This window comes from Cottoperca gobio, chromosome 10 (assembly GCF_900634415.1).
Source record: "Cottoperca gobio chromosome 10, fCotGob3.1, whole genome shotgun sequence".
Taxonomy (NCBI): Eukaryota; Metazoa; Chordata; class Actinopteri; order Perciformes; family Bovichtidae; genus Cottoperca; species Cottoperca gobio.
Window position 1 is genome coordinate 9,299,354 of NC_041364.1, and position 72,089 is coordinate 9,371,442.

General features: G+C 42.3%; 3 protein-coding genes and 2 long non-coding RNA genes across 15 annotated transcripts in view; all 5 read right to left on the reverse strand.

The window, feature by feature from the left end:
• Window positions 1-285, reverse strand: part of atp11c (ATPase phospholipid transporting 11C (ATP11C blood group)) — a 39,833-nt gene extending 39,548 nt beyond the window's left edge. For all 10 annotated transcript variants that reach the window (XM_029442075.1, XM_029442074.1, XM_029442069.1 and 7 more), the window contains exon 1: window positions 1-285. This exon is cut by the window's left edge and continues 266 nt beyond it. The gene's annotated coding sequence lies outside the window, so the exon portion shown is untranslated.
• A 24,999-nt stretch (window positions 286-25,284) lies between these two features.
• Window positions 25,285-38,743, reverse strand: LOC115014414 (uncharacterized). Of its 2 annotated transcripts, XR_003832902.1 has the most exons (5): window positions 38,629-38,743; window positions 38,221-38,344; window positions 30,631-30,879; window positions 30,374-30,421; window positions 25,285-26,981 (listed from the first exon to the last, which is right to left on the reverse strand). It is a non-coding gene; the product is annotated as an uncharacterized LOC115014414 (long non-coding RNA). The 2 variants fall into 2 exon arrangements; XR_003832901.1 differs by lacking the exon at window positions 25,285-26,981 and having other exon boundaries at window positions 29,144-30,421.
• Window positions 38,744-41,829: 3,086 nt separating this feature from the next.
• Window positions 41,830-59,900, reverse strand: LOC115014415 (uncharacterized). The gene is made up of 4 exons (XR_003832903.1): window positions 59,201-59,900; window positions 43,614-43,757; window positions 41,971-42,052; window positions 41,830-41,864 (listed from the first exon to the last, which is right to left on the reverse strand). It is a non-coding gene; the product is annotated as an uncharacterized LOC115014415 (long non-coding RNA).
• On the reverse strand, window positions 49,242-51,101 carry sox3 (SRY-box transcription factor 3). The gene is given in 2 exon segments (XM_029441236.1): window positions 49,242-50,070; window positions 50,072-51,101. Coding segments are annotated over 2 exon segments (903 nt in total). The 5' UTR covers window positions 50,855-51,101; the 3' UTR covers window positions 49,242-49,950.
• A 9,134-nt stretch (window positions 59,901-69,034) lies between the features above and the next one.
• LOC115014238 (P2Y purinoceptor 4) overlaps window positions 69,035-72,089 on the reverse strand; it is a 3,690-nt gene continuing 635 nt past the window's right edge. Inside the window, exon 2 of the mRNA XM_029440942.1 lies at window positions 69,035-71,595. Coding sequence (XP_029296802.1) covers window positions 70,450-71,544 — 1,095 coding nt within the window. The 5' untranslated portion in view covers window positions 71,545-71,595 and the 3' untranslated portion in view covers window positions 69,035-70,449. The remainder of the gene's footprint in view (window positions 71,596-72,089) is intronic.

Genomic DNA, 72,089 nt, shown 5'->3' on the forward strand with positions numbered 1-72,089 from the left:
TCTCTCCCCCTGAATATTTTCCGCGTTGCGGTGTACTAGTCGCGCTTCCTTTTGCTGAAGGCTGAAACAGTCCCTGACATTTCTCTCTGTGCCCTGTTGCTTAGACTCGTACACATCATGTGTAGCTCTCGAGTCTGCCTCCTCATTGACTCACAAACTGCCAGAGACACACTAAAAACTAACTTCTCTCTTCAATCCCTGTGCACAGGTCGCCTCACCTCCCTGTCAAACAATTTTTTTTTTTTACTCCAGCGGCAACACAGCGGCAACCCACAGACGTTCCCACGTTCACAAGCTCCACCCGGGGAAGGTGCGGCGAGTTTCACACGCAGTGTGTTGTGGGTAATGTAGTCTGAATTCGAACTGAAACTACAATCTTTCCTATTTTCCTGAATGTTCTGTAGCAGAGAAGTGACAGTTTGTGATTGCGCTTCAAGGATCATTGATCATTGAATAAAACCTTTATATACATTTCTTTTTTATAGAAAAGAGGAGTGACAGCCCATTCCTTGCAATAGAAAGATGGATAATAAGCTTTTCATGGATATTATACAAATATCCCAGCAGCTATTATTGGAATATATATATATATACAACAGATAATATGTTATGAATAACTTAACATACGCAAACACATTACATACAATAAAGTTATATTACACTGCAGCTTGTAGAAATATTACTATAATTATTCCTCAACAATAATGTTTTCCATGAAATTAGGAGGTCCATTTTAGATGAAGTTTCAACATAAAACCTCATACAGCTGATGCTTTTTGAAAAACCTCTTGCACAAGTGTTAACATGAAGTTTATATGTCCAAATGTTACTTGCAAGTCTTGAAGTAAGTGCTCTGCAAATTGGTAAATTATGTATTAGAATCAAAACTTGTGATTATAACGGTCTTGATTTTAAATGATTTGCATGGTATGAGTATGAGAAGTGTTTTGTGCTTTCACGTGTAACCGCTTTAACGCTGGCATCTTTCTAGTTTCGGAGGCCAAGTTCTAAAAAAAAAAAAGCAAATAACATTAATAGTAATCAGTACAAAAAACACATTTTAAAAGATCATTCCATGAATTTATGTAAATTTGATTTGAGACTGAAAAAGGATTATCTTGATTTATGAGCTCTCACATTAGAAGTTCTTGGTTCGTAGGAATTTGATCAGCCAACACGGACCATTAATTGCTCTCCGGCTCAAAAATCTAAGCTCTAACAGCCCATGTATGCTTTTAAAAAGTAAACGTTAACATGGTAAAAAATTATGTAATATGATCTTTTTGTTTGGGAATAATCTTGGCCTCTGCATTTTGCAGTGTTTGTTTGAGTAAATGCTATTAAGCAGGTGAAACTATCGTTACTAGCTCCCCCAAGAAAAAAGTGTGACGTTAGAATTTGAAATTTAATGATGCAAGTTTTAAACCTCTTTGCCTCAAATGGTCTCACTTCTTTCTTCTAGCGTTATATTGACAGAGAGAACCGCAGACTGAAAAGTTTCACTTCTGCTTTTATAGAAAACACATCTGTTTTTGTGTTTCGACTCCTGGTGTCATTAGTTATAATGTGCCGATTAAGTAAAACTTTGTGCAAACGTTCAAGCAAAGAAAAGCCCAATAAGCAGAAATCCTGTCAAACAAGGATGAGGTTAACAATGTCTTAGTTCTTGGTATGCATCATCAAAGGCCACGCAACAATTCCACATTGGTCACTTATGCAATGTAATAACAAAATGGTGCTCAAGCATGCCGTAGGTCACAAACACAAACAGAACTCTTATACTGTTGTTGTTCTCAGAGGCTCATTTGTGTCATTTGTGTCACAGCATGAGTGACCCTGGCAGCTATTTGCCTGTGGCTACAAGTTTGCATTTTTTTTTGCCTCAGTGACGTCTTTCCTGTAAATGGAATGTGGTCATTTTAAAAACTAGGACTCGGAGAGAAAGAGAAGAAATGTAGTTAAGTTGCAACATACATAGATATTTGAGGCCACCATGATGTGTGTCTCTCTGTGTTGGTGTGTACAGTAGTTCTGAACCACAATGGGTAATCACATCTATGTCTATGTGGATTATGGTTTATATTGAGTGGAAACTTTTATTGGTCAACCCTGAAAAGAAAACACCTTTTTTTTTTGTCCGAAAATGAAACAAATTCACCTTCAAATTATTATTAGCAGAGAATTCAGAAACAAGACTCCCTCTTTATGAGTTCTACTGAGTAGATATGTCTTTAAAGGTTTTAAGTTTTGGAAGTTTTCACATAAACAGCAAACCGAAACCTCTCAGCTAGCTCAAATCACCAAGATATTTTTAGAAGTCACCGCACTGTAAACACAAACTGTACATGTACTGTAGCTACTTAACTCATCATGAAAACGGAATCACTATAAAGTGTGTGTAGACTCCTCAAAATGTGAATCTGCAGCTTTGTTATGCGTGTTGTATGGTATTGCTGTCAAACTGCAAAAGGCTTTAAATGTCCATAACATTTAAATATTATATCAGACCAATAGAAGCAATAAAAAAAGAGAGAAAAAAGGGCAAATCATGATGATTGCTAAGAGGAAGTATTTTTCACATCAGCCATTGCCAATTCATGGCTGTAAATTGGACTCTATCTCCACCATGTGGCCAAATTAAGAATCTTTTCTTTTTAGCATACTGTTTGGTGAATTCGGGCAATAGATGTCTCTTTCCCCCGGCCCTTTACAGACAGGTCAAAACATTGAGGGAGCTGTCGAGTAGCTAAGAGGACTGGACATCTCCCATGGTGAGGCCATTTGTAGAAATCTACAGCACTAAAGTATTTATCTTATAAACTATGGGCTCATTGCCACGTTACGAATTTCTGAAATCAGTTTAACTTCCTTTAATGTAATAAAAGTAAAGTTGAGAAAATCTCACCACAAGCTCCATTAAGTAGCTGTTCTGGAGCTTTTAATCATATCACATGATCTTCCACAGCATCTCCATCTAGCACCTTGCAGAGGAAGATCGTGTGAAATGATCCAAAATTCCAAAACAGCTACTAAATGGACATTGAGGTTTGTTATTATAATTATTTTATAAACTTGAATTAAAAAAATACCATACCTGCGCAGCTATAATTGTTAAAGTAACAGTTAATATAGTGAATCTTGGGCTGTTCATACAGATACATGAAACCAAATCAATTCTTTGTAAAGGTAAAAAAAACAAAACAGGAAGAGATTTATGATTCACACGTGGGCAGATGTTACCAGAGAGCAGGGATGTGTTTCTACTTGGACACTTACTTTCAGTACTGCGTGAATATCAATGGTCAACTATCAACTGGTTGCTGTAGTTCAATGCATGTCCACATGGGGGCAGCACAGTAACGTCAATGACATGTAACAAACTTGTTGCTCTGAGGAAAGAAGACTGAAGCAAGTGTGCAGAGCTGATTACAGTTCGTCTCAAGTTACATTTTTATAAAGTTCATTGCACTTAAAAATCTTGGATTTTTGTTTAGTTTATTTGAAGATGAAACGATTATAACGTAAATGCTGTTCAAGACTGAAATTTAAGTTTGTTATATATCTAGACAACATCAAAGCATCGAAGCAGACTGGTCTGTCAAAGGTTGTGTTTGATAAGATTTCAGTATTCAAATCCTTAAGTGGATGCAGAACACGAGAACAACACAAGACGCCACATAAAATATATAACAACATTTTTCATACATATTAAAAAAAGATAATGACAAATGAAAAATAAACTTAAAAAATAGATGTACTACATGTCTTAATGTATTTTAGCACAGTCAGCTGTGTGCTGATAATAAAAATAGAATAAGTACAGCAAGGGAATTGCAAAATTATAATTTGATCTCAAAGTGAAAGTCAGGCTTAAGGATGATGAGAATAATACATTTGTTTGTTTGTCAATATTTTCACAAGTATTTCAGGATTATTTATTGGAGAATAACATAAAAGGTAAACAATTTTTTTAATGTTTCGTAATGTTCTTTTTCAATACATGAATTGCATCAGGCGGCTGTATCTGATACCCAGAGAGGGCTGCCGGTTCTGAGTTCTGGTCCTTAGTGAAGTGTACAGTATCTGCTGAATTTAGTGGGAATTCCTTTACTGGTTCTTCCCCTGTGAGTCTCATTCGTAGTTCTGAATTTAAACTGACAGCCCCTGTGGAGGAGTTGGGAGACTTCTCCAGCCATCTGTCTTAGAGCAGCCCCCCTCCAACACCCCCTTCCCTCCCTCCACACATCCCTCATTCCCACACTGGGCCTTTGTCAGCAGTTCCTGTCCCTGGACTAGGCGTGGCGTGCGCAGAGGCTGGGGCGACCGTGGGTGCTTTCAGAGGCACCTGCAGATGGGACAAAGGGCCAAGGGTGCTGGGGCTGAAGACAGATTGATGCTTTGTGCGCTGGGGCTGGAGAGAGCGAGAGTGGGAGAGAGAGCAAGAGAGAGAGAGAGGGTGGTGGGGGATAGTTAGCTGAGAAGTTTTCAGGGAGAGGATTTTTGGGGAAACATGGGTGGGTTGGGGGTGAAGGGGGAGGTCTGTCACTCCAGTCTGTGTGAGTCCAAGCTTTGGAGGACCCGGAGAGATTGACAGCTTTTGTGGACTGCATCTCTGCACAATGGTCGTGCTTTAATGGGCGGTAAAGCTAGAGTAGAGCTTTGGGGAAGGTTTGGAGGGGAGGTGGTGCTTGGTAGTGGTTGCAATGGTGGCGGTGTGGGGAGGCTGAGGGATGGGGGGCCAAAGGCTTTACTGCTTTGCTTGGTGGGGACCAATTCATGGGTATTCAGTCCAAGGCTCGTTATTCACTGAATGCATCCAGTGGAGGAATGCAGCAGCATCAATTAGAATGTGTTAGCAGATAGCAACGCAGGGAAGAAAAACCTTTCTCTATCTTTTGCTCACAGGACAACACAGTCCCACTATAGGAGGTGTCAGAGCCACAAAGCCTTTTTTGTGGGTCTCTCTCCATTACATTACTAGTGCAATATGTAAGGTGGGGACTCTTTTGATTTAAATTAAGTGGAAAAAACACTAAATCCTATTTTTATTCAGCAGGGATAATGGTGTTATACTCTATAAAGGTCTTTAACTACTTATGTGTGGCTTAAAATCTTCCCCAGCTCCCTTTTCACTCCACCTCAGTGTCTTACTCTCATTGGGGGCATTATATTTATTCAATGGTGGAGGGTCAAAGACAGACGGTTAAACAGAGTTGCATTGTAGCCTTAACTGCCGCATCACTTCTAATTGTGTATCAGTGGGTCAGTGGTTTGTTGTGTTGTCCCCCTTTAAGAAAGGAAGAGCGGATATGAATTTAAACAGTATCTTGTAAGGTATTGTTTGGAGTGGGCTCAGGCCACCACTTCAGACTCAGAGAGAGGGCCTTTTAGAAAAAGAGTTTTTTTCTATAACTTTCAAGACAGTGATATAAAAGAAGAGGAAGGAGTTGAAAACACTTTGATGGTGATCAGATGTCGGGGTTGACACACCATTCTGTGTTTTGAATGTAGAGAGGCCAGCCGTACATGCCCTTCGAACTAATTAGGCTGCACTTAATTGAATGCTTTTTCACGTTGCATACAGAAAACACATTCTGTATTTGAAAACAATTCAAATAGCTTTAATTTCAATAAGCCATGCCCCTTAGTTTTTTTCACTAAAACATTCCTACTAAACTTGCGATTCATGCTATTTGTGAGAAATTTAGAAAACAGACTTCAGGGGGAGAGAAAAAGATTATTCTGCACTGACTAACTTGAACAAACTGATTTTCAAGTTTTCCCTCCATGCACTCAGTATCCATTTTGCCCCCAATTTCCTTGCTTTTAACACAAGATGATACAGATGGCATGCGCTGCTGAAATGGAATTGGGAATTTTTGTTCTCCTTAGGTTTAATGAGAACTAACTGGCAGGAACCTCTTGGAGAAAGGTGTAGATTTCAATATGAGCAATTATGCTTCATTTGAAGCCAAATGAGCCAAATTTGCATCCTCTGAAAAGGGAACCAGTGTTAAACTGTATGAAAAGTGCAGTAAATTGGGGCAAACATCGTAACGTGCAGAAATGCATCTCCGCTGTAATTGTGTAATTGTAGAAGAGCTCTAAATGCACAGGCCAATTAAACTTGCTTCTTCTGCAAGGCAAAGAATTGGCAGGTTATTATGCAGGAAAGTATCAGCACATTTAAATAGCTGCCTCCCTCATGGGTGGATGGAGGGTGGGATCATTTGCAGCAAAATGGAATATCTGATCAAATATGGACAGATGTCTTCATACATGTGGAGCGGCTGTGAATTGGATTGGAAGAGGCAAGATGGATGGATGGCCTCCTCTAAGAGATAGAGCTTCCTGCCCTGAGTACTGAGGGGGCACAAGAGGAAGAGGGTGAGAGAGGGGGAAGGTTAAGCTCTCAGTGGGGGGAGACATTTCCCTGAAACACCAGTTGATGGGTTTCTCCCACAAAGGGTGGAGTGACGCAGTCTGCACTGCTGCAGAACAGCCTGGTCTCTGTCTGGATTAGGCCCTGCAGCACACAAAGGAGAGCTCAAGTAAACGGTTCATGAATGTTGATTAATTGATGCCATTTTTTGCAGTGTGCCATGGAGATTTAGAGGGTAGGGGTGCATGAGGGAGGTTGTGAGTAAGCAGGGAGAACTGTGATCCGAGGCTGGAAATGTGTTTTTGTGAGTGTATTTTCCAGATATGCAAATCTTAAATGGTTGCTATAGATCACAAGCTGACAGGCACATTTGAATCATAACTTCTGCAGAGATTCCTTAATCTCTCTGACTTCAATAAACACAACAGTTTTCCAGTAAAAAACTTCTGAGAGCTCAATCGAGTTGGCACGCTGTGACTATCTTTGGTCTCTGTGTGCTTTGACTCCCAATGGTGTTGTCAGATGTGCCCAGCTGGCACAGCGAGCAGCTCAGGTGGCAGAGGCAGCGAGGAGGTTCCCACGATAGGGTTTAGGGGTACAGGTGTGCTGGGAGAATGAGGGTGGCCCAGTGCAAGGAGGGGCGAAGCACTGGCCCATAGCCCACCTCAATGGAGGGATCCCAGGGGCCAACTCAATAGCCTGGGTTCCACTTGATGGAGAGAGAAAGGAACGTTTCAGCCACTGCCCAGCAGGAAAGATCTGGTTGTGGGAGACCTCTTTCAGGACTCACTGTTTGTCTGAAGGCTGTCACAGCAGATGAGTACTCAGCAAACAGCGTGAACAAGGATTTGAACCAGAAAACCAACAGAGCCTTGACAATATTGTGATTGGGCCTTGTCTCTTTAGAGGGGGCTGAAAGCCGAATTGAGAGCAGTAACAAGTGCACATTCAGAGCAGGACGGGGATGCCTTTGGGTTGTGTTTTATGGTTTTGAGGCTTATATGTGGTGGATAAAGCAAAATCATGTTAATCTCCCTTTTCTCTCTTCTAAAAGCAGAATGGGAGTGAACCTGTGGCACTTTAATGGCCTAAGCAAAGTCTTACAAAGTCATTGTTTAGTCTTGTTAAGGCAAATGTGAATGAGACCTCTGCAGTCAAAACAGAAGACAAGTTGAAGCATTCTTTAAAATGTAAATAGAAGCACTGCGACAAACAGTTACACCGAGTTCATTTATGTCACTTTCACCTTTTCGCGGGTGCTTTGGCTATTATCAAAGGATGCTATTAATGAGCCTGCTGTGGACACCATATCGAGGATACTTTAGATTACACTGGTCTGCAGCTTCCCAGCCTCTTCCAGCTGCACCTGATGGTGACCTGTAAGATCCACAGGGCCTCTGTGAAAGACTACACAGTACCTATGAACTTACAACATTTAGGTCGCAATGATACCTCTGCATTAGCGATGGAATATATATTTTTCACCCACCGAACACATATGCATGCATGCATGCATGCGTGACATACACACAGTCAAGCCTGCACGCTTACTCACTTACTGTGACTCACGCAGACACACACGCACCTTTGCTTTGTCACCTGGTTTCTGCCTAGAAAAAGGGAATAGAAGACAAACTGCTCATTCCTGCAGAGCAGGAGAGGAGGAACCTATTACTAATATCACACACGCTGCTGTTACGAAAGACACTTTTACTGAACTAATGTTTTCTGATGTTGAGAATAAAAATACTTAACACGATGTGTGAACAAAATAACGCTAGTGTCGGTCTTATTTATTATGTGGTTGTAAAATCCACCTTAATTTAGGCCTGATAATATCTATCAGCGGCAGACAACAAATAGAATGAGGAGTGCGAATCAGTGAAATCAGATTACACATAAAACAAACCGATTATATGCTTCAGTTTTGTTTTCCCTCTGACTTTGTATACATTTATCGACCTATTTATCCATTTGATGGTGAGTGAGAGGGCCATACAAAGAGCAATGTTGTCTTTTGGAGGAGTTGGGCTAACTCTAAGGTTTCTGAAGAGAGAGGCTTGTGATGGAATGGGCCGGGAAAGACTGTGACTTCTCCATTGAGAGTGGAGGGGCACGCTGGATTAGCTTGATTTGCCTGTGAATGGGCGCTTTCCATTATTCTTGTTAGGGAGCTGTCACATCGAATTGAGAAAGTGAAAACCTCCTTTTATCAACCTTTTCCAAGTGAAACTGAACGGGCAATCAATAACTGAATTCAGGCCCAGGGGGAAAGTCAAGCAGAATGATATGGGGGTGTTATAAAGGGGGTATTTGTCAAATTGCTAATGGAAAAAAGCGGATAACTGATGTAATTTTGGCTCCTGATGCTTTTGAGTATAACAGAAGACTAAAAAATAAAGAAATGAAGTCATAGCGGTAGAAATAAAATAAGGTATATTTAGTGCGAGTGATATAATGGTAATAATAACTGTATTACAAGAACACTCCTGCCACTGCTAGTAATACAACATATATAAGATGTAGCTGTAAAAATGTAAAGAAGATTTATAACAAGTTAAGTGAAACTAAATATTAGATCAATAAACAATTATTAAGGGGTAAAAAAAATCAACAACAAAACAAATTAAAAACCTTTAAGAAGCCCTCAAGAAATAAATCACAAAAGTATTATTTTCCTACATTTAAACAGAAAGTCAAAAGACTTTAATTGTTTTAAAAGTTTTACGACATTATACCTTCATGATATAATTATTGCTAATATATTACCGCAAAATATATTGTAATTTATATTGTAATTTATTATGATTATGATTATTTTTTCAACAAGTTCAATGTAACCCAACCACTGTTACAAGACTAAACAAACCGGGAGTGGCTCAGTTTTTATTATACGAATGACACCATATTGTTTTGGAGTTTCATTATATTGACCTTATTGTGCCATTGTGCTTGTTCTGACACCATGATAATGCCTGAATACAGAGGGAATTATGCTCTGTATAAATAGATCCCATAGTCAAGGATCGCTTCAATTATCCCTCTACACATTGACAACATGAACAGAATAAAAACTAAAGCCTTAGTCCAAGCTGGTCTCAAGGCGCTCTTCAAACATTGTTTTGGCTATTGTTAAAGGGGCAGAGGAACATCATCAGCATCAATGGCAATAGAGAAAAGAAATACATTCATCTGATACATTAACTGCTTTTATACAATCAGAGCATTAACTAAGAAAAAAGCAATTGAACAGTAATTAAACAATATTATTAGTTATTTTAAACTACATTCCAGCTATGTTTTTACTTAATAACTACAAGTCTGTTTGTATTTTTCTCCTAAATATATCATTCGTAGGTTTTAATTCCGTTGCATATTCCGTTCTAAATATATATGTTTTAATGTTTACAGCCATTTTCTATCATATAAAATTGCACATATTATCAAGGCGAAGGGCTTCCACACCCAAACCATTAATCAACAAATTTTCCCATATTGCTGCTCCCAATTCTTACGCTGGATGGAGAAAATGAATCGGATCATTTGGCCTCATCAATCAATTTGGTAATTGATGTCTTAATCATTATACAGTTAATTGAGCACCTTGATTGTTGCCTGTCATTGTTCAAAGTACCAGCCTGCAGCAGTTTGGGGGGAATTAGAACAAACGACATGAATTTTGTTATATTAACACCACTTTTCCACATATGTATTAAACCCTATAAAAGCAAAAGGGGATTTTGAAATGTGGTGTTCTTTACACGTCTTTCAAAATTGCTGTTTTACAAAAAGGAACTAAAAAAATAACGGTATAATAATTTTATTGAGTGCTCCTATTCGTGCCAATGAGAGTATGTGAGCTTTTCATCGGTGTAATTGTCATCCATCCATCTTCTGTGCACAGTGAGTTGATAACAGCCTATGAAAAATGACTCATGGCTGTAATGAGTGTCTCACCTCTGAGTGGTAACCACGTTAGCCGCCCTCCGTGGAACAGCAATTCCCCATTTATTCCACTTCACCTCATATACCCTCTTACCGTCATTTTTCCACCTACAAAATCCTTCTTTTCTCAATGCAACCTGTCCTGACATTAGTTAAACACTGAAGGCCTCAGGCTGCAGCGGCCACAGGCTCTCATACAGACAGACTCCAGCAGCAGCTAGGTGTAGGATAGCGGTTAGGGCTGGGGGGGGGGGGGGGGGGAGAGAGTCCTTAATTGAGTTACAGAATACTTTAATTACAACTGTTTCCCACATTCCTGCTCTTAACGCTTCACACACAATATGAGCCACTAAGGGAGGGAAAAAAACCCACCCAACGCCAGCCCCGATGTGCAGCTGCGAGGCAATTATCATCAAGCACCCCTGCATCTGTGTACAAACAATCCCACAGCTGCTGGCATTGATACTGTATATGCAGAGAGGAGCAGAGAAAGCCCAGGTTGACCCCGGGGCTCCAGTATCGCCTCCAAAACCATGATCTATTCATCTGGGAGGTATTTGTGACACCTACGAACACTCAAACTGTTTACAATTTCAAATGAGCTGTCACATTATGTTTACCACAAAGTGTGCTCTTTGTTGATATGGGACACTGTATAAATGTTTGTATCATTAGGTGCCGATGATAGTACATGTCTAAAGTGTAAATTCACATTTGCTGTGAATATTCTATTCAAACAAGTGTACCTCTTTAAGAAATGTGTAACCAGAGAAGGACATTTAGCCAACATGAAGCAACAAAAGCTTCTTGCTCGTTTTCCTCCTTTAACCCCTTACCATAGTTTCCTCCTTTTCGTCCTCTTAAGTAGCTTTAAGGTTGGAAACGCAATCTTTTTCCGCACCATTTGACAGTGTCACATATAATCAGCTTGTTCCAGCTCTTCATTAAATCTATATGTTGTTTTACACAAGTTATTGCACATATTATACATTATACCCTCGGCTCCACGTTCTCTTAAGGCTGCATCCTTTCATCTGATGGAAATATTCTAGATGTGTTGTGCATCATTGTTTACACATCTTCCCAGACATTCAGCCTAACATTTTTGGTATATTTGGACATTTTGAAAACTCAACTTTGAATTTACATTTAAATGATGTGGGTTTGAACAATGTTTGGCTGCACAGAATGAGTTTGTAATGACTGAACCACCTGCAGGTCGGCATGGTTTAAGAGATTTGTATGTAGAAAGTACTGCATGTAATACTGTACATCCATCCACATGCAGGACATGCTTCAGGATCATTTTCACCTCATATATGAAAATATATTTAATCATTGCTATAAGAATACATTTGTGTGTTTGCAATCAGTATTGGGATTTGTGTGTGTGTGTGTGTGTGTGTGTGTGTGTGTGTGTGTGTGTGTGTGTGTGTGTGTGTGTGTGTGCGCAAGTGGGTTTAATGTGTGTGACCAAAAATGTGAGTGGGCTAGTGAGAGTGAGTGAGTGAGTGGGCCTATTTGTGAGAGCAGCGTGACTGAGAGGGCCACTGTGGGATCGAGGGGAGACAGAGGATGACTTTATGACACTGAGGGGACAGGATCAGGGGAAGAAACAGAGAAGGCCTGGGTGGAGGTGGAGGTGGTGTGGGGAGAGGGGCAGCCCTAGCTGTCAGCTCTGAGGGGCTGATGGAAGACTCAGCAGGAGCCCAGCTTGGCCCCCGGGATGCCTTGTCACCACGGCGAAGCCCTGGAATGCACCGACACACAATGAGCTCCTGGGGCTCAGAGGGCACTCCGATTTGATAACCACATTAAAGTCCTAGCAACATCTGTTGGGGTGCAGGAGAAAGGCCTACTGGCAGGCTTTAACCCCCCGAAACTGGGATCATTAACCCTCAGCCCTGTGAGAGAAGGGGGACAACAGCCCTCTATTTGTCAGCCGCCCTGCACAGGGCTGTGGGGGCTAATATTTTACCAAAAACAGCGTGAGAAGAGAAGCGGCCCAGGGCACCATGGAGAGTTTTCCTTCACACTTTACACACACATTAGCAGGAAAGTACAGTCTGTGTTACTTTATGGAACTCACAAAATAACATTTGCATAGCCTCCAGAGTAGAGGCCTTCTGAACGTGTCGACGGTTTGCAATATGCGTTATTATCATTCAAAAAGTGAACATTAAAACTGATGTTTGTCCTTCTTTGTTCGGGGATTGCAAAACATCTAAGCAAATATTAAAAATAAATAGAAATGACAGATAGATCTTAATGTCACATGTAATACATTAAGGTACACAAAGATGTGTGGGTATTATTTCCCCCTCTGATTTGTTCATGTGCAGTTAGAGGCGATGGGGGCCAAGTTGATCGGGGATCGAGAAATAACAGGTGTCCTGTCACAAAGACGCGTCTCAGGCTCCAGGATGCTCTGGTGCTTCGTGGGTCAGCGCCAAGCCTCATCCACCTCCACAGGTTTCAAAGCGAAGGCCACCTCTCTGTAATGAATAATTAAGGAAACAAAAGGCCCCGAGGGGGTGAGAGGGTGGGGGAGGAGGCGGGAAGCTGTGGAGGGCCTAATGCAACTAGGCCAGATGCAGTGCGAAGAGCTGAGGTTTTTGCCCCTGCGCTTCATAGAAAACATCATCCTAAATGTATTCCCTGGAGATGAGGGTCTGCAGGAGGTGCCCCCAATGCACAGGGTCCTCAAGTGCCTCCACACAAGTAATCCCATTCACTGCAGCTCATTACATGGGCAATTAAGTGCTGGGGTGGAGGAACAGGGTGGGGTGGGGAGGGCGATGGCGATGGCGAAGAAGTGTGTATGTGAGTGTGTGTATAAGTGTATAGAAGGGTAACCATCATTGGGTTTTAAGGATGGAACCCCCCCCCCCCCCACACCACCAATCCAATTCCCCCTCACCCAGCTTCGCCTTCCCTCGCCGAGCCGCCCCCTCCCAGCTCCTTCACCTGGGCTGGGTCTCTGTGGACACCTGCCTCTCCTAATGAAGATCCATGGCTTCATTTCCATTTCTGGAGTCATATCAGAGACTGCCAAGCACAAAACAGGCCTGTTTCCTCTGAGGCCTGGAGAGCCGGATAGAATGACATGGCTAAGTGCTCTGGCAGAGCAGGGCAGCTGCGGAGCCTGAAAATGGGATTTGGTTGGGGCTTCTGAAGTGGGGGGCTCGGATGGAGAGGACCTGATGTTTGGATTGGCCACAATGGCAGCCGTGTGCTACCTCAGCAGCTCCTCGGTACTAATGAGGCTTTCTGCAGAGATGGAGGAGGAGAGGAGAGGGCACGAGGAGGTGGAGAAGAGGAGAACAGAGGAGTGTACCACTACACACCTACCTCACACACCACTCTCACCTCCTCCGCTGATAACAGCTACGTTAACTCTTGAAGATAGCCACCAAAGATCTTGTATAACACAATGAGTACACATTCACGACACACAAGCGCAGGTGTTGAGAAATAACAATCTTTGGGTTACTCCATATTTCCTCGTAAAGCATTATTTACAGAGCAACGCGTCACTTTGCTCTACAGTTGTTTAAGCTGCTCTCCTGTATAGCTGCAACTCTTTAGGTACTAAAACATATTAAAACAGTTCAAAAGAGGTGATGGAAACACAAAATCAGGATTACTTTGGGCCGGTGTACTTGGAAAACCTAGCATTAAAATATGTTTGTATTCAAGTCTCAATAAACTTTGCATGAAATCAAAAATGTTAATTCAATAAATACATTCAATCCCTGAGCAGCCCTGAGCTCACCCCACACCATCCTGTTACCTCCTGTGCAGCGAGCGCGTGTGTGTCTTTCAATACAGTGGTCGAGGCTGTGCTTGTTAACATGTTCTAGCTCAGTGACTCCTCTCAGCACCCCCGGGGTAGGGCCTCAGAGCTGAGCCAGGTGAGGAAGAGGAAGAGGACGAGAGAAGGAAAACAAACAAGGTAACACCTCAGCCATATCACAGCTGCCTGCTCCAATGACAGACCTAAAAGCCCAGTTACCTCAGCTCATTTCATTCAGTCGACAAACAATCCTGGAAGAAATATTGAGGTGAAGTCACTAAGTGGTGCTGGGACAGTACTAGCAATACCTGTAGCTGGGGGAGTAATATTTTTGCTTATTTGTGGAAAACTTGAGACAAAACAGTTTCCACACACTGGCAAGGCAAAGCACATGAGCTAAAAAAAAAGTAAAGGGTGTGAGGGAAATCCTAAATACATCGGGCACAATACCTTAGAAGCATAACTGATCAGAGAATGATGCATAATGGTGGTCTGTGTAGGGGTGGAGCCTGAAGGGGAGGGGGCTTAGGTGAGGATTGTGTATGGTGTCACTTTGCGGGCCCCTCTGCACTCACCTGGAACAGAGCACTTCCCCTCCCCGAGTCTTATCAGTTCCCAGAGGAAATACCTGCCGCAGGTAAACACGACCCTTCGACCCCTCGGCCCATCCACTCTGCCCCACTCTCAGCAGACCCTGTCCCTGTCCTGGAGCCTGTCTCTGCCTTAAATCCAAGGATTAGCTCTACCGCAAGCCTTAACACCCAGCTCCGAGCATCACCTCTGCACGCAGGCCCGAGTCTGCGTTCAGACCAGGTCTTCTGACAACCCCTTCGGCCCCCTGCCCCATCCACCTTAGATGTTGTTCTTCATGCACCAGTGAGGAAACCTTTATCCCCTCCACTCCCTCCGCCTCCTCCATCCCCTCATCCCTCTGTCTCAAATGTAATCTTATCTACATATCACCAGGTGTAACCAAATATCCCTCTTATCAATCGAGGTGTCTTCAGCTCTGTTTTGCATTGTCACAGGAGTGATTTATTCAGGTGCAAGCTGAATATAAATAATGTGTCATGTGTCACAAGAATCGCGCGGTATTTGCGATGGAAGTTAGCTTCATTAGAGTACGAGGAAATATGATGAATTTTCAAAGTGATCACACTAAAAAATGATTGTAATTAAAATGGAGATGTAGTCTACTTTTAATGACTTTTGGAGTGTAATTAATTCTTCTGCAGTATCTGTAGCAGAGTTTCTAATAAATGTGGGGGGTGGTAATTTATTTTTAATTACTTCCTTAAGAATTTTGAAATAAGAGTTTTTCTATGAAATATGACAGAGCCAGTGATCATAGCGAAACAAATGTCACAACAATACTGATTTTACAGATGACGTATATAAATGCTCTGGCACCCGTAAATATGCATACAAGCATTTTACAGCTAGTTGTGGTCGCTGCACTCTTATAGAGCTGCAGATCTTCTGTATAACTTTCCTCTCTCGTACACGAATAATAGAAATGAACGAGAAAAAGGTGCAGAATATATCGCAGCAGAGAGAGGAAGTCTTGAACTTGCTCTACCTGTCCCGCTGTGGAAGAGGAGGGCGGAAGAGGCGCTGCTGATACTCCCGGAAAGGGGACAGTCTCCCAAGGGACAGCTGACCCTGTTAGAAGGAGGCAAAATTCCCACAATCCTCTGTCTGGCTCCAGGACAGAGGCCACAGGGCGCTGGCCCATCGTGCACCCCCACCCCCCCTCCCCTCACCACTACCTCCACAGGGTCAGGGTTACTCTCTCACCCCTGGGCCACCTATATCTCCCCCCCTCTCCCAATCCCCCTGCCCCTCCTCCACTGTCACCTGAGCCACACAGGTAAATGCTTGACTTTATTTGATGGATGCTGTTTCCCACGGCGACAGTGATGTACGCAGGGCCAGAAGCCCCTCCTCCCCCCTCCCCCCTGGTGGAGTCTGGAGCTGGAGTGGTGATTTTGTACTGATAACCTCCTTGGCGCACCCCTTCTCGGCTGGGGCGAAGGAAACTGGAGAGGACAAGACATCCTGTGTGAAGCACCTGAGTGTACGCCTCATCAGGCTGAAACAAAGAGGGCTCCATCCTAAAACCAGCCCATTAAGACATCTGCACACATCAAAATAACATACTTAGCGCTCGAAAGTGAATGTGATATGACTGTGTAATGAATAGATATATATATTCATTTATTTTGTGTGTGTGTGCACATGCAAGAGTGTGTGTGCAGGTATCTGTTGCAGACATTTTCCCATTTGCCGTATGTAAATATGGATGATGCACAAAGACTGAGACGGCTGTTCACATGTGAAGCCAGTAATCTGTAAAACGCCTGGGAGAAGAAAAGAAAGACCTTTAAATAATCTGTAGATATTTCATTGTTTTTATGTGAAAGGCTCATTTGGGATTTTGATTTTGTTTTGTTTGTTTTTATCCCTTTCAACTGCTCTGCTTTGCTCTGTACACGCAAGATCGGAAGATGTATGTAAATAGTGGTGTCTTGTACTTGTGCTAACTCATTTCACCATATATGAAGTCCTAACATCTATTTATAAACTGATTCAGCATAAAAGTAAAGTGAGTTTACTGCTGACACAAAACTCTATTACACATTATGCAGAGCTTAAGGTCTGCTTTAATGAAGCAAAGTGTCCCCGAACAACACCTTAATTAACAAAAAAGGATGGTTTTGTTCTTTATCAGTGTCAACTCTTCCCTCGGTCTCCTCCTCTCTCCTCCCCATTATTAGCAGATAGCGCTACATTAGAGATAAGCAGGACAATGGCCGGGGTGAAGGCCTGGATCACAGTTGTTTCTTATCTCTCACCTCATCTGCAGCCTGTGGTGTCTCTGTCAGAGGATGTTGTTAAACCAAGTCAAACACTCAAACATCCTGTGGCATCACCCTGCCTATATAGTCCACAGCCCCACACACACAAACACACACATATACACACCTCTCCTTTATGGCAGTTCACACTTGGCTGGGGCCTGGCCACTGTGGACGGTTCACGGGCCCGGCCGGGGACGCTGTTTGCTGATGTGAGGAGATCCTGGCTTGAAATATTGGAAATTCATACTGACATCAAGTTCACTTAAATACTGATTACATAAAAGCCAGAGGATAGTCTTTATGAAGAAATGAGCAAGCTAAAGTGTGAGCAATAGTGATTGTGACTGTTGAAGCCTCCGAACGGGTCGAATACAAATAACCCAATTAATGAACTGGCATGATTACAATTATGGATCTCGCTATAGTGTAAAATGATCAACTGAATTTAAAGCAAACTTCTGAGGGTGGCTCTCTCACACACACACACACACACACACACACACACACACACACACACACACACACACGAACACACACACACACATACACATCTCCTCTGTGAAGGGAGGAAGCCCCGGTGCAGGCAGGTTAATATCAGGAGCACTTGACAACAATGGTGTGTTATGAGGTGCTGCAGCGGTAATAAGGTCTTTGTTGGGACTTTAGAGCACAGCCACATCACATCATTACTCATCCTGGGAGACCAGTTGCCAGTCGGCATGGCAACCGGGACTTGGCTGAAGCCAGAAGCAAGACCAGAATCTCAATGCCCGGCGAGAGAAGGACACACAAAGAATGTTCTAGTGGAAGGAAAAAGTTTACAAGTGGCCACGGTGACCTCAGACCACTGCCTCCGAGATGTGATAGAGCTGATCTAAAGCCTGGAAATCGAAGAAAATAATATCTTATCAGGAAAAGTCTACTTACATTTCAGCACGCTTTAATTTGAAGGTATTGTTTACACAAATGTTTACATTACTTTTTGTCGTCCCCCCCCCCCCCCCCCCCGAATAATAAACTTCTGTTTATTTCAGATAAACAACACCGAATGGATTATCCAGTCAAACAGGAAGTGGATTCAATTCAGCCCTCTTCCCTTTCCATCTGCACCCATGTTGAGTGTGTGAATGGACAGATTAGGAGTGGACAGTGCAGTCAGTGGAGTTATGCAGCGGTGTGAGAGTTTTATCCTTCAGGTTGTTGGGTGTGTTGGGTCAGTGTGGAGCGGTCAGCAGCTGCTGCCTGGCCTAGGTCCCACAGTTCCCAGGCTGGGGGGATTGACAGGCCAGTAATAAAATCAGGCGCCCTGGTTGGGCTGTGTGCGGCCCATTGTTCCCCCAGCAAGGCCCGCGGCTGCTGTTTACTTTCTCCCATATGCATTATTCAACGGCACAGGAGCTCCCGGAGAAAGGGGCCCCATTCAGGGATCCTCTTGCCCTTGTTTTGTTTTGCTAATTTTCAATTAAAATAAACCATCTCTTGCCAGTGCCATGGCTGAGTGGGGAAGGAGAGAGGGACACTGTCCCTGCCATTTGGGCCGTCTGAGGAGATTAGACCAAATGTATAAACGAGAATAAAGTGGGATGTATCATTCATACTGTCAGTGATATGTTTTTCTATAGTAGGATTTAAGTGAAGACAATGAGAGGAGTTGCTGTTTCAGTTGAGAGCATACGCTGGCCTCTTATTTATGTTATTGTTGTTGAACATGTCCCCCAGCATGACCTCTTTTTTTTTTTTTTTTTTAAGAGGATTAGATATGTAAACAAAAATCAAATATCTTCAGATTCATTTTCAGTCAGCCAACAAGTGTGCTTTTGTTCCACCGAAGCACATTATGAATTCCCCCCCTGAGATTGCATAAGGAGGATTCCCATATGGTGAGGGAAAGTGAGAACTAATCACAAAGACAATGACTTTTCAATAATGACTCCCAGAGGTCATTAAATGAAGCCAGCCAGGACAGCCTGGACTAATCAATAAGTCCAGTGATAGCTCTCTCATTTAGTCGCCTCTTTCTCACAGGAGGGGGCTGAGCCAACCTTGTGGCGTGCAGGGACAGATGCGGTGACAGTGGGGAACTAGCAGAGTTAAAGATTCACCACACATCTGTCACTTCAGCCAAGGCGGCAGCTCATAGTCTGCCCCCGCTGACAGCCTGCCTGCCTGCCTGCCTGCCTGCCTGCCTGCCTGACGCCATGCCTACCTGTGGCTGCGGTTTGTTGCTAAGCTTTGCCATCTGTCTCTCCTTTGGGGTCTCTGTTTGCTTGATTTCCTACATGTCCCTCTAGTTCATCCCCTTAACCTTTACCATTTTAACTATTATGTAAACCCCCACTAACAGCCCTTTTACTACACACACAAACACCTGATATCTCACATCCTCGTCTAAAATTACCTCTTTCACAAAAAATTCTGGAAAGCAGTCGTAATTGGCCGGCTCCCAAAGCCTACACTCTCACTACCTGTCAAATGCTGATAATTAGAGAGTTTAGCAGCAACCTGTTGTAGCATGTTGTGGGTCTTAAAGCAGCCAACATTCATTCAACTAAAGCATTTACCACAGCATATGTACAAAGCATGCGTTTCGTCATCTACACTACTAACCGAGGCTCTGCCTCTGTTTGTAAAAGGGAAATGGTTTCTCCGTGGCGGGCGTAGGACCCACACTAGCCCGTTAGTGCGTGGTGAGTGGGGATGTGAATGTGGAGGGCCTCTTGGCTTGGCTGGACACAGTCTGTTCCCCCGCTGGGTGCAGGTGAGCTCTCAATGCAGCCCTCAGCACCTGCCCTCTTTGTTCCCTTGTTGATGGCTTTATGGCGTGAAGGGGATCCGTCTGTCTGGCTCTCGTAAAGCCAGCGGCGCGAGGCCTAGTAAAAGCCGCACTGCTGCCAGGGCATTGTGTGGGGCCCCCATGGCTCCCAGAGTGACCCCACCAGCCAGTGAGGGAGCCCAGTTTAGCGCCCAATGTAACTGACGCACAAGCTTATAGCGCACATCCATATGGGCATTTACATTAACACTAAAAAATACATAAAAGACATGCGTGCACATATGTGAATGTACATACATGGAGACATACAGAGGGGGGTCCCCAGAGCTGTATGATGATCACCCCTCCTAGTGTGCAACTTCCAAACAACAGTTTACTGCTGTCATTTATCATTTAACCCTCCATACTATATTGTGGAAAATATACTACTACTACATACTACTCATAACTACTTAAGCAGGTACTTCTTGGAGACACAGGTCAGATTTTTAAGCAAACAAAACATGATAATGAGGATAATAATTACTAATTACATTTACTCAAGTACTACTCATATGTCTACCCCACTGCATTTCAGGGGGAAACCTTTCACTTTTACCACTTCACTTTTTTACTCCACCACTTGATAGATGTAGTGACAAGTTACTTTGCAGATTAAGACTTTATATACAAAACATACAATCATCCAAATGCATAGGATACTATGTTATATATTAAACTAATTACATAAAGCCCAAGGGAGGGAGAATTATCTTCAGCAACATTAAAATGCTGCTGAAGGCAAAACTAATAATCGTACAATAGTTTAGGCCTATCACAGTATACATATAACGACATAGCAGTAGAACATCTTCCACTTTTACCTTCGATATTTAGTGATGAGATAATATTTGTTTGATTTTACTTAACTATATAATTCTATACTATAATTATACTATACTATAAACTATAATATAAGACTATAATTCTGAATTCAGGACTTTTACATTTACAAAGAATTTCTTTATGGTGTAATCTTAAAATTTTACTAAACTAAGCGAGTAAAATATCATACTTCTAGAGTACTGCCTAAAATATATATATATTTTTTCAACTGCTACTTTAACTGTTTTTAAAATATCCTTTCCAACATCTTTTTGTGTAAGTTAATGATCACAGTTGTCATTTCACTCATCATTGTAGTGGTGCATCATTTACTCTACACTATAAAAGTTATGTTTAAATGGATTAAATCTAAGAGTAAACCCAAGAAATACTTTTCCTTTTAAGCGCTTGCATCACAAAATATATTATATAAGTACTTCTCAAGTGCGAGGCTACGGTGTGTGTCTAAGAGGGTTTGTTGAAACCTTCACATCAGTCTGAGTGACAAACACTGAGTCCCAAACCCGATAAAGCAGCTCAATGGTCGTGGGAGGTCAATGATTGCACAGAAATAAGCCCGACATTAATGTTTAATTTATATGATTTTCCTGGATATGAAATCTTACTGATAAGCTCAAGCAAATTAAGTGGCTGAAAGGAGGTCCATAAGCAGCTTGGTATTTGAGATCAGGTCTTTGAGTGGTAGCATCTTAGAAACCAATTACCAGACAAGAAATAGATCATTATTTTTTCTTAGAGGATTGGGTTGTGGGGATGTGTTGGGGGGGGGGGGGCAAAGGTGGTTGCTAAAAGGAGGGGAGGGTTTTCTAGATTGAGGAGGGAGGGCACAATAAAGACATAATCATCTACCCTCAACTTTTCCTATCCAACTTTCAGATTTTAATTTGCCGTCTGTGAAGTGGTACCTAATTTACTTTCGCCTCATCCCTTCAATGCACCATTGTTGCCGCTGCTGAGATTCAGAGCTTCCTCTCTTAGCTCACCTCGGCGTGAAATTGGTTTAATGAAGCTGAAAGGTATGGGGCTCTCACAACACTGTGGATTCCAGTGACACTGCTTGATCCACCCACCCCTCCTCTCAGTCCCCTCCCCCCCCCCCCCCCCCCCCCCACCCCCAAACTGGCTCCCTGTGCACTCGCATTACGGTGACAATTTATAACACACCCCACAAAAGATCCCTATCTCACACATTACATCAGTGCATATTACTGTCGCTTTGAGAGCGCCAACTCTCAGGCAAACGCCGGAGGGGGGAAAAAAGTGACTGGCCGATCAGTTTAGATATATGGCATGCATGAGGCACTTCAAATTAACAGCCAAAACCAGTATTAAAGTGGATCAGATACTTGGCTGGTGAGAGACCGAAAGATAGTTTTAAAGTGAAAGAAATCAAATAAAAAAAGAGGTGAGGTAAATATGAAAAGAAAAGAACTGAGATATGAAGAGGTGAAACTAATCAGAGAGAAACCTTGCCGGTTTCTCCCACCTCTTCCAATCTGACCCTGTGAAAGGTGTTCTCCTGTTACCTGTTCTCCTGGGTGTGGTTTCTAATGGGAATGGGAAGGAAGTCCTGTGGGATTATTGTGTGTGTGTGTGTGTGTGTGTGTGTGTGTGTGTGTGTGTGTGTGTGTGTGTGTGTGTGTGTGTGTGTGTGAGTGTGTGTGTGTGTACACATTACATTAATATGATCCCCTTAAGTCATATCGCTTACTTCTTCTCGTCCCCTTTTAGGACAATCGAATGTAAATGCATCCGTAACCAAATATTCCAGCCTGTACCACTCGTTTCTGGTTTGAGGTCCAGTTTTGGAGCTGGTAGTTTGTGGAAGAAAAAAAAAGACAAGAAAGAAAGTCGGCTAGAAGAGTGTATGGAAACCGCAGGATATGGGAGGTTTCCCACTGTGCTGGCTTCCCATGGCAGAGGTGAGGAAGAAGTATGACGAGCAGCTGTTCTGTTAAAAGGATAGGCTTACCATGTTTCAAGTATGTCCTGTCAAGTAAGTCAGGTGTCAATATGAAGATTAAAACAGGTTTAGCTTGCTGTAATCATCATTTGATGTTGTTTGTGAAAAGATCCTAATGTGCTTCCAATGAGATTTGGAACAAAATACGTCTGTGGTGTAAAGGCTGCGTTCCACGCAAACATGGAGGGAAGCGTTTATCTGAAGCTAATATGAGGCCTCAGCGGCCTGAGTTAGCCAAATACAATATTTATCATCCAAATGTTCTCTTCTTAGTACATAAAAGTGTTTTTTTGCAGAGAGCTGAAGTGTGAATCTATCCTTCCAGACAGGCAGACACAGAGTTTGACAGAAGAAAACAAATACAGACAAAATAGAAAGTAAAAGAAGGGGAAGATCAAAATCTTTAAAAGAAAGAGAATAGCCTAAGGAGATCAGGAGAGGGACAGGGCTGAGTCACAAAGGTTTCTTTACACTGTAATGACACGGATATTATGCTGAACTTTGGCTGCCGTAACTGAAAAAGAACGACCACTTTCACTGCTGTGGAGCTCCGGCCAGCAGCACGCACTACTGTTTGTCTTTCAAATGCCATTGTGGGTGAGGCCACTAGTGTACGCACAAAGTGCCTGTTACAACTTTCTATTCACTGTGGGATTGTGAAACTCACAAAGGAATGTCAAATTACCGTCGTATGATTTTGTGCAATTTCGAATGTCCGACCATCATCTTGTCAGCAAATTACTTTTAAACACTTTCTTGTTTCCTGTGATTTCATAGTCTCTGAGATAAGAAAAGTGAAGCATACGATTGGTTATATGTATAGCATTCACACACATTTACACAGAGAGTAGTGCTAAACTGTTGCATTTAGCTTCTTCCCAAGCTAAAACCTGATCTGCAGTAGACAGACTGGGAAGATTACAGCTGAACGGAACCACGGGAGTGCTATCTTTTACAGGTAATTACTCAATTATCAGTAAACACTGTCGCTGGAGATACAATGCCATAGAGGGGATCACACAAACCGCTGAATGATTCACTTCAACACCACAACAACATGCGTTCACAAAGAGGATAGCCATGTGAAGAAAGGGAAAAAGTCATTACCCCAGCTTGTCAACACATTTTTGTTTCATGATTACAAGATAAGAAGTAAGATTTAAACATAAATAAATGTGTTTTGACTTATTCATTCCTTTTTTTGGTAATAAAAGTAGGGCATCAGGTTTATATAAATGTTAAACTAGTTTAACTTGATTTTATAAAAACAATACACCTCTCTATTATTAGATATTAAATGCCTTACACAGACCAGATGAACACTCATCACCTCCCAGGTCAGCTTTGACGTTACTGCTTTTCACCACTAGTGGGAGCTAGTAAACAGTTGACATGAGGCTCCCCTGAAGGCTCCCACTCAGAAAAAGTTCTTGTTTGAACAGTGTTGGGAACCAACATTGATTTCATATGTTTGTTTAAAGGCACAGGTTAAGACTCAGACAGCCAGGTAGATAAATAGATAGACGAGCTTGCAGGGGCTGGGTGTAAGGTTACACTGATGTAGGCTGAAAGGATGAGCAAACCTTTCATTAGTCTGTAAACATTTAGGCAGTACTAACACAGTAGGATAAGATGTGACACTGATATACTGAGCTGTGACAGAACTGACTGAGAAGAGTAGAGCAGTTACATTTAAAGTGTTAACCTCTCAGGATTACTTTCTTCTTATTTTAGGCTGTGGTTGTTTGAAAGGTGAGTCAGAATGCAGCATCTTTACACCTGGAGCATGAAACCACACACACTTAAACATGGACGGACACTCCATATGGTGTTACCTGCCTGTGGTCCGTGGTCGGGCCAAAAGCCACGACCCACGGTCCTTCCCTGCGGTCCTGCACACTTACCACAGAGGTTAACACACACACTCAGTAAAACACTCTCCTCCACCGAGGCAGCCCTGAAGGCCTTCTAAATCTCTCCTGAGACAACCTACCGTGACGTAATGAGGAATTAGAGGGGAGGAAGGAGGTCTCCTGAAGATTTACAGGTTTTAACTCCTGTTACTGTCACCCAAGAAGAGCCACAGGCCTGTGGCTATATCAATAACAACAACAACCACCTCCTAACCAACACAACACCACCTCACGACTCCTGGGGGATTTGTAAAAGAGGGAGGGATAGTGGATACACCACTCATGTAAAGAAGGAAAAAAAGCAGCTTTAAATGGATCTTAATTTGTAAGTCGGTCATACACACTAACCTCTCTGTGGTCTATTAAAAGCGCATATGAGTTATTTCTGTGCTATTTATACTCTTTACAATCATCCTGTGACCTCTAATATCCATACATAATACTACAATATATAATGCATCACCATTCAGAAACCCTTTTTATCTCCTTGAGTTAGTTTGGTAATCAACAACCCACAATTGCGCCTACGTCACATGCATTTATAAATCACATGAAAATGTTTCTAAATGCCAACATGAAAGCTTAATTTTCTTTATAGTCCTATAATCTGCAGACAGAAAATGAAGGCGCCACATAGGTTTCCCTGTGGTCATTTCTTAAAACCTTAATTCTGGGTATTGATTTATGCCTTTTCTGTATAAATGTATCCAAATATAAAAAAAAATTCAAAGATTATAGTGCAATAAAGACATAACACTGATTAATATTATATTGTTTATGGTTGTTTTAGGCAGATCAAAATAAAAAAGGGTAGATATGAGGGTACATACATGTTGATGTGATGCTCCTTTAGGCCCATGTGGCCTGCGTACACAAAGGGCACTGACATTAAAATAATAACATCAAAGATTGCACAGAAAATCGTTAATTACTAAGCAACAACAATGCAGTGCAACATAAAACATGTTCAATTGAATTATTTTCTGCATTTGGCCTCAGTGCACCTCTAAATGTAGGCTACTGTATGTACTATGTTTGAGTTAGTCAGTACTGTCAGTATGTTCTCACACAGAGCTTGTGTGGCAAACTTCTGCAGCCACTCCTCATTCCAGTTTGCTTCACCCTGCAACAAGCTGCTAAATACTCTGAAATATGATAGTTTGATCTCTCCGTGAGGCTTTGTTTACTTCGACCCTTTGTATCTCTTTTTCATCTGATTGTCCTTTTCCTATACCGCCTTACCAGGCCATAAAAGACTGTCAAAAAGAATAGTTTCATAATTGTGACATGAAAGTCAAAAGCCTGACGCTGTGATACACAGAGAACGATTCAGCATCTATGTCTCAATGTCTCCGATTCATAGATAAGAAGGATATTGATAAGATGAACCAGACAAAATAATGTGATATTTGCATTTGCACCATCACACAAACACATGCACGGAGTCTGACTCATTCAGATGTCATGAAAATAACCTCAGGTTTAAGAAAATGCCAAATGACTGTTGAAAATCATGACTTCACATTTGCAGGGGTGATTCTCGTTCTCTGTGTTATCTTGAGCTTCTGAGCTCGTGGAATACAGGTTATTTGAGATTTAATTTCTCCAGCTGATTGAAAATATGAACGTGCACTCCTTTCTATGAATAGACTTTTAAACTGCGGCACACATGCATCACAGACAATGACTGACAGTGAATGACAGAGAGGAGGCTCCATCTCTCAGTTACGACAATACAGTGAGCCATTTAACAGAGAGGCCCTATGTTCTGCGGATGGGCTTACACCCTGGACAGGTATGTACCGCGCAATTACCAGACTAGCTCAAAGCATACAATAATCAGTAGGTGCTGTGCCATTAAGTATGGAGGCGGTGGTGCAAGCAAATGCAAAGAGAGACCACTAGTGTCAGGTGTCTAGATTTACTTCACCTGACAAATGTTTTCCTGCGTTACAAGTGTGCGAGGGTGTTCCCCGAGACAAGGACTGTCTCGCAGCATGACATGGGCGGCTGTGGGTGTGCCCAAGCATGGGAGAATGTGTGTAGGTGTGTTGCGTACTGTTTTAAAAATAGGAAATGCCTGAGAGACAACTGAAAAACCGAACGAGTGTGTGTTTACGTTTGTGTCGAGGGAGACCGTGTGAACGCGGCTCGATCTTGTCTACGTGTGACATGAGCCATGACACGCGTGTGTCGACTCCATCATCACAGACAGAGATAGACACAGAGTAGAGATGGCAAGAATGTGTGTGTAGGCAGAGGAAAATGTCATTGGTACATGTGCATGGTGGATGTATGTAAAAAAAGAGGTAGTGTGCTTGAAAACATAGAGATATTTTGAACACTGTGTGTGTGCGTGCGTGTTTGTGTGTGTATGCTTGCATGAGTTTTCAGCAATGTCTGCAGGGTGAGGTGGAGGCCAATGCTTTGGCAGCAGGTCTGGCACGTCTTTCAGGCCCAAACCTGCAGGGAGGGAGAGGGAGAGAGAGAGAGAGAGAGAGAGAGAGAGAGAGAGAGAGAGAGAGAGAGAGAGAGAGAGAGAGAGACAGAGAGAGAGAGAGAGAGACAGAGACAGAGAGAGAGAGAGACAGAGAGAGAGAGAGAGAGAGAAGGAGAGAGAGAGAGAGAGAGAGAGGAGAGAGAGAGAGAGAGAGACAGAGAGAGAGAGACAGAGCAGAGACAGAGAGTAAGAGAGGGAGAGAGAGATAGAGAGATAAGACCGATACAGATAGGATAAGAGAGATCATATAGAGAACATATATGAAACATAGGAGAGAGATAGAGAGACAGAGACAGAGACAGAGAATAGAGCAGAGAAGAGATAGAGATGAGACCATATACACGATAGACATATAGAGAGATGAGAGAAAGAGAAGACATCGATCGAACAGAGAGATAGATATGACAAGACATAGCAAGACAGAACAGAACTAACAGACAGACTACAGAGAGAAGAGAGAGACAGAGACACAAAAAAGAAGACAGAGGTCAAGACAGAGAAGAGAGAGAGACTATACATAAGAACAGGACAGAGAGACATAGACAGTATAGAGATCGACTAGAGAGACTAAAGAGAGACCGAGACCTATATGAGACTATAGAGAGACCTACATCCATCAGTCGACAGAGATATTCTATAGATCAGACTCTATATCAGACATACAGAGAGAGACCATATACCGATACTCAGACAGATATCTAAACAGACAACAGATCCCAGACAGACAACAGATAGACAGAGAGACAGAGACAGACAGACAGACAGACAATAGACATAGCAGAGAATACATACATACAGACCGAGACATACATACAGACCACATACAGAGGTACAATAGAGACCAGAGACTAGGAGATAGACAGACAGAGACAGAGAGACAGACCTACAGAGACAGACAGAGAGAGAGATACAGAAATAATAAGAGACATAAAAACAGAGAAGAAAACAACAGACATATACATACAGAGATATATATAGATACAATATATATATTAGATTATACATAATATATATATATATCTATAGAGAGAGACAGTGTCTATAGAGATACACTATAGACTCCTATAGAGACTAAGACTACTCTCTCTCCTCTCAGATAACCCCTATCGTACGACCTATCATAGCAGAGATATAGAGCATACAGACATACAGACAGAATAGATAACATACATAAATCAGTAACAGACATACAGATAACATACAGACATACATACATACATACCTATAGATAGATACAGATAATAGCTCTACTATATATATAGATCATATATCTATATACTATATATATATATAGCGTAGATATGCTCGATATAACGAGTGACTATAGCCTCAGAATACAGACATCGATACATACATCCAGACATACAGAGATATCATAGAGAGTAGATAGATATAGATAGACAGATAGCATATAGCGACATATAATAGACAGTACAGAGAGCAAGATATATATAGATATATATAGACAGATAGAGACAGAACATACATATCGAACAACCATAGAACAAAGATAGACTTATACGATATAGATAGAACAGAACAACATAGATATGAGACATAGACTACAAACAGAGAGAAGAGAGACACCAACAGATACAGACATAGAGAGAGAGAGAGAGATACAGAGCATACATAAGACGAAAGAATAGAGATACAGAGACAGAAGAGACAAGAGACAAGACAGACGAGACAGAGACACAGACAGACAGACTACAGAGAGAGATAGAGACCAGAGAGAGAGAGACAGAGAGAGCTAAAGTAGTATATGGATAATGACTATATCGATAGGTATATAATAAAGTACAATGATAGAGAGATAGACATACAGACATACATAACAGACAGACAGTAAACATACAGACAGACGACATATACAGACATACAATACATACAATTCACACAGACATACATACTACATACATACATACATACTACCATACAGACATACATTCAACATACATACATACTACAGTACATACATACAGACATACATACAGACAATATATACATTAGTCAAACATATACATACATACAATAGCATAATACATAACATGACATACATATATACAATTACACTACACAACATACATATAGAGAGAGTAGAAGAGACATAGATGATAGAGAGGACAGACAGACAGACAGACAGACAGACAGACAGACAGACAGACAGACAGACAGACAGACAGACAGACAGAAAGCAAATGGGTGTGAGTGTTTGCCTGACTTCATGTGATATGCTTCACGTATACCTCACCATCAGTAAAATCAGTTCAGGTAACTTAATAGTAACATATTGTCCCATTTAAAAAGTGATGTACAGTCATTAATGTAGGAAACAGCGAGGCAGCAAAAGAAGTACATCATTTCAAGTTCATTTACGTTTGCACACCCTAAAGTGAGTTCTTGTGTATCTCTGTACACATCTACTTCTTCTTAGCACCCAGCTGTGTGTTTAGTTTCCACTACATACAGTTGTATGATTTTACTTTGTTTCATTTAGATTCATATCTTCACACTTCTCGGATCGAGGAGCAATGAGCTAGCATGTGGGGTATCTTTGTTTTGCTTCAACATTTCAGCCAGCCACATCGCTGTTGATGAACACATTGTATTTCAGCAGTCACGCGTTGCAGGAATGTGCAAAAAATCAATTTGTGTGGTACTCTTTTTAAAAATCCAAGTTAGTTTCCCCTCCGACTGTCCACACAATTCGGCTTTTATTTTGACTCACGTTTCCAGAGATTCAGTTTCATGTTACTCTATCAAACATGTTGCCATCCACATCAATCATCGGGTCGATTTAGTATAGTGTGATCAAGATTATAGGTTACATTTGCAAAATTAAGTCAAACCTCTGCTGCGGATATTGTTAGATAAAAGGATTTCCTGAATAATATCCAGATAATACCTACACCTACACAGGATCTTCTAAAGAGAGTATGTGTCCCCTAAGGCAGTAAATCACTCTACATTGTGACCATGGCACAAAAGTGATGTTAGAGAGTGTATCAACTCCATAACCTCAAAGGAAATCTCTATTCAGCGACCATAAAAGAAAGTCTTAGCCTACTATTGCTGTGTTACAGAAAGGGAGAATGGATTAAGAGAGAAAACAGAGAGAAAAAAGTGTACAGGTGAAGTCCTATGGGCATGGAGGTTTGCTCAGCTGTGCGGTATTATTTTCTGTGCCCCACCCAGTAACCAAAGGCTTGGATATCTTTCCATTTAACTCTTTTCCACCCTCCCTCTCTCCATCGCTCTCTTTCATATTTGCACAGGTGAGAGGACAGCGGTCCAATAGGTGTGGAAGGGAGACTTGAAAGTCAGGTTTGCCCGGCTGGTGGAAGGAGTTCACCTGTGGATGGATGGAGATCTGATGGCAGGGGCCCAGGCAGTCTTTTGTCTGGAGAGACAGACAGCAAACACATAAACATACAAAAAACGGAGGAATTCTGTCCATGTCTCTGTTAATTAGTCGTGATGACCTGCAACACAGTGAAAGAGCAGGAGTAAGCGGCACAACTGTATAAAGAGTTGCAGCACCACAGAATATAGAAACCTGTCCGACACAAATGATTCAAGAAAGACACACAAGAACATAAAGGGAGGTACCGATCGAAGGGAGGACAGAGAGCAGGGATACAGGTGGAGCAGTGCAGGAGTCATAAGGGTGGGGAGGTTTTGCTCCAAGGGCCAAAAGTTCACCGCGAACAGGTAACCCTAGCCACCATGTGCCAGAGCCTCACGTGTTCCCTTCATTGTCTTAACAAGCTGAAGCTCAGGTTTCCGGAGCGCAGAGAGCTTCCTGGGAGATGAGGTCCAAGCGCCACCACCCACCTCCCTTGTACCCCTCGCCACACTCTGTAAAGGTAAACACACACTCAATAAGCAAACATAATACATCAACACATACACATGTGAGCATGAGGCAAACACTGGAGTACACGACCAGGCCTGAGAAACCCGCCTTTATCATGCAAGATCAAGCACAAGCAAGACCGACACACACAAAACTGCTCCAAGTAGGGCAAATAATGTGCAGTTGAACCAAATCAAAGCGAGGCCTTTTTTATTAGAGAGAATTATGATGAGCCACTCAGCGCCTTCCCTTGAAAAAAAACATACAGCCCATGAGATATAATGGTAGCAACTGGAGGAACAAGTCGTAAATCACCATAATTACCATTACGCCCATGTCAAGGGAGTCTCGCTCAGACACATGAAGCGGGATTATCAGACATGAGGATATGTACACCAGAGGCAATTTCCTTCCCTCCCTCTCTCCCTCTCTCCCTCTCTCCCTCTCTCTCCTTCCCTCTCTCATCTTGTATAATTCCACCAGAGGATCTTGAGTCTGATTCATTACTTAGTCACTGAGATGTTAGTCTTTAGCATCCTCTGACATTGTTGGGTTAGGGAGCAAGTGAGTGCAAATTCCTCTCTAGTTTACTGTTACCAATGTGCAACATAATGCAATTTTACCATTTATAAGTAGCATAGTTAAGACTTTATTTATTTATTTCCTTTGGTAACTTTTCACTGGAATTATAAACTTCAATTTAAGGGAATACATGCACTCAAATAAAGTTTGATTTTGATTTTAGAGCAGTGACCTGCATTATTCTTTCTTGTTGTAAAATATTCCAGCTAAGGAAAGTCCTACTGGAAACAGGTTGAAGTATTCTTACTGTATTGGTAGTTGTTTCCTACTTCCAAGGAAGTAAGTCTATAATTGCTAAGTAAGGCAACTGGACTTGCCTTAGGTTTCTAAAGGAAAGCCAAGTTGAAGGCAGCACAAATACCATGACCTGAATGACAAACAAGGTTTGAAACTCAGGTTTTGCGAGCTCACTTAAACTTAATAAGGTGGGAGGTTTGGCTTTAAGTGAAATATCTTTCCAACTACTGGATGGCTTGCTATTAACTTTTGTACAGGAGTTCTTCTTCCCCAGAGGATGAATCCTACTCACATTGCTGATCCCCTGACTCTTCATCTAGTCCCATCACCAGGTTAAAATGTCAGCTTGTCTAATACTTTGGTACTTCTGGAATTCTCATCAGCCTCAGCTGCACTTAATCTGAGCCAGGATTGGGGTACATGGTAAGTGCCTAAGTATAGCCTCACAGAGCTTCTAGCATGACAGCATGCTTGGTTTGATCTAGTTTGTAGTTTTGATTGCAATGAAGATCGAGAGAAGGCAAGCAAGAGAGTTCATGGTAAAGTTATATTTGTCAGGGCTGTGATTAGCAGTCAGTACAAAATACGGTCTCCGTGCAATATATAAATCAAGTGTTATAATAAATTATTGTCTAGATTAGAAGATCTTCAGGAGGCGCCTTGGTAGCCTGGGGATTAGGGTGCTGACCATGAACCGCAACATCCTCAGCTTGTATCCGGCTGGGGAGCTTTGTTGCATGTCGTTCCTTATTTAATTCTACCCTCATTTCCTGTCATCTCTATACTCTAGTCTCCCTAATAAAGGCATATGTTTGTCAATTGTGCACTGTTGAATAATTGTGCCGAAAAATAGTAGCACCTCGTCGTACAGCACACCATCACAATCTCCCTCTCGCCACTACCCCTTTCCAAAACATTATGCATGAGTTGCTGAAGTGTTGACCCTTTAAGGCTGCCTTCTCTTCTCAATGCACCTTGCAAAAAGGCAAAATTGTTCCAGAAATCACCGCTCTACTTGAAAATAGTATCCATGCCACAAACACATCTCTGACTAGAATTTAAAGCTCTCTGAAACCTCACTTACTCGTCCTCTCTGTGGTGTCTGTCATGTGTGAGCACTGAATACACAGAGCCTGGAGTCACTGTGATGTCATCAGGATTCCATGAGGCCTACACAATGACCATCTCCACGACAACATAGCTCAACCAGTTGTAGAGTTGCGAAGAGGGAGGAGGTATTTTGGAAGCCCCTGGTTTCCAGAAGCAAAAATCCCATTCATTTTTGCCATAGGCAATGTTAGGTGACGCACAGTTGGAGTATTCTGGGTAAATAGGCGGTCCAAGGTATTAATAACTGTTAGGAAATACCTAGTTCTTCAAAAGGTACAAGCTTGTGAACCTACAAAGAAACACCCAATCGGCAGCTTTAAGGTTCCTTCACGGGCAAAGCAAAAAAATGATTCTGTTCATAAAGCTGACTTCATAATATGCCACAATCTTGCTACTGTGGTGCGCTTTAAATTGGCTACCTCTCTGATCGCGCCTATTACTGGCCTCTTTACCATTTCAACGGTGACTGAGGCTTATAGGATTTGTAGTATGATGGATAAAACACGACTTCTAAAAGTAGAAAACTAAAAGTAGTAGTGAAATAATTGAAACTGGCAGACTTAATGTATGTGTGTTTTGTCAGAAATTAACCCCTAAAGAGCCCGTAAAACCCCGACCTAAAATAACATTGCAGCAGCTCCCATGAGCGACTGTACTTTCTATCGACATAAAGCACCATTTTATTTATATTTAAACAGAAATGTGAGATAATCTCTGACTTCCAAACTGCCCATGGTATCACAGATTGCTGTCATTCCCATAATCACTGTATAGATACTGGTAGATAAGCAAGTCTCTCTCCATGGGACGCAAAGGGCCTTGCCTTCCCAGCCATTGGTCCCGCCCTGATTGCTGTTGAAAAGGTGCTCAGGCCAATGGTCCCCCACTGGGAGAACAAATGACCCCAGGAGTTAGAGCTACAGGGACTGCAGAATGTGGCAATTCTTGCAGGTACATATAGTCTCACCTGATCAGGTCATGAATAAAATATGTATCCAAGACTCCCCGAAAAGCAGTATTGATACTGAGTGTGTTATGAAATAAAGTTAATTTAATTACTGTGAAGAACCTTTCTAACTTAAAAAGTAAGCTTTTAGCGAAAAAGCATGTGTTTGGTATGTGTACTTCAATTCATCACAAATGTTCTCAGTTTTTGTTTTACTGTGGAGGCATGCGAGAAAAACAAAGTTTTCTTAATGAATTCAATGAAACACGGGGGTGACTAGTTAATATACAAAGGATCATTTTGGGGCTGAAGTTTTCCTTTAATGCAAAACAACAACACAAACTAAGGCCTCAAAAATGAACTTGTTGAATCAACAAAAATGCAGCACAACAAAGAGCTTGAGGCTATGTTACAGAAATTCCTTCTCACGTCAGATGTCCCTGTCATATTGTCCACCACTTATTCTGCTCTTCTAAAAGTTATCAAAGCTATGAGTGAAGTCTGGTTTTCCTCTGCATTTTGGAGCCGCTACAGAACCCAGGGCCGTTGTGTGGAGGTGTGAATGCTAACATGGCTCAATCTGTATGCTACAGAGAAAAAACAATCCATGCTAATCCGCCGCCACAGACAGGAGTCCAGTTAGACCAATCAGAAGGGGAATCATCTGGAGTGGAGAGGGCTCAGAGAAGCCTAGATCAGGGCCCTGATTGCAGCAGGGTGATTTACAGCCCGAGAACAATGATGGCTGCCTGGGTCAGCACTGATGAAGAGGCTCTGACTACACCAGCACAGACAGCAAAAAACTCACCTGACATTCATGCACTGATGAGCATACATGCATCCGCACACGTGCAGGCGCGCGCACACACACACACACACACACACACACACACACACACACACACACACACACACACACACACACACACACACACACACACACACACACACACACACACACACACAGCCACCAAAACACTCACACTTTGTGTTAGTCACAAAGGTAGTGGGCTCGACCTTGCCAGGTTTACTCTGTGACCTAAACATGCCCCCAAGGCTTGCATTTGACCCTCTGTGCTTCACTAACAACACATAAACCAAAACAACTCAGCAAGGTACTTCCTATGAACTCAGCACAGATAAAACGGGAAACTACCTTTGCCCTGCAGCGGAGTATGTAAATACAATAGGAAAGGCTGAGGTTTTTATGAATGAAAGAAGGAGGGAGTTCAGATGTTAAGTGGGCATATGAGGGGAGTGGGAAAAAGAAGCAGGGAGGATGGGAAGGGGGGGGGGGGGGGTCACCATTAAGAGTTTTCTTTAGAGCATCCCCTTTGATCTCCCTGGTCATCATCATATTGGGAAAGAGGAAGGACCACAAGGGACGAAAAGGTCTCTTCAAAATGACCCTGTGGCTTCACCACCACTGGCAGCGTCCACACCTGGGTGGTGCATCAGCTCATTTTTGGCTACAACTAAATGATTTAATATATTACATGAGAGACTTTGCAACATCACCCAAAATCTTAAATGAATTGTGTCCATTTCATTTGAGTTTTTTCTAAAATGCTCATAGAAAATTGAAGAAAATCTAAGAGTTAACAAGTTCAACCCATCTGATAATCCGTTTGAATTACCTCAAGCTCGACCACAGGTGCTATTGACAAGGTACACACGCCTAATGTATATATATATAAAGTAAGAAAATAGAAAAAAGCAATATCAGTAAATAATAAGATGAAGAATTTAAAAATGAATACATTTGAAAAAGTACTGCCAGTACTTTAAAAAAAAAGATAAAGAGATATGACAACAAAGGCCCCAAGGCTGAAATCGAATCTGGGACGTTCCAGTTATACGGCCTGCACTGTAACCACTTGGCTAGAAAGGCACTTTTTCTCACTGTGGTGAGAGAAAGAGTCTCTCACCACAAACTGTATTACTCTATGTTTACAAACATCGTAGCCAGGATACTAATGATCCAAATGAATAATATCCTGCAATTTATTGTCCAATATTTGGTGATTGACCACATGGGCATCAGACTTATGACCATAGCTCTGGCAAAAAGATTTAAGGCCAATATATACGGATTTGACGGACTTGGCTGGCATTAAAAGTACCACGGTCCTGCAGCTGCAAGGTGCCTGTTAAAAGTGGATCTGCTCCTACTTGCATCTGCAGGAGATGTATTGGTATTAAGAAAGAGTTAATTCAGGGTTTGCCTTGTGTGTTTTAAAGTGGCCGCACTATTGCCTCAGGTCCTGTGTGGGAGTTGGGAGGCTGGCTTTGACATGCGATGCTACACAGGCGAGATTGCTCTCAGCTTCTAGAATAGGCAGGTGAGTACATGCCTCCCCCCCCCCCCCCCCTCCCGCCGTCCCCCCACGCACACACAAACACAAAAACTAAGTCATAGGTTGTATAGTGAAAGAAGTCACTCTCACCGTGTAACAGGAGGTGCGCGGTGAAAAGTGGATATCAGCAGTTCTTATATTTGACATACCATTCAATATGTTCTTCCTGAAAGTTTCCTTGAAAATGTTTTACGTTGAGCATGAAGTGAAGAACTCTCAGTCTGGTTTGTAAACATCTGACCGTGATACACAGGGTTTATATGACATCTCTTTTACAGAGATAGGAAACCATGGCTCCCGTTGGCACGTACGTCCTGTTTCAGACCTCGGGGCCATGACTCACAACACCAAAACCAACACTTGATAGTTTGAGGGTTCAGTTGTTGTACGCTCTGCTGGAAACAAACAGGCAACTTAGCCTGCGTACTATACAGCCAGGAGCCGAGGCAGGGAGGCCTGGTGAGGGTGAGGAGGCAGTGGGGGAGGTTAGAGAAGACTTTTAGGGTGCTTATGAGTTTTGGGGGCTGAGTGGGTCTATTTAGCCCCCAGCAGACTGCCCCCCTCTCCTTCCCTCCCCTCCTCCTCCTCCTCCTCCACCCCTCTCCTCCCCATGGCTTTGTGTGCCCTGAGCCCACTCCTCCCCCTTTTGTCACCCGGGCATTCCGCTTTGGTTAGCACACACAATGGGCGCTCAGTGCTCACCCTCCTGACACTGCATTCTGCCTGTGCACCAGGGAGTGGGCATGGGAGGGGGAGGGAAAGGGGTCCAGGGGGGAGGGTTAAAGGATGACAGCAACTCACCCCATGTGACCAAAATGCCATCAAGTATCACCCCCTCCCCTCGTTCAAAGACCATCGTCTAACTTCACCCATCCATACAGATGGGCAGTAAAAAGTGCCAGCGGGCTTGGTTGGCACGGTGAAAAACAAAACCTCGAGTTCGCTAGAGCAAACTTATGTCTGACTGGCGATATGGAGCCCTGCCTCCCTCCAGCTTGCCTCTCAGGGTCTGTGTGCCCAGCTACATGTGTGTTCCCTTAGTCTTCATGCTGCTGGGCACACATCCTACACGGAATTTTAAGACCTGGCTTCAGAACATTTTTGTGTGAAAATTAATCCCCTACATCGACAACGGTAAGAGTAAAATTGGCAAAATTACAAGTCGAGGCTTTACTGCTTTGACATGTTTATCAAATATTTGGAACTCTTCCTGGCCTCCAGCATCTTTTCCCCGCTGATATAATGGCTCAGTTTGACATGTCAAGGCTTATGTTTTATTTTGTAAATAGCTGCACGTTCACAACTGACAGGCAGATGATTCCACATATCTGAAAGTAATAAACTCCCATGTACCCAAACATCAAAACACAGAGACACACTCAACTGTAACAAGAGCAGCTTCCTTTTCTAATCGGAACAGATATGACTCTTTCTTAATGGAACCATCTACAAACAGTACATCGCGATCACGTGTCACCTGAGAGAATCTCAGGTGCAAAAAGTTGAGAATAAAGTTGCAGAACATGTAACTACACACTGACATTTAATTCCTATTTAGGGGTAGCAACAAGTGGAGGGCAAGAGGATGACTGGGTCTGTATATGTGTGTGTGTGTGTGGCAGCAGCTCAGAGGCTGGTGGGGGGTTAGTTTGAGTTTCAAAGACCCTGCTTGTTCGCCCATATTTCACACCACGGTGACATCTTAAAGCCTAGACAGGCCTGGTTGCTTCGCCCTCTCTTTCACTTTCTGAGAAAAAAGGGGAATTGGGATGTGAGGGAGGGGGTTACTGAAATATATGCAAATGGTCCCCCAGAGGGGATACGAATTTTATGGGTTTAGAATTTAGTTCAGCCAACCTGAATAATCAAATGTGGGAACAAAAAAAAAAAAAACGAGCCCCCCCACCACAACTCCATACCTCGAGCTTCAACCCCCACCTCAGGCCTCATCTCTGTTCCCTCCTGCCAGGTCCTCACATAAGAAGAGCTCAGTACGTCCAAACTCTTATTAGGATCTCCTTACGGGGCAGGGGAATGGAAGAGAAATGAGAAGGGGTCAGGAGAGGGGGGGGGGGAGGGGTCTGAGGAAAGCAGAAGAGGGGCTAGTGTACCTGATCAGGCAGAACTGCCGGCTCCTGATTACGACACCATTTTCTCAGCAGGCTTCCCAGCCTCATCCTGCTTCTGTGAATATGGAGCATAGGGCCAGCCGATCCCCTCAGCGCTCCCTCTCATCTAATGGCAGAATTAAGACCGTTTAGAGTGATTTCCTCTGCCTTCATGGTCGCACTCTGAAAGAGCTGAATCTTTTTTCCTTTGCACCGATTTACAATGTGGGGGGTCTGGCATGCAACGGGTGAGAGAAAAGTTCTACATGACTGAACATAACATTACAACAGGTGGGGAATTGAACAGAAGCTCTGCAGAACACGGCTGAGAACACTTCACCTATGCATTCAAGCTACATTGAACCACTATTTCAGTTTGGTAGAAAAGTTCTACTTTTGTAGCACACTTACCGTCGTGCGGGTTTATGAGTATACAAGAAGCTTTCCTGGGGAACCACAATCACAAAGCAGATCTCTGCCTGTGTTCTGTGTATCACCGTGTGTTTAGATGTGGACACCTAAATCCTAAAACACAATGATAAAACATATACAAGGTGATGTCACACAATATATACTATATGAAATGTATGTGCATGTGAAAACAACTGTTATAGTAATTAAACAAAAGCACTCTGATCTATTTCATTTTAAATGTACCCGATACACGTTTGAAATCACATGACCCCTAATGACCCTGACATGTCTTCTTAGTTCTGATTCAAAACAAGAGCCTCCAAACATGTCAGAGAACAGGGAGCAATGGTTCAAAATGGAAAATAAGGGCTGAATACATTTAGAAAGGTTTACAGTTTTACATTCAGTATGAAATAAAAATGTTGCTGTTAATATAAATGAATAGGATAAACTACTTTGATCGTAATAGGAGAAATATCATTGTGTAGAAATGTTCCGTTTAATTAAAAGAAGTAAAACCATACAAAAAGTATTAACTTAATATTATACCGAAATCAAAAGTACTTATTATGTAGAAAGGCACATTTCTGAATAATATTTTTATTACTTAAGAAATATAAAAGCATCTCCAATATTAGCGTTTCTTAAACTTAATAAACTATTGGATTTTTCTAAAGGTGCATTGTCCCAAAGCTGAAAGCAGTGATGATTTTGTAAGCTCGTGACCTGTTGACCTTTAGGAGATTTCCATGGGACCGTTGAGATTTGTTCATTCTACATACATGTAATCTCTTAATGGAAGTAAAGCATGCCAAAGGTTGAAAGCTGATCATGTGTCAGATCAAACTGATTCATAATGACACTAACCCAAACAGGGTGTAAATCTTGACACAAATCTGCTTAAACGCTCTCCTTCTATGTCAAACTGCATTACGTCAAGACCATCACTCTGGAATATGGCATAGCACCATATCAAACCACCACGGTTTGAACCTGTTGCTTTTGTGTTCCCCATGCTTAGTGATTCCCCCACTTTCCCTCCAACCTCCAGTAGACAAATCATTCAGCTTTATTGCCCAGACTCAAGGGCTGCAGGTGCACAGGCCACAAAAGGAAGAGAAGGGAGGGGAGAGGGGGGGGGAGTGTAGGGTTGGAGGAGGGGATGGGAAAGAGAATGGTCAGTCCGGAGATAAGAGAGGAAGGAACAGAGCCGCCCCACCCTGGTTTAACCTCTACACCCATCCATCTTACCCCTCACCCCGACCCTGTCCCTACCGCTGCTACACCTCTGTTTGGCTCCTCTGCCCTGCCACACGTGACGGGAGTGCAAACTGCGAATGGTGCCGCCTGGCGCTACCAGGCCTTCCAGGGTGTGTGTGTGTGTGTGTGTGGCAGGGGACAGGGGGCAGGCGTGGCAGAGTGGCCATGTGGCGGTAGCGGCTCTTTTCTTCTGAAGCAGTAGAGGAGCAGTAATGACTATGAGCTACAGCTGTGCCCACTGAGGCTTGCCCTACCTTGCCCTGCAGTGGCCCCTCAACCTAATCTCACCATGTTGCCCTCTGCCTCTGGCCTCTGCTACCTTGTGAGGGAAACTACAGAGAACGAAAGTCCAGTATTTTTCTCCTCTAAAATCCATGTGGGATTCCTCAAAAACGGGTCTTGTTAGGCTTTGTGGATTAGTAATACTATAGACGTTGACACAATGGTATGAGTTATAAGAGTAAAGATGATTTTTGCAAGACAATAGTTAGAATATATTTAGTCTAAGCCAAAGCTTTGTACATGTCATCCTCTGAAACATAATTACTCAGGTGACAAAATATATTCATTCACTATCTAAAGAACACAATTTACGATGAGCACAGTTGAGATTAAAGACGTTTCCCGTTGTTTTGTCTCGTTGATTAGCCTACATATTATTCTCTTGACTCGTAATTTCATCGAAAATAGAGAAAATGATTTTCAAAAGTTCTGGCATTAAGGTGACATCTTCAAAATGTCTCATGTTTTCTAATCAACAGACCAAAACAGTAATAGTTTACGATGATATAAAACAGAAAAGCGACAAATTCTTACCTTGGAAAAGGTGCAACCAGTCGATTACTTAACTTAATTGTCTGTCAACTATTTTAGGATTGAAGAAGTTGAACATTGGTGTAGATACTCTGATCTAGGTGAAAACTAAAATAAATATGATTTTGTTTTATTAGCATGTTAACACAACTAGAGTGGCAAATTGAAAAAATGAAAATGAAAGTCAAATTGATTATAAAATTAAATTCAGAGAAAGCGAAAGTGAAATTAAGTTTTAGAATTGGAAGATTCTATATCTGAAGTATGAGGACGCCACATATAGCAAAGCCCTAATATTCAAGATGGTCGACTCTTCTAGGATTTCTTTCTTTTGATCGTTTTATGCATATTTCAACATTTAATATCTTAAAGCGTTGCATTGCGGTGGCACACTGTATGTTTTTCTATATAGGAATTTCCATCTGCATAGTATGTGTGTATTCTTCCTGTGTAATCACGTGACAAAACTGTGTGACGTGTGCGTGCGACGCCATGTTGGATGATATGCAAATCAACAATTATACACTGCGCACACGATTGGCATTTTCTTTCAATCTTAGACGTTTAAATACAAAGAAAATTACGAAGCGTTGCAGCAACTCACACGTGAACGGCCGCCATCTTGGTTGTGTATATCATCCAACATGGCTGACTTACGGGTTGGGAAATAAGCGTGACGTTAAATGCACACGAATAATTTATGGATTATATTGTAACTTGTACGTGGTGTTCTTTAAGTCTGATAGGGTGTATCATGGCATTTGGACAATGACACAAAACTACAGTCAGTAATTATAGCTGTCACACTAAATCACATTAATAAATCTTATTCTGTGTCTATGTTTACATAAATCATTGCTGTATTCTCTGGTGATTCTTGAGCTGAAATTGTTAACACCAGTAGGGACGTGATTCAAACCCAGAATCAAGATAACGTGAGAGAAAGAAGGGAAAATGAATAAAAGCAGCCTCATCGTCAAAGTGGCTGTGCAGTGGAAGGGTTTGCTTGTGGTTTAAATGAGTCAGTTTTAGTGACGGCTTGAACAGGACACACCGTGTGAGTCACAGATTATGGTATGCTGCCAGTGAAAAAACACCTAACTGTAAGAAAAAACTTGCCGTGCCGGATCCAAGTGCTGTCTGTGCCTCCATGTTTCCACCTGTTGACATGAAAAAGTCATACGAGTTACCTTCTATACACTCATAGTAATGCTAGTATAAAACTCTGGCTCGCTGTCACACGCACAGATATATAAACACACAGACCTGCCTATGTTACAGGAGCCGCTGTGCTGGGAACACACCCTCAGGGACAGGAATAACAGGCCACTCCAGAGCATGAGGACATCTGAGACACAGTGGCACCATACGAGCATGATGACTCTTTAACGTCTCCTTATCTTCATCCCTAATCCGCGGCCGCTTCACCGTCAGCTACAGTTTACACTCAGCACAAGTCAAGAGTAAAAGCAGAAAATGGACTATCTTAATTCTAAATGACTAAAGTCCACTAGAAAGCCATTGAGGAAGGCCTCTAGTGTGGAGGGAGCCTCATATTGAATACGGATTGAAATTTACATGACAACTTAGGAAAAATGCTTTTTTATTACTCATTCATCCCCTAAATCACTTGGCTCCCCCCGCTCCTTTCCTCTGCCTGAGCTATTAAATCACCATCTTGACCCTGCGACCTGGGGCTGCAACCATAAAGAGCCCCCTGTGGGTCAGAGGCCTGATTGTAACATTTGAATATGAAATGGACTTGGTTGGGCCTGGAAACAGCCCCATGCACTGAGACACTGGCTGACCCCCAGGAGAGAGGCCTGCCTCAGCAGCCATGGGCCTGGAGGCTCCCTCTTCTCCCAGCGAGGATTTACTTGGACTTGAGAAGGAGGGAGATGCAGAGAGAGGGCTGAAGTCGGGGGTGGAGGGTGAAGCGGGGTAGGGGTTGAGCGAGAGCAAGGGAGAGGAGAAAGAGAGAGGGCAGACATTTGAATAAGACAAGAAGCGATTGGTGTTTGCATGACAAAGAAGCCCGCCATCTCCCCTGATTGGTGTCACAGCGCGGCACTAAAGCCATGCAGGCCCCCCCGGGGTGGGGTGATGTGTGGAGCAGAGGCATGTTTATGCATCCAAGGTGTGATATTAGGGAGGGATAGTGGGGGCCTGTCGTCAAATTTCGGGTTAAGAAGTATGTGTGCATATTCTTAAAAGGAGAAGGACTTTGCATTATTCTGACTAAAATTACAATTTCATGTGAAAATTCAAGATGTTGGTTTTTTTTTCTCAAATATTTCAAACTTTCAGAAACTTAAATAGAAGAAGCATTAAAGGATAAATCCAGTTTATTACAATTTAGGTCTTATTTTCACACTTTTGGGGGCGTCATGATAACATAGTACTCACTAAAGTAATTGCTGAGATGTTGGAAAGATGGTGAAACTGTTACGACTAAGTCCAACAGGGCAAGAAACACGAGCGTTCAGACAGGTTATAAACAAGCCAACAGTTTACACAGATTTTCAAAATCACTTACTATTTGGAGGGAAAACCAAAAGTGAATTCACCCGAAATGATGGTATTAAACTGCCATTGTGCGGACAAACTGGCCGTACACAACCGCAGTAAGTCTGGTACATAGTTTGGCTGATAATTGTGCCGTTCTCCTTTGTCAATTTATTTCCAAATAAGTTTGGGATGCAGGGAGTTTGTCTAACACTGGTAGGAATGTGTGACTTTTTTTGCCCCATCTGACTTCTTTTTCGCAATGACTCCATGTTCCCTTATCTCAACAATTAACTTGGTGAAAACTATTTTATTAAAACTGCAAAGAAAAAAGACGTAAGCTACAGAGATATATTAAATATATATAAATATAGTAAATAGAGGTATACCGCCCCGTTCTCTACCTGAACTCACAAGCCTTCTAATTATTCCAGAGAGGTGTGAAGACCATCACCCTCGCTGTCCCCTGCTGGGCTGTCAGTGGAGTCGTCAGCTACTGCAGGTGGACCTCTGGCACCAGCGAGTCCTGACCAGCCATCTCCCTCCTCCTTAACGTTTGATGGGAACAATGACAACACAAGAACAGAGACGAGAGAGGATCATATGAGTAGGCAAATCCGAGGGGCTATGAAGGGGGATTTCACAGCTCAATAAGTTTAGACAATTTGTTTACAATCCCCATTATTGCAGGCCCCTCGGGAGTAGGTGTATATAAATATTGATGCATTTCAGATATTAGCGGATAAGCTGGGAGTTTGGTCCACTGAGGAGAATGATGCAAAAGTGCGAGAAGATGTACCACAGGGGGTCAAAAGAAGAGGGATGAGGATGAAAGAAGCGCAAGTCAGAGTTAGCGAGGTCATGCGCTCTCATTTACGCACACAGGGTACACAACACACACACACACACACACACACAGGGTACACAACACACACACACACACACACACACACACACACACACACACACACACACGGGCCCCCTGCAGACAAAGCCTCCACAGGCTCATCTGGGCAGTGCTGCTGGCCCTCAGGGACACACCTCCAAGAGAGATGGCCTGACTAACTCTCCATGGCAACTAATCAATAAGTGACAGAGTCAGTCAGGACTGACCCGTAGCCCAGTGTGTTCCACCTCCCCCCATGTTCCCAGGGTTACACTCCTATAAACCACACACTCACTCACACATACATACATACAGATTGGGCTACACTAAAAAGCAAAGTGCCCCCAACCTGACCAGCACCCTCCAGGAAAACGAAATCTTTCATCCTACTTGGCATTGGACAACATACCTTTTTTTCAACATGTGCAAGTGTTTTTGTTTTGGAGGCTGTGCGCACACACTCGTGGGTACAGGTTACGGAATGACTCCTGACAATAGCAATATGATCACACCACACAAGCATTGTGTATCTGTCAATCTGTGTTCCCTCTCACTGTCCTGGACTAACACTAATCAATATCTGTGGCCTAGATGAGAGGTCTAATCTTCCCCCTTGTCACCCCCTTAAGTCCTTATTGCCCCCGACTCTGCATTGTCTTGCAGCAGTCCCAAATTCGCTCTGCTGTCCCAAGGCATAGTATATACATCAGCCCACATACACATGGCCCCAATTTTCTGGGCTTCCAAGACAGGTCAGAAGTGGGGTCAGAACTCTAGTTTGGCAAATAAAAAGCAACGCTACATGCTCCAGTGTTCATAGACAAAGTGATGTGTTCTTCAGAAAGGGACCATCTGCAGCAGACACACTTTTACACACTACAGTGTCTCGCTTGGTGCCTGAGTTTTCCTTAGAAGCAACCGTTTGTATGTAATTGCCCTTACAGGTTATTCAGGAAGAGGCCTCTTAATCCAGTTTCATTCTTGGTTGTGTGCTCATGTATATATGCGTGTGTGTGTGTGTGTGTGTGTGTGTGTGTGTGTGTGTGTGTGTGTGTGTGTGTGTGTGTGTGTGCGTGACTGTAGTTTTACTAATTTTCCTCCAACCACAATTACAAGCAAAAACAAGTTCTAGTAAACCTTAGTGGTGCTTGAACAAAAACGTCAAAAGGATCCTCGTCGGAACAACTAAACTCTCTAAACATGCAAGCTGGGCAGTGGAAAAACAGAATCCTCCCATTTCAGCCTTTCGTGTGATTTGTATTTGTTTTGTTTGGGACAAAAGAGGCGGTAATCCTGTCTCATATTTGACAAATCTCAAATTCACACACACCTGCTGTGACAAAGTAAACACACCTTCAGAGACACCTTAATGGATGACCCTCGCATTAGAACCTAAGTCAGGATAAACCCTAAAGCAGGCATGTTGACATGATGTGGTAAAGAGACATGCCCGTTCCGGATATGAATGATGAGAAGTAGTCACATCACAGCTAACGCGTGTGTGCCGTGTATACAGCGTGTACATAGGTCGAACAACATCGTGGCCACGGTGCTGCCCGATTTCAAGTCGCCCTAGTTTGTAATAATTTCACATCAATCTTTGGTTGATTCCCTGAATCTAAAAGGTTTCCACCTTGCTTTGAAACACAGGTGTCAGGTGTTTCTAATAAATCTTTCAACAGGGATCTCCTGTATCAGATCAAAGCCAAAGCTTTGGCTAATACAGGAACAACAAACCTGATCAGACATCTTTTTTTAAATGGCTTGAAACTCATTTTTTTAACTGTAATTTTCCAGCCTCCGTGAATGTTCTTCCTTATGTACCCTATAGCAGCTCAGGCGCCTAAAGGTCTATGAAACCTTAATTCAAATAATTTTCTTTCAACTGACATTAGCACAAGTAACTTGCTGCTGGGCGGATGCAGGTTCTTGAGTGGAGGCATGATTGCCTTTGAAGCGTTTCCCACTCAGCATTCCTTGTGGTTGTGTAAGGCATGGCAATCCAACCACAGCCTCCAATAATGAGCCATTTGCATCACGAAATACGTTTCTCGGTGCTCACATGCGTGCAGGCAAAGAGATGAAAATTAGGGATGTACTTAAAAGAGGAGAGGTATGAAAATGGTCAAATGTGATCTTCTAGTGTCTCCTGTGAGTGCCGTCAGTGAATGAGTGGGTGAGTGAATGGAGAGGGGATTGAGAGGACGGTGCAGTGGAGAGGGATGGCTCTCAGTGGGTCAGCCCAAAAGCCCTGACCCCAGGAGGATTTCATGCCATTTTCCCACGCAGGGAGTCGACCTGAGAGGAGCTCGTTAACAACATCTGCCCCAGTTCAGGGAGATTAACCCCCACCCCCAACCCCCGCACCTCTACACACTCACACCGCTCTGCTGTCAATCTTAGTACCTCACACGAGTCTCACCGCTCAGGACAGGCCTGTCCAGCTTGGACTCTAGGCCCCTCCAGGCTCAGCTCAAAGGGCCTCCTGGAGATCCCAGCCACAGCAAATCAATACAGGCTGACTGTCAGGTGCAATCCCAAACTGAGCTCATCCGTTACACTCAAAATATGTCGTAGGTGGTGCCTGATCTGTGCATCTGAGGAGGTTCCTGATTTGAGATTACGTAAAGACCCGAGAGTATGTTCAGGAGGAGTGTTCCCTTCTTGAAGTTGCCCATCCAGTCGAGCAGGCGCGTCAGTGACGTCACCAACGTCACCAACGTCAGTCCGTCAGCCAGATTTTTGTACTGAGTTTTCCACTCATCATGCTGACGTAAAGAGTGACACTCAAATTACACTTGTGTTGCTTTTACCACCCTATTCACATATACTCCCACAAGACATGCAACTGGCAGGGCATGTTCTGACATAATATGAGGATACACATGTGAAAAACAGGATCGACTGAAAACACGGCCTAGAGCACTGCCGCTGTTAAGCTAGAGCCTTGCATGCACTGCACACACGCATAGGTGCACCTAGATGCACAGTGGCAGAATCCACTGGGAATCCGCTGAATCCATGTTCTACAGGGCTATAATTAGGTTAGTTTTTGGAGAGGGGGTTAAACAAACAGGGGCTGTGAGGTCATAGGCAGATGGAAGTGGGATATGCCTGCACTTGCTGAGTGGGCACAGAGCTCCACATGACAGGAGAGAGAGGCCCTCCGGGCACTCAGCAGGGGGAGAGCGAGGGGGGATGGGAGTGGGGGTGGTGGGGAGCCCAACTCGGATGGCCTCACTGCCAGAACATTCAAACACAATCAATAGCCATGCACGGTGCAACCACACACCTTTCCCTCAAACAGGGCTTCACTCCTAAATCATCATTAGCCATGACACTTCTGTGGCAATCCCACAGAGAGCTGAGATTCACTGAACTGCACTGACATGTTTTAACTTTCGCATCACTTGTTAAGCAGAAGACTCAACGTTTTGGTTGAGAGTTAACACACAACTGTGTGTACTCATCAAAGGAGTCGAGCAGGTGAAAGCCATATTGAGGTTACATCATTTTCAGAGTTCGAAAAATTACTAAAAAACCATCAGTCTGTCTAGCCCACAGCAAACCCATCTGACACAGAGGAGCAGGAAGAGAAAAGCTGCTTAATCACAAAAAAATGAGTTGGAAAGTGTGATTAGGTGACGGGTGGCTGCTGGCACGCTAGAGTGACTTAAGACCCTGTCAGTGAATGCAGGGAGGTCTGGATAATCTTTCCCTCCACAAAGGTGCGTGGGGCTAATCCAGGCCGCTGTGCTGAGCTGTGGATCAAGTCTTACAGGGAGTGTGGGAAGGCCAGCAGGACTGCCACTGCTTCGGCCCTCTTGGTGGCCAGAGCTTGTTTATCCTAAATGTACACCGCTAGCAGCAGGCCGGTCCATTCCTCCACACACCTTTGCATTATTAGCGTCAGCGACAGTAAGTGTTGTTAAGGGCTTTTAACTTCACGAATGTGATGCAATTTCAGTATTATTTGTTAGAAAGTGAAAAGCACCATATGGATTATAGTTGTCCGAGTCATCACTAAATTTAAACAGAACCAACTCGCAGGTGGACACGTCGGCACAGAGCTCAGCCATTTCAAAACGTTCCAAATGTAAATGAGTACAACAAAAGTTTCTCTGCGCATATTCAGAAATGATATGAAAGACTGAATGAGACAATGTCATGTCAACATGAGAAATACTTAAGTTGAAGTGATTTATTACTTTATTTTCTAGGCCAAACAGAAAGTCACAAATGATATATACTTTGGCACATCAGCGCTGACATACAAAGTCAAGTCACAAAACTTTTCAAAACAAGTTTCAGATGGCATCTCTAAATATATTTATACATTTGATTTCTTAATACATTTGACAAATGTGAGTTCACACCACTTTTGAAATGGGAAGTGATCGGACGTGTATCTCTTTTCTGTATTTGTTTTATTTAGTTAGTTATTTTTCAAAGAGTAGAAATATTCAAACTAACTTATTTTGTTAAATATGAAAAACACATTCAAACTGACTGAAGCAGCAAAAGTGAAAACAACTTGTGGAATTAAATAATCTGTCTTTACCAAGTAAAAACTGAAATAAATGAGTGAACTGGGCAGAATGTAGGGAAGTAAAAAGTATTTGAGTAGTAGAGTAGTTTCTTTTAACTAAAAGTAATTTTAAAAAAGGGGAATAAAAGACTACCCTCATGTTGCACTAATATCATGTCCAAAACAAACAAGCCTTTAAAAAAAACCTGTACCAGAAATATCAGAAACAAATTCAATAGGCTAAGAATTATGTCAAATGTCATTTTTAAATCAATGTTTAAAACGATACACAAGCACACAAGTCCAGAAAGGCAACTTATAATTATTAATACCAAATAATGTGTATAGTAACTTGTTCATAAAAGGAAAATCTGATGTTCTCAAAGATTAAATATCACTGTATTTATTATGTATGCATTTCTTTATAAAATAAATGTTAAAATGTATCCAACCGTTTGATCTTTACAAGATTATCATTGTGAAAATAACAGATTGTTATTGAGTGTGTTTAAAGATATTTACACCTCTAAAATAATCCCTTTTCTGTACTCTGTATTTTTTTTTTAAACAACCAAAGTCATATTTCCTCACATTATACACAAAAGACAGAGTCACAAATTATGTTTCGTACAAATTTATTCAGCATTTAAGAATAGAGGATGGTCTTAAAATATGTAGAAACGTCAGTTTAAATAAACCTTTTCGTTCAGGATAATGAGTAAACATGACACTGTCAAACCATCACAGAAAATAACATTTTACAAAAACAATATTTGAACATTTTTCACGTGACAAAACATCGGGTTCACAAGCTAAAAAGAAAAGAAAAAATCTTACTATAAATAAAACTTGCGTTTGCGACCCGCACAGTCTTAACATTTCATTTAAACCTAGGTCATGAGGGGGGGGGGGAGAAAATAAAAAGAGACTACAAAATTTGGACACAGTCGAGACAAGTGACATTCTACAAATTAAGTGTAAACATTTATGAACCAACTTTCCATCCAGCTTTTCTGAAATACACCAGCCTCTCTTAATGAGGCCACATGCCTTTTCGAAGAGAGAAAATATGGCATTAATTAAAATATAGAAGTCCAATTCTTCTACATAAGTTGATTGCTTATACTTGTGATAAAAAGCCTCTTTGCAATGCGATTTACTCTGATGGGCTCAACCTTAAGTTTCGGTCCACTTCAAATTCATTTCAAATGGACAACTTAAGACATATTGAGATAAAATTGTTCGTTGTTTCTTTAGCAACCAAAAAGTTCAAGTATCCGAAGTACTTTTTTTTTTTTAAGTTTGAAGTCTTTTCTTTCTGTTGCCCTCAGATGTGGGTGAGAGGTAGCGTCCCATTGACGCCAGTCCCTGCGGTCTGATAGTGCGGATGGACGCTGTGTAACCGGCTGCTCTGCAGGGAGGAATGCTCTGCGCTTTCCCCGCCGGGAGGGCAGGTACATGCTTATCATATCCCTCAGGTCCCCCAAACACGCCCGCTGAGAGTGGGACGTGATGGCCGGCGGCGGTGAGCTGGGCTCGGTCTTGCACACGGACGCCATGGAGCTCAGTCCCATGGCGCTGGAGGTCTGCTGCGTGTACGCTGGAGACATGCTGTACGTGGAAGCCGCGTTCATGTAGGTCTGCGCCGAGGACATCATCGGGTACTGGAGACCTGCCATCTCGTATCGGTGCATCTGCTGGATCTGGGGGCTGTTCATGCTGTGATGCTGAGGGTAGGCCAACTGGTCCTGCATGAGGGAATACGCACTGTTCGTCCAGCCGTTCATGTGCGCATAACCGTCCATCCGCTGCCCCACCGACACAGAGTTGTTGACGACGTTGGCTCCTGGCGCCAACAGTCCCCCGGGCAAAGAATACTTGTCTTTCTTGAGCAAGGTCTTGGTCTTCCTGCGGGGACGGTATTTATAATCCGGATGCTCCTTCATGTGCATAGCGCGTAGACGCTTGGCCTCGTCGATGAATGGCCTCTTTTCAGCGTCGGTCAGAAGTTTCCAGTCAGCACCAAGCCGCTTGCTGATTTCAGAGTTGTGCATTTTGGGGTTTTCTTGAGCCATCTTCCTCCGCTGTCCCCGGGACCAGACCATGAAGGCGTTCATCGGGCGCTTCACGCGCTCCTGGTCGTTGGCACTGTTGTTCTTAGCGCCCGGCACCGAGCCCGAGTTGGACTGCGGGAGCGGGGTCTTGAGCTCGGTTTCCATCATGTTATACATTCTGGCGGCTTTTAGTGTTCACTCACAGGCACATAAAAAAAAGTTCACAAAACAGCGCCAAAAGTCAAAGAGGTAGAGGTACTGACCAGTCTCATAAGAAGATGGAAAAAAGTTGTGCCCAAAGAGGCAAATGTGTCTGCAGGTGCTTCTGGTTTCTCTCCGCTCACAGCTGCTCTGTCCCGCACGGCTCTCAAACAGAAGTCTGTAAACTTGTTCGCCAAGCTCATCTGTTAATAGGCCTTGTGGCGGAACCATGTGATGTGGATTGACAGCATGACAATGAGGGGCAGGCGACCAATCAGCGCGCAGCTCCCATATCCCCCGCGTAACCAACCGGAGCACCCAGTGTGGTGTTTTGGTTAGGAGGAGGAGGAGGGAGAGGTAAAGTTTTAAAAAAACATCAACCTGAGCTCAAAATGTTAGAGATTTACAACCTTTATAATGTGAGTTTGAAGATGAGAAGTTCAAGGAAAACGCTGCCGATTTATTTTTGTTACCGAGTGGCTGTTTTTGGAACAAATTGCATCGAAGAAAGGTTATTTGGCAAAGCTTTCTTTTTATACACTTGGGACTCAGCTGAATAAATCTGAAAGAGTCAAACATGCAACAACAAAGTTTAAAGACATGTAGAACCATGTAGAATATACCTTATATAAAACGAAAAGGAGTATAGGCTATATATATATATATACAGTACGTGCTACAGGGAAACAAGTCTTAAGGGATCAATGTCAATACATTAATTACAGAGGCGAATCCCAACAGGCTAAAACCCACCGAAAATGAGTGCAAATACTTCAAGTAAAAAGTGTAATATCTTAATTAAATGTGCCCTTGGCAGAGAAAAATCATTTCATCTACCTGCTGTCAAAGCATGCCTTTGTTACTTTAATCACAATTTCACACAATATATATATATATAGCCAACATAAAGAAAAACCTTGGTCTTATTTTTGGGTTTTGACAGCACCGAAATCTCAAAAATAAGAACACGGGTTTTTATATATATATATATATATATATATGTTTAGGTTTTATTTGTAAATGAAATGTTTCATGGGAATATCTTTGGTCCACCTGCTCGGAAGTTAGTTTCTTTCCTCAGGAGTTTCAGTCTGCTCCGACGCTGAATGAATTCATTTTAACCTGCCGAGGGGCTTTAAATCATTAAATGTCCTTCCAATCTCATGTAACTCGTGTGGAGAAATATTATCAAAGTGTAAATGTACGGAAATTAAACAGAATAAGGCTGATTAGGCACTATTATAAATAAAATAATTATTCGATCTCTTTTTTTTTTAAAAGCAATTAATAATAATATTATTATCCTATAAATGTACCTTACCATGTTGGACCTAAAATCGGACATTAATAGCATATTTAAAATGAAATACATGGCACGTTAATGTGGATGTTTCTGCAGCGTTAAGGTACCCACAATGCAAAACTTTAATACATCAACGACCTCTTGTGGAGGGGACAGGCCATCTCTTTATTCCCTGAGGAAAAGTTTTAGTTTGGGACTCTGCCTCTACAGACAGCTCGCTCCGTCATGTGAGTGTCAGCAACTGTTTGCTGACTTGTTTTCTCTCTGCAGTGTTAATGGTTATTAAAATGATTACCGTGGAGTGGCTTTCATTTGCATGTGTCTCCTTACAAACGACCTGAAACGCCGCTGAAACCAACAGCCCAACAGGGCAACGCTCACACCTGCTAATGATAATGAGCGAATCGCCCATCGAAAACGACTATTAACACCTCAGTATTTAGAAGAGCTCTGCAGGGATCATTCAGGTATGTGCATTTTAGAGCGCGTCACCTCCCGGAGCTTTAAAAATCTCCAAAGTACACCTCATGCATTTTATTATAGATGCAGAGCACCTGAGGGACCGGAGCGTACAGGTTTTTTTTTGTTTGTTTTTAATGCATCACCGTTGTAGAGAGCAAATATTAAAATGTAAAAACCAGAGTCTGTTGAGGGAAATCACGTATTTAGTTGAAAAGACTGATCTGATTTAAGGGTTTAATGAGGTGCTTCTATTAAATGATCAATGAACCGATAACATCTGTCAGCTCTTATTTCTTCCGAATAATGAATGAAAGTTTCCGTTTTCAAAATAAAACAACAAAATAAAAATTAAATATTTTTTAAAAAGCATAGAAAATGCAATTTGCAAGCCATTATAAAACATACATTCATAAACGTTACATAAAAGCAGGCATACAGAAAAAAAGTATGACTTTTCAAATGAGACTAAATACAGAAACAAATGTGTGTTATCTTACAGGGACGGAAAGCCTGGAGTCTCTCAGCCATATAGTTGTAGTAAATCAGCTGAAAAGAGACATCACTTCATGAATTTAATTTTCGCGTTCAATGGGGCGTTGCAAACAGAGCAAGAGCAATAAAACTAACGTCCAATTAGCAGCCATCTATTCTCAGGGACCAGTTATTTGTTTATCTGGGCAGATCTCAATACTGATCCGCTTGTAATCTTCTTATGGAAATTGACCGGTACCAGAGAGAGATAGAGAAAGAAAGAAAAAAAAAAGAAAAAACAGGAGTAACCCGGAGTTTGGTAATGAGGGCCTCTGTGCAGCTAATTTCCTAATTAAGGAACGGAGGACCACCAGCACAGTCTGCTCTGATTCAGAATCAACAAGCCTGACAGCCCAAAGGGACTCTCAGGGCGCGCGGCTGCAGGGTCCCACTGTTGAATGTTAGGAAATATGTCCTGATGCGAGGATATAACCAGCTCGATTGATGATTTAAGGTCTAGAAAAAAATGGATGAATTGCGCAAGTAATTTTAATCTCAAACCATCGATTTAAGAGGAGGAATCTATTTATTTGTTTGTAGTTTTCGTTACAATGAAGATGTATTCCAATTATTAAAAGTAAGAATGTTGTTTATATGTCATATTTATTAACACAGTATTCAATCTGGTGGCTAAATTTGGCAAAGAATAAAAGTGTTTGTCTAAGAATAGTTCTAATTATGGCCTTTGGGCCTAACAAACTAAACAAAACAAAAATGTAAGTTGTATTTGCAAAGAGCTTTAAGGGAATTAAAATCCATTGAGGTCGACACAAAACCACATTAATCCCACCTTTGAAAACAGTTGGGCTCTCTGCATGTCCGCATCCTTTGCTCTGCTGTCAATGGAGCTTTATGGTCAGACAATTTGAATTAATGACGGACAAAATACGCTCAACTTTAATATTATACGTCCAGACACAGGCGCTGCATGTCGACCATTCAGCTGCAAGTAAGTAACTGATAATAGATTGTAATTTATTGCTTTTTTATTGCCTTTGTATCGTTATAGGCTGCTTTTACACGTTTTTTGTTTTTATCTTATTTGTTCACGATTCCCAAATAGGACAGATATATATTTTTTCATAATCGAAAGTCGCATTTCAAACTCACAATACAAACAACGTTATTTTTACGTGTCCATTTTAAACTCCACGACTTCCAGAATCAATAACTTTTTTTTGTTTCAGCTCAGTGACTGCGGACAAGGCCTTTGAGAAACAGTAATTAACAAAGAATGGGTTTTCAATTACAGCCACAACGGAGACTGTCTCATTAAAATTTGCATGATTTTTGGACCAGGAATGCAAATGAAGATGCAATTTACGCACGGTCTGCTGTTCCTATTGTGCCGGCGTGAATGGTTGCGTCCTCTCAGTTCAACACAGGTAAAATAATATTCACGGGTCATTTAAAGGAATAAAAGTGATGCTATTATCACCTCTTTAATTCACAAAGAAGGGCTAGTATTCCTGATGGTAATTTGACTTATTTGACCCAAAAATACTTAACAAAAATAGCTTATAACGTTTAATGCCTGTGTGTAATGCAGAGTCATTGCTGAGGAAACATTTACACTCTGTCGGTCTTAGTTATTCTTTTGAAACCCGTTTGAACTGATATTAACACATTTTTAATCATGGTTCATTAAATTATGTCAGGAAATTCTTACTAAAGATTCTAAAAATAAATCTAAAAGGCTTCAAATCTGTTTTTTTATTCCTGGATGCTGCTTTGGAAAATTCAGAAATTAATATTATAAGGTAGTCTAGCAACAGGTATCATAAAACCGAATTTATATTTCTTACTGATAGCATCTTAAGAGTCTCTACAAGGTTAGAAACAGGAGCTTCACCTAGAGGGAGTTTTATTTCACTCTGAAACATTATTCAAATACAACCTTTCTCAGAAAATAACAATATAAAAATATTTTTGTCCTGTTTGATTGAAAACTCCTCCGAGAAAAACTCTCTATGAGAAAGACACAACAAATTAAAACAGCTGAAGAAAGACCTGAAGGGTGTTTTTTCCCCCATTTAATCAAGTTTCTTTAATTAAATATTAATATTCAAGAAATATGTGCAAATTGGGTCCAGATGAAACATGGCTAAATCTGTTAAAGATGGTGTTTAGACTCTTGTATGTGTTCACTGCTGCCTGACAGCTAAGTCTACTGTATGTGCACCAGGACAGAGACTAATTAAAAAGATCTGGTATTGATCTTCAAGAAAAATGAGAAGTACTGTCATCACTGTTCCTCGATTGTCTCCACGTACACAGCTGTGTATGGAGCTTAAGTCCTCACGAGGGAGAATGGGACAGGATGAAGCGGGCAGATTAGTAAACTCACCACATGTTGGGATGCAACCCCCGGACGATCATCCCTTACTGTGGAGCTCCGTACATTAAGGTGGACGGACTCACTCAAACCTTCAAAAGAAAACACAACATACACTCAGATGCATTTGATTTTCAGGAGAGCTTTAGTGGAGTGTTGCAAGTCTGTCAGGAGGACTTTGAGGGCTAATGGAGAACGCTGCCGTTTTTGCCTCCACTGTAGCAGAGCAATTTGTGTTTGCATTGTGTTGGAGGGAGAGTGAAGCCCAGAAGTGATATGTCCGCAACCTTGTTCTGCCCTGAGGAATGTCACCGTCTTACTTATTGATCTCAGCTTGTAAGACAACATGCAAAAAGCTGTTTTGCCTCCTGTAGCTGCCTGTGAAGAATGCTTCAAACTTTAGCCTCTTTTTTTTCTCCTCGGCAGGCCAAGCATGTCCTTCCTCATTATGTTCTTGTGTGAGCAAGGCCAAGGCTGCTGACACAGACCCAGTGTAATCTCTTTAACCCGCCACTGTCATGAGCAGACAAGGCGTGACCACCCAACGCTCTGCTCCATCTCACTTAGCCAAGGGAATAGTTTTTCACTTCATCACCTCACCCTCTTTGGGTTGTAGCTGCTTATCATTTTAGGGATGCACATTTCAAACATATTTTATCAAGTACGCTCGACACATAAGTGCATGCAAAATTGCACCCACTGCTGGGGTTAATCATTGTTACAAGACCACTTAATATAATCTTGTGCAGCAGTGTGCAGTTAAAAATTCATATACTCACTGACCCTTGGAGTTCCCATAATTGACACAAGCAATTTTTGCTGTGGTTATTGACTAATGAAGCTCAAAGCAAATGAAATTATATCACAGGAGAGGACATCGGTGGAAGCATTCTTAAATGAATACACAATGATTATTAGCTCCTTGAAGTCATTTCGGAGACAAAGACTCTTTACGTTTACTTAGCAGATTAGGAGGAACACTCATATTAAAACATTTGGTATATGATGCGTTAAATGAAAAATAAAATACTAAATTACTGTGAATTATAAGCTCTTATCCATTGAAAGCTAATTTCAATTCAGTTTAAATTAAGCAGAAAATTTCAATAAATATGGTTTTGCTTCTGAGCCACTGGGCGAGGCTGGATTAAGCCATCTAATGCGCAACATGATCACTTGTGTGTTTGCTCAGGAACAAAGTCTGCTGCCTAAACTTCCTCAGCTCACACTTGAACCTCTAATCTTTGCAATCTTTATTTATCCTATAGAGACGTCATATAACATCTAATTTGCTGGTTTCAAGAGGTTGCTACGCGTTCGTTTTCAGAATGAGATGCACTCTGAATAATACCAAATGCTGTAAACGTGCAACAAAAGAGAACTTAAATTAGACCTCCGGATGCTTTTTCTTTTTTTGCTGCGGCATTAAAGTTATGATCAGTCTGTCAGCAAGCAGATGCCTGCAGGCTGTGAATGGCATTATCAAGCACCTCTATATGAAGATCATTTTAAATACTGTTATTGCCTGACTGGCTAATTACAGCACTCATTATTTTCCATGTATCTTTTGAATCATTGCCATGTTCAGTTTTTCCCAAAACAATGGAAACTTTCTCCGTTTTTTGTTTGGAAGAAAGTGCTGAATCGCCACTTTTTGCTTTGCGCCATGCCCAAGCAAGCAGCCCTCTTTTGTTTTAGGCTTAATTGAGATCCCACTAATCTAGCCTCTTTTTAAAAAATGAAACAGTCCCTTTGTCAAGCCTTCATTAGTTTAAGATAATATTGTGAGAATGCACAATTAATTTGCAGTGTAACTTTAATTAATTAAATCCACCCAATTTTGTAATATGATTAATGCCACCAAGTTGTTATCTGTATTCTCCTCCAAAATGAATATGTAACAGCGATACGGCGCATTAATTGCAGAAATTGGGGCTTTTAAGAAGCCAAAACTAGGTTAGGTAATTATAAGAGGTAATTTATTAAACCTTAAATAAAGAAACAAACAAGCATAAATTGATATATTAATCATGAGTACCATTGTGTGTAATCTGGCTGTGAGTTGGGAGAAAATGACAAATCTTTGTTGCGTGCAGAGCACTTGATAAAACAGATAGTGGTCATAAATTTAGTCCCAGTCAAGGTCTCATTAAAGGAGGCATAATTTAATTAAGAGTTAGCCATCGCCCTCTAAATATATTAATTACCTTCAGCATGACGAGATGAGCGCGGTGATTGTTGCGTATTTCATTAGAGTCTTCTGGGAGAAGACCAAACTAAGGTGGGAAGCTGACTGTGTTGACAACATAATGGATGAGCTGGTCTGAGATGAATTTGGTCACCTTGCCTTGGGTTGAGCTCAGAGGAGGTGAGACAGAGGACAGCGCAGGTCCTCGAGAAGGTAGGAGGTGTCCACTCCGTTTACTGGGACGGGGAACTTTCGGAGCGTTCAGGTGAGTGTTTGGAAAAGAGTTTGGCAAGTCTGCATCGCGCTGAAATTATTTGTTTTACCACATCAAACGATTATTATATGGACGAACATGTGGCTGAATTATAATGCGAGCGTGTTAAAATGTGAGAGTTGGTTCGGGATAAAGAATCAACATTCATCACTGTTTGTACTAATTCTCATTAAATGACATGCTGGAGCTGAAACTGCGACAATAATATAATAATACGTTTTCTGTTTGACTGAACTGTATTTATACCCGTAATGGTTTTTTTAGTGACATACCTCTCTTGTTGCTATAACATCTCAAAAGGAAAATGTTAAATGTCAAAATTAAAGATGTGAAAGCAGAAAAATGACAGTAAAAATCATTATTGTGCTTATTCTTTTAAGTAGCTGCTAAACTAAGAGCCTCTCAGCAGCTCCATCCAATGCCGTGCACTTATAATGCTTCACTTTTACATTTCGCTTATATCAACTTTTCGCTTTTCACTAACACAGATAACAAAGAAGTACACCTTGGTATGCCACCTATTTGTACACACACACACACACACACACACACACACACACACACACCAGAGGAGTGCAGAGGCGACGGCTCATTGCCCCACAGACTGATATATCAATGAAACATACAAGATGTTGCCGCTGCATTGGAGCGATTTCCAGCCTCTCTCCTCTCCTGGCTGACAGCAGCACAAAGAGCCTAAGCTACCATTATCTGGGAGCAAGCTCTCATTCTTGCTTTCATCTTTCTCTTCACTTACACAAACATAGATGTACGTGCTTGTGCAAACACACGGAGCTCAGCATAAAGTCGCCGATGCCTCCAGTGTGCATATCAGACGGGACAAACCTGTGGTATTGTAGTGGGGTTTGAACATTGTTAAAGTGTCAAAATGGTTGTCGACTGTATGGCGTTGGCATATGAGAGAAGTGTAGCAGGATCAGTATTATTGCAACAGGACAGAAGAGTTGTGACATATCACATTAGTGATTAAGATCCTCAAACTTCATTCTTCTGTGGGGGTTGTTTCCATAACATCTCAACCAACAGATGAACAGGTGAAGAAATAAGTGTCCAGGTAAAGTCAGACAATGTTTTAACAATATATGCCTGAGCAGAGACAGTAAACACACAGCTCCTTGCACCATCTCCCTTGAACGCCCCCTCCCTCTTCTCTCCTCTCTATACTACCAACCTCCTCCCACTCTGGCCAGAAAATTGAGGACACTCACCAAGGTCTGACTGGTCCCAAAGCTGCTGCTGCTGCTGCTGCTGCTTCCCAATCCCTCTGTAAGACACACCTTCAACAGCTGGCTGTCAGCAGGGCCAGGAGCAGGACCATGGCCTGGAAGATAGCGGTGACATCCACAGCCCAGAGACTCACCCCAGACTCCAACCACATTCACACGGCAGCACCACAACCATGGCAGCTCCCTGCAGCAGAGAAATATATAAAGAGCAAGAGAGCCGGGCAGTCACTGGTGTGGTAGTGCACACTGCAGCTGAGCTCTCCCTGCTCTGGGACCCATCTCATTCAGCCAAGATTGCTTCATACAAAAGTTGACAATGCACCAGTGAAAGCCATTGTTGATATTCAACATTTTTTAAATAGCTGAGCAGAATAGACAACATGGCAGGCTGCAAAACTTGGCAAGGGAAACTGACCTGGAGCTTCCCGTTTGAAAGGGTTGCCACGCTGGGTGAGAGGAGAGAGGGCTATTGTGTTAAAAAATGAAAAAAAAAAAAAAAAAAGGAGAGGGAGAGCTGGTGTGAAAGAGCTCAAAAAACAAAACATTCTCCCATCCCGAGAGAGCAGAGTACAATGCTTTCTGTGCAGCACCTCACACGGTCACAAGCATATACGCATTACTAAGAAACGGCCTCACAAGGAAATCAATGCAATCAGATCCATTTAAAAAAAAGGATATTATATTTCTGACTCTTGAACTGAACGAGGAAGCTCCAACCGCACACAACACTCCGGTATAAATAAACCTGAGAACACTTGTGGTGTCAATCCCAACAGTAAAACATTGCTAAAGTCAAAAACTGTTATTCGCTCTGTGTGCACTTCATCCAGAGGAATGTCTTCCAGAGGGCCGTCTATTTCCAGAATGTTGCACAGATGAAGACGATACTGCCTGACGCCGTTAATGGTGTTCGGTTTCCGTCATTGTCACGCTGACAAGCGTGCAGATTGATATGGATATTTAAGAAGCCTTTAAGGCTTCCATATGTCAGAGCATCACAGGGCCGCTCGTGCCTCAGAAGATATCAAAACATCTAATGTAATGTGTGTGTGTGTGTGTGTGTGCGCGTGTGCGCGTGCGTGTGCGTGTGTGTGTGTCGGTGTGTGGTTGTTTCCCTGAGGCAGCTCCCAGTATTGTGTTTCTGAGTGACTAATGTGGATTTTAAAACCCCTGAAGGACACAGCTGTAATGCCTGAGACCCTTCCTATCCAGCACAGCACATCTCCATCCACTCGTTTGGTTACGTATCACAGTACTGTAAACTCAAAGTAACTAAAAGTGCACTTAACCTAAAAATCTCCTTAAAACGACAAGTGCGTGTTACCTCCTGAATATACTGTTAGGATAAATCTAGCAGCACTGAAACTGATGTAACAATGGGCCAATAAAAAACCCAAAAGGGATTCAGTTTCTAATGATATGCCAGAGAAAAAAACAGCAAATCCTCTCTCTTGAAATGCTGGAGCCTTTTTATTTAGTAAAGTACTCAAATGATGAATCGATTAGACCTCAGAAAGGTCAACTTTTCTGCAAGACCTCTAATCAACAAACTGTAAAGTAGACTTATTTGGGATTAGAGAGAGAGAGAGAGAGAGAGAGAGAGAGAGAGAGAGAGAGAGAGAGAGAGAGAGAGAGAGAGAGAGAGAGAGAGAGAGAGAGAGAGAGAGAGAGAGAGAGAGAGAGAAACAAGACCTGTCTGGCCCTTTGACATAGGCAGGCTTGGAGTTGGAGATGTATAATTACACTGAGCAGGGAGAAATTACAGCTCTGAGAAAGAAGGGCTCACATAATCTTATAGGTGTGTCAGTACTTGGCTGCAGGACAGAGAGAGAGAGAGAGAGAGAGAGAGAGAGAGAGAGAGAGAGAGAGAGAGAGAGAGAGAGAGAGAGAGAGACAGAGAGAGAGAGAGAGAGAGCGAGAGCCTGTGGCGTCTTTACTGGAAATCCACGTCAGCGCCACCCATCACAAACTATTAGCTGCCATCAAAGCTCTAATTTTACTCTAGCATTACACCCCACTCCCTGTATCCCCCTCCCTCCCCTGCTGCTCTGGATGGTGCAGCCTGGTGGGAAAACGACATTCAATCCGCTGTCCGCCCCATTCAGGCCAAATTGGCAAATGACAGCTCTCCGCCTCTCAGGTTTCGGGAAGTGAAAGGTACCGCCGCCACCATCCGACTGAGCCTCCAAAAGCGGTTGGTGGAGGGAGGAGGAGGGGTGAGTACAGGGGGAGAGTGAGGACCGGCGAGGCCAAGGAGTGGACTGAGGTGGGTTAACAGCTTCCCTTGTCCTGCTCGGTGGTGACGGTGCTGGACAGGGAACACAGAGAAAAGAGAGAAAAATGCCTACTCAGCAGATCAAAAGGAACTTCCCAGAGACGAATGGGGAAAGTTGACCTCAATCCACTAATCACCCACTTTACCAGCCCGGGCAGAGCCGCATGGGCAGATGGGAATACAGCATTTGACCTCATGGGAGGTCAACAGCAGCGAGAGGGCAGCACACAGAGTTGAATCTAGAGAGATAACTGACTTGGGAGCACCGGCCTTCCCCGTCGTGCCATAAGACCAGCTTGTATAGCTCTCTTCTAGCTTCTCTTCTAAATAGAAATTCTGCAGAAATAAACCGTAAAAACAACAAGCTGTGACATAGTTGGTCTGATAAACTGCTTAGGAAAAGGACATTCAAAAAAAAAGAAAAGAAAATGGAACATGCAGCACTGCTCGACACACATGCACCAACAACAAGGTCTTTCATCAGCGTTTTACCATGACACACGGGGAAAAGACACAGAACATATTGTGTTAGACACTAACTGGCTGCCCGACTGAATGGTACTCTTACTGCTAATTAAGTGCTAATGGCAGTTCCCCCTGCAGAGAATACTAATTAATGTTCCATTCTTCTGCGGGCTGAGCGCGTACTCCACTGCGGCCTAATGAGGGGAGGCAGGTACGTCTTCTCCCAGGCTGGGTTAATAAGCACAACACAGTGGGGTCTGAGTAGAGAGGGCCATACCAGGGGGCTGCTTCCTGTTCCCTAATCTTAACAGACCCCCCTCAGAACACTCACAATGAGCCATGGAGGTAATGAAAGGATTTGTCCCATAAACTCGAGAAATAAAATAGGCCAGCTTGTGTATCTGTGTGGGTAGCACCTCTAACGTTTCCCTGTCCGTACTAATGTAACTATAACATGGAGGAAATTCTGGATTAAAAAATATATATGAAAACAAAACAACCTGTACACTTACAGAAAGTAATGTTTCTTCTAAAGATGTGTGGGAACTATGTCCATATTTCACAGAGAAGTGTATGTAACTCAGTACATAACTATTGTATGTATATACTATTTGTACCCAGCAAAGCAAAAGTATAAAAGTACTTTGGAAAACTGTTCCTTTTGTAAAAATAAGACTTCACACTGAGTACCATTTCATATTGGGTATGTCTTCCTCTGTGTCTTTCTACAGAATTACGACCTAGAAACTGCTGATGTCTCTTAGAAAAACAACTTCTATATAGTTTCCAGCTGCCTGAGAATATGCACCGCAGAAAAATAAATAAATACATTACCTGTTTGGATGCAGAAAGCCTGGGAATCAGATTCAAAGTGCTGAAGAATGAATGGATGTGCGAGTATGCGGGTGCGTGCATGAGCGTAAACATAGATTGAGGATGGTATTGGAATTACCTGAGTGAGATAATGGTGGTGCATTAGATTAACTTTCAGCCCTTAAATGCAACACATTTAGGCAATCTTGTCCCCCAAAAACATGTCAATGTCTGAAAGGCCTCCCTCTCGCTATCAGGAGCCTCTGGTCCCCCACACTGATGCAGCTGGCAAGGCGCTACCGTCGACAGTCAAAACGCAGCGCCAGATCTAGTTATAAAATAATTGAATTTTCATATCAGAGGGGACCAGAGTCCCAGCAGACAATAGGACTGCTGAGTCCTCTCTGATATTGGCTCAGGCCCTTTGCCATGCGCATGAAATCAGTATGTTAATGTTCCAGCGTTTTCTTTTTTTAAGGGCACTTGTGCTCTCGCAATGTACTACCGATGCGGTTTCAAAAAATTGCAACTATTGATAAGTAGGCAGCCAGCAACCCCCTCGACCCCTCCTCCCACCCAACATGCCCACCCCCGCCTCCCCCCAACCCACCAAGGCTCTAGACGTTCTCGCACCCCCATCCTCCCCCATTATTAAAATTGTAATTTATTTTTCTAAATCAGAATGACAGCTTGCTTTCTTTTCTCTGCAGCAGGCAGTGAATCACCAAGCTTTAATTACTTTCGTAACTTCGCTGACCCTGTGAGCGTGCTGCTTTGCCAGAGAAAATGGGACCTCCAACAAAGGCCCTCCGCAACCACAGCCGCCTTCGGTTCATTCAAAATGCGGAAATTTATCAAACTACGGATTTTATAAGATTTTGTTAACATTTCACCTCCTATCTTTTTCACACTCCCCCGAAACACCCCCGCGTGCAACAGTTCTGCACTCCCAGTCTCCTGGCCCACCTCTTGAAGAAACTCAGTGCACTAAACAACCTTATTCCAACTCTCCCTCTTTCCCTTCCTGCGTGTGTTGACTCAACAAGGTCTCTTCAGGTCAACCCAGCCGGAGGTCACACTATCATCAGTAACCCCCTCATGTCCAGGCCGTGGCCTCGGCAGCAGGGAGACAGGCAGCGCTGGGTCTTGAGAAGTACAGATCGACAGGGATGAGCGCTACATTTGATCACTTTCACAGATCTTTGGCCTGCGGGACATCAGGGTCAAGCTTTACTCAGCATGGCCATCGGAGCTATCCACAGTCTTTTTCCGACCACAGGTCATCGACACAAAGGAGTCGCTTCAGTGTTTAAAAGCATCTCTGAAACTGTCAGACGGATCATGGCCGTGACACTGATGTGCGAGAGAGGCATGTGTGACTTTTAAGTTGAACAGGAAGAAGGTTTCAGATGCTGCCCTCTTATGCTTTGTTGATACAAAGTTCAGGCATGTTTCTTGTTCGCCAACAGATCCCCATTTGCTTGACATTATTCCCCGCGCCTGACTTATTAAAGAAGCTAATATGTTGTAATCCCTGCTATCGCTCTCACCTTCTCACTGGCACACCTCTGTTTTGGGCTGTGCCACTGTGTGAACCAGGGGTGCGCAGGCACGGTTGGTCTTTTGCTGACTGCCTGATAATTGAATGAGCGATTATCCCTCCCATTAATAGACAATGATACAGAAAGCACTGCCATATGTACGGAATATTAATGAGTGGCTGCAGCGGCCTAGATAAGAGAAGCGCCATGCAGTTGCTGTAATAGGGGTTAAAACAATTTGCCCCCCCCACCACCCTATCCCCTCCTCGCACACACACACACACACGCTTTCCACTCTGCTAATCCTCCATCCTCTTACCAACTAAGCAGGCTTCCACCAACCAACCACCCCCCATGGCCTCGACTTGTGCTTGGCGTTGACCTCACTGCTGCCAAGGCCGACCCGCCATTGTGCAAGAGTGTGAGCAGGGTCACACGACAACAAAATGACATGCTAATGATGGGAAGCAGCGGGTGTTTTTGTATTTATGTTATGAGACATTTTGCAACAAGAGTGTTGGAAACGCATGAAGCCATTCAGATTTTCTTCCTGACTCCCAAGTATCGCTTTTTTTTTTTTGTTGGGAGTTTTCTAGCTTCATCTCACCGTTTCACTGCTGAATCTGTCTTCATTTTCATGCTGTCACAAGTGTTTTCCTTCTGATATTCAGGTAAAGTAAAGATGCTGCTGAAGCCCACAGTGCCACAAAAGGTCTCTCCAGCATCACCTCCATCACATTTCATTAAAAGGTCACAGAGAGTCAGGCAGGCTGGGGCACACTTCTATATGAATGACCATGCCAATCAATATCTAACATCTATTAGCATTGGAAAGCAATATTTCCCCTTTTACCTTGCAATAATCGTGCTTAATGCTGTGAAGTACCTTATCATAGGTCTGACGGCAAAAGAAAGGCCAGTTACCATGGCGACTGTGAAAGCCATTGGTTTCCTTTTCAGCAGAATAATGAACTTCTCTCCTCTATGTGTCACTCTTCCACTCCACTCTCAGCCTCTTCGATTAAATTGAAGTCCACGCGTCCTTGAAATCCCTCGCCTCTCTGCCTTATAATTTGCCAAACAAGAGAAAAACACAGAAAAAATGTTCCAAGGCTCAGCAAATGCATCACTTTAGGCCTAGGCGTGGGTGTATCTCACAATCAATACGCAGTGTATTTTCAGGATGTACCATTAGTTAAAACTGCAAATACGTCTATGTTTACAGTTGCATTTTATAATTTGAGGATGGAATGGTTAAAGATAACATTTTACTTGACTGTTTAGATAGTTGACATGGTTGTGAGATGATAATCACTCCATTTTCTCTTTTATTTACCTTCTCATATTAAACAGCTCTTTTAAAAACAGTCCACTATAGTTTTAAAGTAATTTATAATCAGTTGCAATCGCTTTAATTATTTGGATTTGGGGTATTTTTTTTTATTACAAATGCCCCCCCCAAAAACGCTTTGCCCTGCAGGTGAAGACATTAAGCTGATGGAAAGCTTGTAAAAGTATTTTAAAGTCAGCACTACAGGACAAGACTACTCGGTCACATGTATGATAGATACACGGAGCTGAATAGACTTCTCAAAGTAAGTTTGAAACGTGCTCCACAGTCAGGTCAGGTCATTTTATTTTATTTTATTTTATATAAGAATTTTAAAAAACTGTGGAGAATCCGATCATTGATTGCACTTGCTATCCTCAGCGTCCTTGAACATCCTCACTGCCCGAGGACGGAAAGTGTTTTTATTCAGTGGTGATGTTTGCACGATGGTGATGAAGAGAAGAAAGAAATGGTCTCGCAACTAATTCAAATAAAAGCTGGAGAATGGAGACGCAAACAGATCCAAAGCCCACCAAGTCTTTCTTTCTTCGAAACGAATGCCACCGGCTGAAATGTGATTTAAAAAAAGGAATAAACTTAACCACAAGTCACGAACAGCGCATTCCTGTGTTGTGTTTAATATGTTTATTTGACGTAAAATTATTTAGGCTCATTATAATTTTAGGGAGTTTCAGGTTGCTTTAAAAACACATCTAAAACGTTATTTTTTAATGTTGTTTTCGATAAATCGTTAACTTGGGAGTTGTTTGTAAAATAATTGTATACGAATTAATCCAACTTCTATGTCACAATCGCTAATAAAGTTATTTATCAAATATCTCCATTATAAAATAAAATAATAATTAATGTAAGTGTCGTCACTTCTCCTGTTATATAAACTGTTAATGACATTCATATGCGTTTTCCCACAGTACCGACAAATATACATCAAAACATCCATAACTTCAGAGGGCAAATAATACCCGTGTTTCTGTCTTACAGGTGAGGCCCGGTAACATATAACCCTGCCTTTCCCAAAAACGTTCAACTTAATAAAACGAAGCATAACTACTTAACACGGCTGGATATATGGCAGCAAACTAAAAGCACATATCATTTCCATTTTTAAATTAAGTTACTCTGCATTGTATCACTTAGCAATATTAGATAATTAAATAAGTCAATAAGAAAATATTTCTCTTGCAGTTGAAGCATTATGCAGGCTAGTTATAACAGCCATGTCAAGAGAAAAAGTAGTTCCTTCAGATTCATAAAGGAATGTATTAGCAGACACCTCCAGACAGACACGTAGAGGTGGCAAGCACCAAAATATTCTGTTTGCATTACTTCATAATTTAACATTTGTTTTGATCTACTGAAGTGCCTCCTGAAGGGCAACCAGACACATGAAGTGAGCCAACAGCTTGACCTATAGAGGCACTTTTCTAACATGCTATAGCAGTCAGGAAGGAAATAAAATGAACTGTAAACTAAGAAAATCAGCTGCTATTAAACAAGTTCATGAACCCAACACCAAGTGTTTCTGAACTAGGGGCATGTGTCTCATCATTCAGTGTTACACAAAACCTGAAAAATCACTTACATTTAAGTAAATGCAATTTAGCTCAAATATATTCCATTCAATCCAAATGCTATTGGTCCATTCCAAGACAAATGAACATATCTGAGATCACATCAAGGGCAGAGGGAGCAAGTCAACAATACAAACTCAAAATGATGCAATGTTCCCAGAATGATCATTCATCATCTCCTCTACACAATGCACCGGACAGATCACGTGGATTATATATGTATGCTTTGCTACATTAACACTTTTCTGTGTCCTCACTTTGAACACTCGTCTGGACTGTATTGACACCTGCTCTACAAGTGCAATAACAGTCTAGTCTCGTTTGCTTCCACGTGAGTGGGCAGTCGATGGATGTGTCCGCGTGCTCTCACGTAAGCCTCTGCTACATTGTTTGTGTTTCCAGGTTAATGTTTTAATGTGAAACACTTCTCAGCAGCTTTGCAGGTAACACGTCCCCTGACCACCTTACCGTGTTTCTGTGGAGCATGTAGGCTACTTTCCTCTGGCCTCGATGTTTGTATGTTAGACAGCGTCGAGGACATAAATATCCAAAATGGCACTTTTACAGCACGACAATGTAACTTCTTTTGAAAATGACAAAACATTGTTGTTATTTTGCTGCATGAAGTTTTCTGATTTATTTACTTGAGACACAACTGAGAAGTTGAGCTCCCCTGACCCGAGTACAACTTCCTGTCAACTTCACACCACAAGGAGGCGCTCGTGGGCTGACATCACAGAGGGAACTGTGTGTGCCATTCACAGTGAGGTGAACTGTTGAAAAGGGAAACTTTTAGATACATTTGAATTATTAACAATGAGATCTTTTTTTTCAAACAAATGATCAGATCTTTATCAGTGTCACGTGTTATCTGTTGTTACATGCTAAGAGATGAAGATGCTGGTAAAATGATCTGTTTGTAGGCCTGCTGGAAAAGTGAACGACATGGAGTCATGTTTCCAAACAGTATATATTGTCAGTTATCTACTGGGTGCTACTGCAATACTTTTATTATTTCATTGGTTTCTATAGGAGGAAAAAGTTGGTCATGTTCACAAACACAATCTCTACAATGAGGCAGTTTAAGTGAATTCTGGTCTTGAGTTGCATTTAAGTGGATATGCTGTATCTCTTCGTACTCATAGTTTATTTGTAATGGCATGAAGTTAAACGTCGTCACTCGTGTGATGTGGAAAAACTCACAGCAATATTTTCCAAAGATACCAAACCTATTCTGATGCAATAGTGCTGCCACAACAATGTGAGGTTGTAGCTTTGAGTATTTCCGTCAACGTTCGCTTCGTGTAGCTGCAGGGAAGCACTGGGACAAGCTAATACAACACGTACATGAGATTGTGTCACACGGTGTGGAAATGTTGTAGGTTTAAGTTTAAAGTGATACATTTGAGAGTATATCCATAAATCCTTCTCTTGCACAGTTTCATCATCAATGTTTATTTAGCCGTCTGTGTTATCTATGCGTCCACATGACTCTCTCTCACTCTGACTGACATGACTGATTGTAGATTTCCAATAAAAAGTATTTAGTTGTTGTTTGAGTCCCACTTTCATTATCCAAACATCAGCTATACTGCGTCTATTTGCCAGCAAGCCATGGTGGACAAAGTACTGAGATCTTTTACTTCAGTAAAATGAGTAATAGCACAGTGCAGTAAAGTAAAAGTCCTGCATTTAAGGTTTCACTTAAGCATCACTTATTAGCATCAAATACTTAAATACATAAAGTACCAAAAGTACTCATTCTGCACAACGGCCCATTTCAGAATAGTATATATTATATTATTGAAATATATTTATTGATACATTGATGAGTCATCACTTTGATTTGATACACTTGTGTTGATAATAGTTTGTGTTATAAATCTGAATCTTCAAAGTATGTTATCAGATAAATGTAGTGCAGTAACAAATACAATATTTCCCTCTGAGATGAAGTAGAGTAGAATTGTAAATAGAAATACTCAAGTAAAGTACAAGTACCTTAAATGGCAGATTCTTTATGGGTTCCCCCTAAATTCATAGATCACTTTACATTACTCTCTTCATGAGGGCGAGTCAAAACAAGAAGAAGTAATTCGAGCTTCCTGTTATCATGGGAGATATTACAATGACCAGACAGGAAACATTAATTGCATAATCATCTCATGATACATGAGATACAGTAAACACCAGTTACCAATCATGTAACACTTTACAATACATATCAAACTGTAATTACAAAAACATATTCAAAGATAGTGCTTACACTTAATATCACGAGAAGACCATGTGACACGGAGCTGTGTGAACGCATCTGCTCCAGCAGTGGTTCATAGGTTAACATTAAAAACAAGGGTGGAGGGACAAATGCTCTGTAACATTAAGTAAAACTTTCCACCGCTGCTTTCACATGCTGCAAATCCATCAAGGAGTTCATGTATCAATCCCAAAGGTAAAAAGGGAAGAAAGGAAAATCCCTTATCCCTGTGATGAGGCGTGGGTGGTTTGAAAAGATATGTCTTGTCCCGAACAGTCTCTTTGCTTTGCTCCACAGTAAAACAAAAGACAGCTGTGAAAGTTGACCGACAATAACAGCTGGGATCAGGAGCTGCAGTTTCTGGATAACACGCAGACATTGTTGATACAACACGAAGGATTGCCTCATATCTGAGACAATAGCCAGACTCTGTCTGTCATATTTGGTCAGATATGAACTTTAATACTTTCAGTGAGGGTCAGATTGATAATAAGTCACTGGCTATGATTTACTTTAATGCACGTGTGACCACCGGCGTCAAACTCTTTTAACCAACAAAGTGTTTCTGTTTTTCTGTTCCCATAATTTGAAAGTAAAAGATTATTCTGCTGCTGTTTGGTGTTCTTCTATCTTTCCCCACAAAGACCAGTATACATCAGTGTAAATACTGTCTATTGTAACTCGAGTTTGGAGATCCCTTTGTGTTAGGAGGCTGCACGCTAAAGAAAAGGTACACACTCTTTCCCACTTACAAACACAGCAACCTCAAGAAAGTGAGTGGAATTTAAAACACGGTGTGTACACCTGTTAAACACAGGCAGTATACAAGTGTGATGGCGTGAAAGCATATACTATAAGTTAATGTTACAGTAAACTGATTCTCAGTGCAAAACAAGGGAAATCAAACAGATGCCACTGCATGTGCCATCTGAAGTGTTAGCAGACAATATGTTTCCCGCTATCTCTCAAAATCTTCGTTGACTTTAAGGGCTGGGTTCTTATAGACCAGAGCGATGTCATGGTTGTTGTTCGGCTGCGTGTGTGCCCGTTGAGTTGTTTGGCTTCTCGTCGTCTGTCTTCTTCCTGTCAGAACAGTCATCATTTTGGACCGGTAGTGGTCCCCAGCCAGGAAATACAGAATTGGGTCAATACAGCTGTTAATACTCGCCAGCGGCCTGGTGATCTTGTAAGTAAAGTTGACAATGTTGAGGAATTCACATTTAAGTTCTAACACACGGGAGGCGTAGTAGAGCGTCCGTGTGATGTGAAATGGGACGAAGCTCACGGCGAACACCACCAACACCACGATGATGAGCTTGATGGACTTCTGACGTGAGGCGGCACCCTGCTGGCTGCCAGATAATCCCCGTCTGGGTCGGCACAGGGTCCGCGCCATCAAGCAGTAACACACCACGATGACCAGGAACGGGACGCCAAACAGGAGCACCATGACGACAGAGCTGTAGTCCACATACTCCTCAAAGGCCTCCTGGCTGGTTGTGTCATGGCACAGGGTGTCATTGTCCCTCCTGGAGGTGGTGACGAAGACGAGGTTAGGCACCAGGCACACGCTCACCACAACCCACACCATGCCGCACACCATGTGGGCATGGCGGGACTTCACCGCGGTCATCGCCTTGATTGGATGGCAGATGCCCAGATAACGGTGCACACTGATGCAGGTGAGAAGGAGGATGCTGCAGTAGAGGTTGGCATAGAAGAGGAAGCGCACTATTTTGCAAGCGGCCACTCCAAAGGGCCAGTGACTGCGGTTGGCGTAGTAGTAGATTAAGGTGGGCAGGGAGAGGACGTACAGGAAGTCGGACAGGGCGAGGTGGAACATGAACACTGTGCTGGGGTTCCACGGGCGCATCTTTAGGAACAACCACAGAGCCGTGGCGTTGAGCACGAAGCCGACCACAAACACCAGACTGTAGGACACAGGAAGCAGGATGTATTTGAACTCCTCGTCAAAGCGACAGCTCGAGTTGAAGATTGTGATGAACTGCGTCGATTGGTTGTCCGTGACAGGGCGGCTGATGACCGTTTCCATAGTGATGCGACTTCTCAGTGGGGCACTTCCCAAGCCAGCAGGTGACCGAACCTTCAAAGCAAGAAGAAACACTGATATGAAGACTTTTATATTTCATTAAACTTGAAACTGTCATGTAGTCATGAATTATCTGGTGCTTCTTGTGTTATGGTGCTTAAGTGTTTTGGGATTGTGTTGTTTTTTTCCACATTTTCTTGTGTGTTTTAATTTACTTAGCCTTCCTATTGTTGATTGTGTTTTGTTGTTGAGTTTTATGTATTTTAGGGGAAAATACACATGAAGATTAATACGCTAAAAAGCTTGGTCGTTCATTTGATTACTCAAATCGACAGGAAATTAATCGTTTTTCAAGCAAAAATATAATTCTCAGGCTTCAGCTTCTCAATTGTGAGGATTTGCTGATTTTCTCCTTTTTATATCATTATAATTAATAATAATAATAATTAATAAAATTGGAATGACCATGTTTCACTATATTAAGGAATCCTATAGGACAAATAATTAATAAAACGTACGATTAATTAATTTAACAGTGACATTATGTT